At 38.8% G+C, this 72,089-nt stretch overlaps 1 protein-coding gene across 3 annotated transcripts; it reads right to left on the reverse strand.

The window, feature by feature from the left end:
• Positions 1 to 21,288: 21,288 nt before the first annotated feature.
• LOC107810115 (kinesin-like protein KIN-7D, mitochondrial) lies at positions 21,289 to 36,065 on the reverse strand. Of its 3 annotated transcripts, none has more exons than XM_075252380.1 (25): positions 35,287 to 36,065; positions 35,056 to 35,153; positions 34,781 to 34,870; positions 34,417 to 34,469; positions 34,120 to 34,185; positions 33,860 to 33,913; positions 33,467 to 33,526; positions 32,188 to 32,266; positions 32,029 to 32,096; positions 29,822 to 29,878; positions 29,639 to 29,743; positions 29,047 to 29,151; positions 28,747 to 28,854; positions 28,541 to 28,672; positions 27,580 to 27,762; positions 26,994 to 27,137; positions 26,296 to 26,436; positions 25,659 to 25,778; positions 25,517 to 25,567; positions 25,337 to 25,384; positions 25,051 to 25,194; positions 23,428 to 24,174; positions 21,932 to 22,061; positions 21,729 to 21,850; positions 21,289 to 21,638 (listed from the first exon to the last, which is right to left on the reverse strand). In XM_075252380.1, exons 1-24 carry the CDS (start codon positions 35,613 to 35,615, stop codon positions 21,768 to 21,770), a joined length of 3,195 nt encoding a protein of 1,064 aa, XP_075108481.1. In that variant the 5' UTR covers positions 35,616 to 36,065; the 3' UTR covers positions 21,289 to 21,638; positions 21,729 to 21,767. The 3 variants fall into 3 exon arrangements, with proteins under 3 accessions (XP_075108481.1, XP_075108482.1, XP_075108483.1); XM_075252381.1 differs by having other exon boundaries at positions 26,994 to 27,134; positions 35,287 to 36,057; XM_075252382.1 differs by lacking the exons at positions 21,289 to 21,638; positions 21,729 to 21,850; positions 21,932 to 22,061 and adding an exon at positions 22,953 to 23,084 and having other exon boundaries at positions 35,287 to 36,057.
• Positions 36,066 to 72,089: the final 36,024 nt, after the last annotated feature.

Consider the following 72,089-nt stretch of genomic DNA (forward strand, 5'->3'; position numbering starts at 1 on the left):
TTGTTGAGTGGAATCATCAGGGAGTAAGTTATCCATTATGAGGATTTCATGTGCAGCAGCACTGTCATGCAAAATAGTAGAAAAATCCACCACAACTGGAGCTCCTGGCTGATCAGGTGATTCCTCATTATTCACCTTTCATGCAATTGTTTCAGTAGTAGTAAGAGCAGGAATGGGAACGGGATCTGTCTCAATCTCCACAGCAATTTAGGGAGCATTGTGTAATTTGGAAGCTGGAGCTGTGATATGGAGTGGCCTGGTCCCTTGCGATTTATCTATAAGTGTAGTTGTTTGATTGAGTTTCTGTTGCTTATTTCTTTGGTTGATACTTTTGAAATTCTTCTTCTTTTGAGAGTGACATTGGTCGTTGGAGTGGTTTACCTTGTTCTGGTTATTGTGGTGTTGCCCTGTGTTCTATTTTTTCTTGTTGTTCCTCACTAGTATTTTGCTCTACCATTTTTTATTTGTGATTCTGATCTTTGTTCTAACCCTGTGACATTTTTTGTTGTTGAGGGTTTTTTCCATTTGATCTTTCAGATTTGTTTATTGTGGGATTGGCATAATGTTTAGATATTTCTGTTGCTGCTTTCTTCTTTTCTTATTCTTCCTTTTAGCTAATAGAGCAGGAGTATTCTTCATGTCCCAGGTGCTTGCAGTGTGAGCAGAACTCTGGGATATCTTCATACACAACTTTCAGACACTGGCCATCTCCATTTACATCATGATCTTCATCAAAGCCAAACCAAACATGATGAGCCATGTCTTTAGTCAAGTCTATCTGCATTTTTACTTTTGCTACACTTCCCTTTGTTTTTGCATTGATGCTAGGTCAAGATGTAAGACCTTACCAATTGTTGACAATAATACCGATAAGACCTCCCTGTAGTAGAAATGCCATGGCAGTTCTGGAATGACTATCCAAATAGGGATAATGGGATTATCCTCATTTGGATTGAAATTGGGTCCAAACCTGTAATTCCATTCTTTGACCTTGGATGTACATGAACATTTTTGTCCACACAGTGGTATGATCATACTCATTGTCGAGGTCGATATACACAATTCTTGCATTGAAATGAGCTATTTAGCTCCTCCTCTGAGTTCTGTTTGTTCTATGAAGCTCCACCTTATTTGTTACATTCTAGGCATTGTGTTAAGGAATTTGCCCACAATTGTGTATTAGCATCTGCTAGCTAGTGTGACCATGTAATCTGTCCCGGTGAAGATAACAACTGGTTGGCCCTGTTTTGTGGTTATTCTGGGTGGTGTGAACTCTATTGGGGCTATCTCTGCAGCTTGCCTAGCTCTTAACTTTTAGCTAGGGATTGAGTGATCGTAGGATGTGGTGGAGCAGGGTAGGTAGTTGGTTTATTTGGCTGGCCAGTGTCAGTGTGTTTTGGTTGATCTAACTTGGCTGAGTTATTTGTGGTTGGTGCAGTGGTTTATTGGATTTGTGCTTTGGCTTGGGGGTTGTGTTTTTTGGCATTAATCTAGGATTTGTGGTTTCCTTGTGTTGGCTTGTAGTTAATATTTGATTCTTAATAGCAGGAGGAGGTTTGTCAAAGTTAGTAGTGATTTTAGAAAAGTGTGATGTGTTGGTATCTGAGGGAGTTGAGGATGTGGCTAAGCATCTACATTCCTAGTTAATGCCTTTTTTGGTTGGGAAAATATGCTACAGAGAGAGTACCTGAGTGTGCTAATTCTGTTGGCAAAGGGGTTGAACACAGTTGATCAGTAGAGTTTGGTTCAAATGTCTTCTCATTATCTACAGCAAGCTGCTTGATTGATCTCTGAGCAGTTGAAAGAGTAGGAAAAGTGTGGGCATTCAGCTGCACAGCATGAAGGATAGCATTTGGTCGAGTACCATTGGTCTGAACTTGTGATTGGAACTGGATATTCCGGAGATTCTCAGCAACCTGTATTGGAACTTTTCCATCCAATTGCATTGGAGGAACTGGGTGAGGCATTTTGTCGAATAGCTTGGGTGGTGGGATTTGTAGATATATTTGTTTTGATTGTTGTATTAATTGAATCGATGCAGGGATGATATGCGTCCTCAGGTATGTTCTCCAAATGGGAAGAATCGATTTTCCATTGGTTTTGATCTGTGTTGTTACCTTCATCGCTGTCTTCACCAGCTTTGGGTTCATAACTGATCTGGGAACGGCTGAAGGTCTCAATTCTCTCAGTCGAAAGCTCTAGAGCTTGGTTGGGAGGGAGTGTTTGAATTGGAAAATAGAATTCACCTCCTTGCGTTGTTCGAATTGAACCAGAGCTGATATGCGCATCTTTTGGAGATTCCAAATGATGCGCCGCTACAGAGGACCCGTCACTTTTTTGTAAATTTGTAACCAAGCGTTTGGAATTTTCGAATGAAACCAATTGTGGTTGTTCATTGTGTTACTGGGTCTCGGTTGAGACAAATCTAGAAGAATTCCAAAGCGTAATGGCGGATCTAAGGCCATAAAGGCATTGTATTTTACTGTAGAAATATATCGCCTTTGCTAGAGATAAAAATCGGCGGGGTTTGGGGGGGTTTGGTTTTGCAGCAACAGTACTTGGATCTCGATGACACGAGTTTTTCTTCTCTTCTTTTTTCATTAATTTTATAGTATATTAGTTCTAGGGTTGTGGGTGCTACATGAACCTTTTAGTTGTTGAATTATTCTTATTATTTTTATCATATTGATTTATCTAATTCAATCTTGCATTTAATTATTTGATTGTTTGATCACTAATTGAATATAATCTACGAATCTAGTATTGAACTCGAAAGTGAGAATTCTAGATTTCATATAAGATTGAGTAGAGCAAGATTCTGAACGTGTGCCTCGGGGAACAGATTTATGATTAGGATAGAAATATACCTAATTTCCTTGCTTGGTTACTATACATGAATTATTAATGTGTTCTTGTTAGTTCTAATTCCATAAGAATATAGGTGTTAGATTAGCTTGAATAAGCTAGTAGTACTTCGAGAGAATGCTACGAGTAATATTGACCCTGTCAATCAATAAACCAGATAATTTAATTAGTCAACTTAAGTGAAAAACTCAACGGGATTTTTAGCTGACCTATAATCCTGAAATATTTTCTCTTATTAAGTTCAATCTCTAAGCTTGCCGACTTGTTTTCTTTAATTTTTTAGTTTACTGATCTAGATTAATTTTAGTTAAATAATCAAACTTTAGAAAATCGCTTGAATGGATAAATTTTTTTATTTTAATTTAGTTGATAGTTGACCACAAGTACTCGTGGGATCGATACTCTACTCACTCTTTACTACTTGTCGACAACGTATACTTACGTGTGTATTTGGGAGCAACAAGTTTTTGGCGTTGTTTTCGAGGACTTAGTAATTAACTATTTTTCTAGAATAGATTTTTAGTTTTTATCTATTCAAATTTTTATATTTTGGTTTTGTTTAATATTTTATTTTCTTTCTTGATGTGGAATCTTGCGATGAAAATTTATCGAATAGTGCATGTTCTTATTTTAATAATCCTTGTACATATTATGGAGGACCCCCACTTGTTGCAAAACTGTCAAGAAGTTCCCGATAGTGGATTTTGTGTACTTTCTCAATCCTATGTGTGAAATTTTTGTAATATATATGGTAGTCAAGATGGCTATTGGAATGATTGTCCTAAATCTTTTTATCCTTATCCGAGCACTTATTATGATATTTCTAAAAATATTTGTGAGTCCGATAGGAGCAACAAAGTGAAGGATAAGGAACGTGATACCTGTATTATGGACATGGTGATACAAGTAGCCAAGCAACAAGATAAAATTCAATAACTATAAAAACAATTAGTGTCGCAATCATGAGAATGAAGGGAAAATAGGAAGAATTGGCTGAAGAGAGTGAGTTCCAGCAAGAGAAAAATTGTGAGGAAGTCAAGGCTTTGACCCAAACATGAATAATTGAGGAAACTTAACAATTAGAAATATATGAGGCTCAACATGAGAAAACTACATATGAGATAAAATGCTCAATAGAAGGAAGAGGTAAGCTTGGGCAAGAGATCAACATATTTGGCATTGATATTCATGACTTGGAGGCTCAACTGAATGCAAAGGTTGTTGCATCAAATGCCCAACAAATTAGTTATAGGATGTGTGAAGTTGAAAAGGAACTTATAAGCTAGATTGAGGAGATAAAAGTGGAAGTCCAACCAATCAACCATATTGTTATAAATGATGCCTATATTGAGAGAACTACATTAGAATCTAGTGAGTAAGCGAGCAATTTGATTTTTGAAGACTCTAGTATGTGCGTGTTACATCCCGCAATTTCGTACGTTAAAGTTTCGTCGTAAGTTAATCGATGTAAGCTCAGGAATGAGATTATTTTGAGATTATAAGCATTATGCTATTTCAAACCAGTGATAAGTAAATTCGTGAAGGTGAGAGGGCAAGCAAATCGAAGAAAATGAATTTCATCAAAGTTTGACATTTTGGGATAAAATACGGTCCGAACTATAATATCCGGTATTTATGGACTAGTGACATATAAGGTACTACATGACCATGATAGTAAGTTGTATAAGGTGTGATAAAATAAGTAGTATTTTAAGTAATTTCGAATAATTCTTAATTATGTAGATAATTGGGTAATTAATAATTTTTAGTGGGATATTAATTAAAATTTGGATAATTAAAGAATGGGATAAGATTAGACCCTCCCCCTCCCTCCCCACGTGGCAGCAAGCCACCCTAAATATATGAATCTTAAGTCGTAGGAATTATGTGGCAAGATTAAGAATATGTGGTTAAGCCATCACATAAGGTGGGGCCCACATCAATTTTGTTTGCCCACATAAATTTTAACAAAAGACATCTCTAACAAAGAGATATCATATGTAACGTGAGGGCATCTCTACTTCAAGCATATATCAAATGCCAAAATATGGATCTTCAAGAATTCAACGTGATGGCATCTCTACTTTAAGCATATGTCAAATGCCAAAATATGGATCTTCAAGAATTCAACGTGAGATTTCATAGCATCTGATTTTATAGCATCTTCAACATTTCAAAACGTGAGATTTTATAATTATAAGGGAGTACGGTGTAATCTTTATCAAGAATATCATACGGATTTTTTCCTACTCCGATCTTGCCATCACGTGTTTCGTCGCAGTTAACGTGTGTTAGAGGGATTGTCAAGAGAATTGACTCAGGTATGTTAAGGTTATCCCTTCTTTCTTTTTGGCATGATCCATACGATACAAACGATACGAGCAAATGCACAATTTTTATAAATGACTCTATTCATAGAAGTACTAGGGGTGTCTATATTCTTGATTCACTATGTAAATTATTATTATATCTTCCGTTCATGGGTCTCAGAAAAATACGTATTTGATAAAGTTTATCCGAAAGGCATATTGATTTTTATGACATTTCGAGAAATCTTATTAACGTATTTCTTATGCATTTCATGCATTTATACATGTACATTGACCCATGACCAGATGACGTTATATACACGTATATTATATGTATATGGAATATGGAAAAAGGTTACGGCGTTATATACGCACCACCACCTGATCAGCTGGTATACGTTGATGATTTTGCCCACAGTGGCCGAGATGATATGATGGAATGCCCTCAGAGGCTTGATGATGTTATGTACGCATATACCTATGCATGGTATGACATTTATACGCATATGAATAGCATTATAAATATGAAATGATTTACAGAGCTATTCAAACTTACATGTTGAGCCTTTTATTCCATGTTTCTCTATGTCTTTTATTTACTGATTTTCATTCCTTACATACTCGGTACATTATTTGTATTGACTTCCCTTTTGCTTGGGGACGCTGTGTTTCATGCCCGTAGGTCCCGATATACAGGTCGAGAGTCCTCCAAGTAGGCTATCAGCTCAGCGGAAGGTGTTGGTGCGCTCCATTTGCACCGGAGTTACTTGTTTGGTCAGTATGATTTAGACGTGTATTTTTTAGTATGGCGAGGCTCTGTCCCGATCTTTATGACAATTATGTAATATTAGAGGCTTGTAGACAGATGTCATGTATGTAAAAGATTGTATGGCCTTGTCGGCCTATGTTCAGTGTATGAGTGATTATTTTGGTCTTATAGGCCCGTGTGTCTTATGTATAAGTTGGTATTTCATGTTATATTCTACTTATCTCACGGTAGCCTCTCTGGCTCAGTTATCTATGATAGTATAATACAAAAAGATATGTTATATTGATACTCGGTTGAGTAAGATACGAGGTGCCCGTCGCGGCCCATCGGTTTGGGTCATGACAGTGCGAAAGAAAGAATATCAAAAGTGAAGCGATGTTGGAGTTAGGACACATTGGTCCCCATTCTAAATATATTTCAACATTATGTTTGGTTGGTAACATGGGAATAGAGACATTTGACCCTATGGAGGAGTCAAGAGAAGAGGAACAAAGTGCATATATTCTAAAAGTTATCATGTCAAAGAGACAAAACAACATTCCTCACTTAAAGGCCAAGAAGTGTAAAATACAATATTGTTTACTTGGTTCTTTTGTATTCGTACCACCACCCCAAAACAATAACCAAAAACTTGAAGTAAAATTGGGGATACAATTTATATCTTCAAGGTGGAGGAAAAAGTAATGAATTTGGTATAAGTCGTGTCACGACTATAAATAGCATGTTGGGAGGCAACCTAACTTTACTGTTTCCTTTTATTTATTTATTTTATTGTGTTACATTTGTAGTGTTGTTTATAATTTTGAAGAAGTAGGAGCATGGAAAACAAAACTATTAGGCGTGTGAAAAAGCAAGTGATGGTTGGAACTAAGTGTGGAGTGCTTACGCAAAAGACTATACCTGGAGAAGTCTGAGTATCCCCTGCGCTGCTAATACTTCGACCATTGACTTGCCACAGAGTCTCTTTTACCCTCTTTTTATTTATGGTATGCATTGAGGGCAATACACAATTTGTTAAGTGTGGGGTGGTAAGATTATTTAGGTAATTTTCTACGCTATCTTAGCTTTGTTGTAGTACTCTTTCGTAGCTTAGTGGCTTTTTTATAATAAACCAATTGAAAAAAAGGGAAAAATAAGAAAAATCTGGACTTTTCCCATCGATGGATGTGTTGGACAGCTTTCTTGAGGGATTAAGGTCAAATAAGAAAATCCAAAAATATTTTTATTTTATTTTTTTAGTTAGTATTAGGTAGGTAATAATCCCCCTTGGTTTTTCTTTAGGCATCGGTTTTTTTCTAGGGGATGTAACTTGAACTGAGTATTTTTATCTTTTTAGTTTAGAATAGTAATAGGAAAGAAGACTGAATTTGCTCCCAGATGCCATTTGACTTGTTTGATGCTAGCATATATAGGTTTTGGCATGCAAATTACCTTCCCGACATGTTTTGATGAAAAATTGATGCCTTAATTTAACTGAATAGTCTATTTATGACGCATTCTCTTAGTTTCATGACACGTATGTTCAACTATTGCTTTATTGCTTGATATTTTTTTTTGGCTATGTGATTACTTGCTTTGATTTGAGAGTTAGAATGAAACTGTCCTAAATGGGTCATGTGTGTTGTGTGATGTGAGGTCTAGATTGTATTCTGTGTTATTCTGTATTTGTCTAGAACTTGTCTTGTTTGTTAGCCGAAGCGAAATAATTAAGTTTGTGAGTCTAGGAGATGACATAGGCATTTCTTTGCTTGAACGTGGGGGCAATTTTTCTACCATTGAAAAATATTATTCTTAGTTAGCCCATTTTAACTTGTAAACCTTTTCTTTGGCACCCACATTACAAGTCGAATCTCATTTTTTATTCTTATCCGGATCTTATTGAATTTTTACCTTCGAAAGCACTTACACCGCTAGAAGAGCAAGGAAAGAGTTTGGGGTAGCTTTTGAGTGGAACCATAAAAAAGCCAAAAGGTACACGTATGTTATGAAAGATCACTAACCGGGCAAACCAAACCTATGGAGAGTGGGGGAAAAGAGAGAATAAAAACAAAGAAAAAATCAAAACAATAACCAAAAATAAAAAATACACATCTGATTCTTCTTAATATTGGCTAGTTAATGTATAGATGTACTTATAAAAGGGGCCGAAATGCGTACGATTTTGTGGCAATGCGCTCGAGTTGGTCATGAAGGGTGTGTGCTTGGAAATTAAAGTGTGGTGTATTAAAAGTGTTTAGGAGGATTAGTCACTATTATTCAAATATATTTTACTCATCCCTTAGCCAAGATTACAACCCATAAAGACCTACTTGATCCTAGACTTTGCAAACTTAGATTAGTAGAGATATACACTACGGGCAAGCCTATGGTACAACCACGGGGTGCACATGAATTTCTTTGTGAGAGTGAGTAATGTTTGTTCATATGTGTAATGTCCTTATGTAACGATCCGATCGGTCGTTTTGAGCTTTAGCATTCCATTCGATGGTCTGAGACTTTGAGTAACTTCATATGATGTATTATGACTTGTGTGTTTGGTTAGTTTTGGTTTTCGAGTGGTTCGGGATTGATTTAGAAGAATGACTCTCGAGTTGGAAGCTTTAAGTTGGAAGAGTTTACCAATATTTGACTTTTGGGTAACCGGAATCAGAATTGAGTTTTGATGGTTCCGATAGATTTGTATGATAATTTTGGACTTGTACATATGTTCAGATTTGATTTTAGAGGTTCCTAGAAGAATTCGACATTATTTGTCGAAAGTTGGCAATTTGACGAACTTAAGAGTTTATAAGTTTGACCAAGAGTTGGCTTTGATGTTATTGGACTACAATTGGTGTTCCGAGACTTTGGAGAGGTCTATATAGTTGAGTTGAACTTGTGTTCAAAGTTTGGAAGTAATCTGAAGTGTGTAAGTGTGATTCAGACCCTCTTTTGAAGGGATAAAGATTTAACAACTTAAGAGAAATTCTATTTGGTTTGAGCCTCGATTCTTTGTTGAGATGTTCCTGTGGGTGTTTTGAGGCTTTGGATAAGTTTGGATAATATATTTATACTTGTTTGTATGATTGGATGGTGAACCAAGGGGCTCGGGTGTATTTTGGATCATTGGTTGAGAGACTAGTTAAGTTAAGAATTTGAAGTTTGACCATGGTAAATATCAGGTCAAGATGATCTTTTTTCAGTGTTTTGAGTGCGCGAGCAGGTTGGTAACTTGTTTTATGATTGAAATGCATATATGGTTTGTGCCCAGGAGGTTCAAAATGAGTTTTGGGTGCTAAAACGGAAAAAGAAATATTACTAATTTTTCTGATGTAAATAATAACGAAAATACCAATTATGTCCCTGAAATTTTCAAACTTCCTTTAAAATTTCAAAATATCATATCTCCCACATTTCAAGGCCAAATTGGATGATTCAAAGGGCTATCTTGGGTGTAATCTCGTAAGGAGAATGTTGGGCTTATCAAATATAAGTTTCAAGATCATATAACATCTGATTCAAGTTGGAACAGCTGTTGTATTGTTTTACTTATTTCGGATTTAGTTACTTTTTCTCACAAAGTTTTGGAGCTCGTGAAGAGGCGATTTTGAGGAAGTTTTCAACTACATCATTGTGGTAAGTAAACCTAACTCAAATTTATGATTATAACATGAATCTATCATTGATTTTGGCTCTAAATCAAGGAATCTTAAAAAAGAAAATAGGGTTTTGGCTTGGAAGATAAGAAAGTGCATTATGGAGGTTTTGAAAAAAAATTTCTAAAGTGAATAATTGAGTTTTGAACATCGATTCGGAGTTAGATTTGGATGGAACTTGTATGATTGGACTCATATCCAAATGCATTGTCCGAATTTATGAGTTTTGTTGGGTTTTGCGGTGCATGTCTCGGTTGACTTTTTGGGTTGACTTGAGTATTTGATTAAAGATTCGATCTTTATAGTTTGGGTTTGATTCCTATGGCATTATTTGATGTTATTGAGTTATTTTTGGCTAGACTCGAGCCATTCGGAAGTCGATTCGTGCGGAAAGGCGATTTTAGAATATTGATTTACCTTGTTTAAGGTAAGTGTCTTACCTAACTTTGTTGGAGGAATTTTTCCTAATAAATTATATTGTTTGATATATGCAGGGGTGATGCATATGCGAGCTGACGAGCATATATTCATGTGCAAGGGTTATCCATGCTCGGGGTAAATTATATGCTTCTTTGTACCTTCTTGTACTTTGTGACCTTTTGACCTATGTTTATTTTACTTATGTGACTAAATGAGTTAATTTATCCATGCTAGAGATCCTGTTAAAACATATGACATCTTAAAGGAATTTAATGAGCTATTTTTTAAATTGTCGACGTACTTAACTTGGACGTAGAAATTGTTATATTAAGAACAGACATTTGTACCTGTTATTTCGTATTACTTGAGCTTCTTTATCCATAATAAGAGACTATGATTGGGGACTTAGGGCAATGCTGGCACGATGGGTATTTCAGTGTGGTTTGAAATGAGATTGGCACGTGGGTTTTTTCCGTGCAGAGAGGATGGGAGTTGGACCTTACATTATGGTTACTCATTCCTTAGACACATACATGTACTCTACCTTGATTTATATTTATGTTTTCTACCTTGTGTGTTACTTTCATGTCTATGCTTCCTTACTCAGTTTACTTTTATGTTTCCTATTTGGTTTGTTACTATAGATCTATGTCCCTACCTTGTTTGTTATCGTTACATCTATGCTTTCTACTTGATTTATTACTGTTATATGTACTTACCTATTTTGTGATGTTACTTGTTATGTGCTTTTACTTGCCTTTACTTGTTACCAGACTTTACCTGTAGCATGTATTTACTTGCCACATGTCTTTACTTGCTACATGCCTTCACTTGCTACATGCCTTCACTTTCTATATGCCCTTACTTTCTACATGCCCCTATTTGTTACATGATCTCATCGTTTAAATGCCTCTACTTGATACCTTTTTTTTTTACTTGCCATACACCTTTACTCGTTTCATGTCCTACTCTTCTATGCTTAGTCAGATAGGGTGACTATTAGATTGGTTGTTTGTTTATGGTTTGTGAAAGCCTTGTCATTATATATGGGAGACTAACTCTTGGGTACTAGGTTGCACATCTTACTTTGTTTGAGTTTGTATTTTCTAGCTGAATACCGCGTGTTCGTTTTTTTGGTGTTATGTTGTGAACCTTTTTGTGCTTGGTTGTTGTTGTAGTTTCATATGATCTTATTATATATGGGATCGAGTTGCACGCCGCAACGGTATTGATATTATAAATGGGATCGGATTGCACACCGCAACGATATTGATATTATATATAGGATCGGGTTACACACGCACCAATATTTATATATGGGATCGGATTGCACGCTGCAACGGTATTGATATTATATATGGGATCGGGTTGCAATCCACAACGGTATTGGTAATATATATATGTGGATCGGGTTGCACGCCACAACGGAGAAGATATACTATGGTTACTCTTGGTTGTTGATTTCTGTTACCGTATTGTGTTGTGAGATTGAGAAATGGCAATATTTTGGGGCCCTCTGTCATTTATATTCTTGTTTCATTTATTACGTGGTTATTCGTGTCTCTATTTGCTCTTTCTGCTTATCATCTGCACGGATAAAATAATAAGTGAGTATCTTTTAACTTAAACCTCGTCACTACTTCAGCGAGGTTAGTCAAGATACTTACTAAGTACATGAGGTCGGTTGTACTTATACTACAGTTTTGTACCTTGCGTGTAGATCTTGGAGCTGCGTAGCTGTGGAAGACGAAGCCTTGCATTGACGACGTACTAGCATTTCAGATTCAAGATAACTCTTGTTCATAGTAGTTTAATAATTCAATTCTATTTATGTAAACTTCAAATAGATATTATATATTCTTCATATCGGTTTTGTAAATCTAAACCATAGCAGCTCATGACTTGTACAACCAATCCTTGGGATTTCATATAGATTTCAGTTATTTTTATTCTTGTTGTTATTGATCCTTCACTTGAGTTACCTTATTCTATGTTTTGCTTACCTAGCACTGGAGTTAGGTGCCATCACGACTAGGTGAATTTTGGGTCGTAACAAGTTAGTATCAGAGCTCTAGGTTCATAGTCTACGAGTCATGAGCAAGTGTCTAGTAGAGTCTTGTGGATCGGTATGATGACTTTAATACCTATCTTCGAGAGGTTACATGGAATCTAGGAAACATTCCTTCTTTCTTTCCTTATCGTGCTTCTTTGTTTTAGCTTGGAGCCTATATCTTTGATTTCTTCCTATTCACTCGTATGTGATGTTGCGCACTCGATATCAACTATGCACTGACGACTTGTTTATGTTGTGGATGGACTACGAGGGGTTATGTATGCTTGATCATTGTCTCAAGGTGTTGTATAGGCTTAGATGTGGATGTGTTGGTAGATCTTTCAGTTGTTCATTTGTGGGATGAAGCAAATCCTTGTATCTGGCTGACGAGTACGATCTTAGTAGAATTGATTGGATAGTGGTTGTGATTGTAGAAGTGCCATAGATAGATATCCGTCGGAGGCTAAGCAAATGGGTTAGATCCTACGAAAAGATTTGAGGTTGTGTGATTCGTATGAGGCTTCTATTCAATGGAATGAATATACTACCATTTTAGAGGGATTGAAGAAGTTTGCACGACTATCACAAAGATGAATATGCATTTGGCAGAGTCTTTGGAGTGTTTTATGAGTGGTGTTACAGGAGTTTATAAAGTTGTCAGTTAATTAGAAGTGCGAGATCAGGACAGTTATAAAGGAATGGTACTAGGGGTTACAAATTATATGTTCTATGGGTTTGAGCCAAGTGGGAGAGTCTGCTATCGATGATCGGATTACATGGTCATGCGTATATTAGTTCTTGGAATAGGATGTGCTTGTGGATTGGCTATGATTTGAGAAAGATTTCATCGAGCATGATTTCGAGCAAGGGATAGGTTGGATGTATAATGTACTAAACATTATGGGTATACAGAGGTCTTGGGATGATTCAAGTTTGATACTCATTTTGGAGGTAGTGTGTAAGGCAAAAGGAATCGTTTGGTTGCTTCTTATGGATATTCATGTGCTACTGGAGAGGGGGTCATTCAGTGCGTATTGGATGCGCATTGGGGATTCGAGTAAGGTGAATGACTTTTGAGAAGGTTCCAACGGGATGAGGAATCATATGTGGTATTTAACAATTTTTGGATGTGCGTATTGATAGGACTTGGGACCTGCATTAGATGGTACTGAGACTTGCATTATTTCTATATCATTATTGATTCTACATTGCGGTATTAGGAAGGTGAAAGAAACAACTCTTGATTTATTAAAGGGTTCTTTAGTGCAAGAATTTTCATGTTGAGGTACTCTAGGTTTTAGAAGTCCATGCGACTTGATTGATTTAGAGGGATTTAGTTCTAATGATTTGATTATGTGCAAATGGGTTCCGAAGAGTTGCGATGGTTTGGCCACGACTTGCTTTTGATATACTCCATAGGCACGGTGACTTTGTTATGTGTTGTGACTTTCTTCAACGGAATTGAGTTAGTGGTAGGTTTTCTGTTGATGGGATGTCTATCCTACTTGTAATTCAGATTTGAGAATGGAATCATCGTATTTTCATATGATATCATGATAGAGGTGGTGCGCCATGTGGGATTGATATTTCATGGGCAAGGTTGCAGTTTGGTTTTGAAAGGAAGGTCATGAGTTCTAGACGGCATGGGAGATTTCAGATGTTTAGAGGATATTAGTACAATATTTGTATCGCCTAAGGGATGTATGTGTTAGGAGACGCATTGTATTTTGATTTGCGGATGCTTGACTAATATTACGGTAATCTCTTGGTTGTTAGTTATTGAGGTTCAAGTTTTTCTACGTGGCATAGAAAATTTATGTGAGTATTTTCTACGATATGATTGTGTATAAATTATGTGTCAGTTATTTGAGAAACGGAGTTAGGACATGATTCTTCGTGTGCCTTGCTTCTCCCTTATGAGATGGGTTTATAGCATTGTGCTTTGTGGTGGTATTTGTTGAACTTGTTGGTGCAGTTCTCTTATTTGGCTCTCCTTCCAACTTTGGTTGTATTTGATTTGCTGCTTATTTGGTGCACGTATTACATTGTATGTGACTAGGTGGAATTTGGTGTGGCTTGTCGGTCAAATAGCTTGTGCTGGGGGAGATGAGATCATTGGACATGTAATTTGTGCAATCGGAGTTGGATAAGGTATGTTTGGATAAGAATGTCATTAATCAGCTTAAAGTTTGGCAGTGGTTCTTATCGAGCAAGGGAACTCCACGGCTTGTTGATTGGGTGAGTAGTTATGATTTTCTACATGTTTCTTATATCATTAGCAATATTGTGAAGGTTTGGAACAAGGTTTTATTTGATATGAGGTTTGTTACCAGTACCGGGTTTGGTAGTGGGCAGTTAATATGGTCGAAAAGTATTGCTATAAGCATATGAGTTATGAGGTACATTGTGTGATTTGATATTGGTAGCGTATTGACGGCTTGATGCAACTTTTCGAGATTGATACAGTGTATACATACAAGGACCGGATCATATAAGGAACTCTGGATGTTGGAGCTTGGGTTCTAAGGTTTATGGACTAAGGTTGAAGAAAGGATCTTCAGTTAGGTTGTGTGGACATGCCTATATGGATTGAGGTAACGTGGGATCACCCATAGGTATGTGTATAGTGAGTTTATATAGTAATTTGATGGATTTGGAACGACTCTTGTCACGTTCGAGGACGAACATATGTTTAAGTGTTGTGAGAAAGTAACGACCCGACCGGTCGTTTAGAGCTTTAGCATTCCATTCGGTGGTTTGAGACTTTGGATAACTTCATATAATGTATTATGATTTGCGTGTATCTTCGGTTTTGTTTTTTAAGTGGTTTGGGATTGATTTGGAAGAATGACTCTCGAGTTGGAATCTTTAAGTTAGAAGAGTTAATCAACATTTGACTTTTGGGTAAATGGATTTGGAATTGGATTTTGATGGTTCTAATAGGTTTGTATGATGATTTTGGATTTGTACGTATGTTCAGATTTGATTTTAGAGGTTCTTAGAAGAATTCGACACTATTTGTCGAAAGTTAGCAATTTGAAAAACTTAAGAGTTCATAAGTTTGACCAAGAGTTGACTTTGATGTTATTGGACTCCAACTGGTGTTCCAAGACTTTGGATAGGTCTATGTAGTTAAGTTGAACTTGTGTGCAAAATTTAGAAGTAATCCGAAGTGTGTAAGTGTGATCCGGACACTCTTTTGAAGGGATAAAGATTTAACAACTTAAGAGAAATTCTATTCGGTTTGAGCCTCGATTCATTGTTGTGATGTTCCTGTGGGTGTTTTGAGGCTTTGAATAAGTTTGGATAATGTATGTGTGCTTGTTGGTATGATTGGATGGGGTACCAAGGGGATCGGGTGTGATTTGTATCATGGTTGAGAGACTAGTTAGGTTAAGGATTTGATGTTTGACCATGGTCAATATCGGGTCAAGATGACCTCTTTTCGGTGTTTTGAGTGCGCGAGCAAATTCGTATCGTGTTTTATGACTGAAATGTATGGTTTGTGTCCGTAAGGTTCCGGATGAGTTTTGAGTGCTAAAACGGAAAAAAAATATTGCTGATTTTTCTGGTGTAAATAATTATGAAAATACCAATTTTCAGACTTTCTTTAAAACTTCAAAACATCATATCTCCCTCATTTTAAGCCGAATTGTGTGATTCAAAAAGCTATATTGGGTGTAATCTTGCAAGGATCATGTTGGGCTTATCAAATGTGAGTTTAGAGATAATCTAGCATCTGATTTGAGCTGGAACAGCTACTATATTTTTTTATTTATTTCAAATTTAGTTATTTTTTCTCACAACGTTTTGGAACTCGGGAAGAGGCGAATGTTTAGGGAGTTTTCATCTACATCATTGGGGTAAGTAAACCTAACTCAAATTTATGATTATAACATGAATCTATCCTTGATTTTGGCTCTAAATCAAGGAATCTTAAAGAAGAAAAGAGGGTTTTGGCTTGGAAGATAAGAAAGTGCATTTTTGGAGATTTTGGCAAAACCTTTCTAAAGTGAATAATTGGGTGTTGAACATCGATTAGGAGTCGAATTTGGATAAAACTTGATGGTTGGACTCATATTCAAATGGGTTATCGGAATTTATGACTTTTGTCGGGTTTCGAGGTACGGGCCCGGGTTGACTTGAGTATTTGATTAAAGATTCGACCTTAATCATTTGGGTTTGATTCCTATAGCATTATTTAATGTTATTGAGTTGTTTTTGGCTAGATTCGAGCCATTCAGAGGTCGATTCGCGCGGAAAGGCATTTTCAGAGTATTAATTTGGCTTGTTTGAGGTAAGTGTCTTGCCTAGCTTTGTTGAGAAATTTTTCCTAATAAATGATATTGTTTGCTACATGCAGGGGGTGATGTATAAGCGAGGTGACGAGCTTATATTCATGTATCAGGGTTATCCATGCTCGGGGTAAATTATATGCTTCTTTGTGCCTTGTTGTACTTTGTGACATTTTGACCTATATTTTATTTACTTCAATGACTAAATGTGTTAATTTATCTATGTTAGAGATCCTGTTAAAATATATGACATCTTAAAGGAATTTAATGAGCTATTTTTGAGATTGTCGACGTACTTAACTTGATCGTAGAAATTCTTATATTAAGAACAGACATATGTACCCGTTATTTTCGTGTTACTTGAGTTTTTTTATTCATAATAAGAGACTATGATTGGGGCCTTAGGGCAATGTTGGCACGATGGGTATTTCCGTGTGGTTTGAAATGAGATTGGCACGTAAGTTCTTTTCGTGCAAAGAGGATGGGAGTTGAACCTTACGTTATGGTTACTTGTTCCTTAGGCACATGCATGTACTCTACCTTGGTTTATATTTATGTTTTCTATCTTGTGTGTTACTTTCATGTCTATGTTTCCTTACTTAATTTACCTCTATATTTCCTATTTGGTTTGTTACTATAGATCTATGTCCCTACCTCGTTTGTTATCGTTACATCTACGCTTTCTACTTGATTTATTATTGTTACATGTACTTACCTATGTTATGCCTTTAATTGTTACGTGCTTTTACTTACCTTTACTTGTTACCAGACTTTACATGTCACATGCCTTTACTTGCCACATGCCTTCACTTACTATATGTCTTCACTTACTATATGCCCTTACATGCTACATGCCCCTATTTGTTACATGATCTCATTTATTAAATGCCTCAACTTGATACCTGTTTTTTTTTTACTTGCCATACACCTTTAATTGTTTCATGTCCTACTCTTCTATGCTTACTCGGATAGGGTGACTATTAGATTGGTTGTGTGTTTATGTTTTGTGGAAGCATTGTCATTATATACGGGAGACTAACTCTTGGGTACTGGGTTGCCCATCCTACTTTGTTTGAGTTTGTATTTCCTAGTTGAATACCGCGTGTTCGTTTTCTTGGTGTTATGTTGTGAACTTTTCTGTGGTTGGTTGTTATTTTAGTTTCATATGATCTTAATATATATGCTCAATAAAAGGAATGAGGGACACCGCAACGATATTGATATTATATATGGCATCGGGTTGCACACCGCAACGGTATTGGTAATATATATATATATATATATATATATATATATATATATATATATATATATATATATATATATATATATATATATATGGGGGGAGGGATCAGGTTGCGCGCCGCAACGAAGAAAATGTATTATGGTTATTCTTGGTTGTTTATTTCTGTTACCATATTGTATTGTGAGACTGAGAATTGATAATATTCTGGGGCCCTCTGTCATTTATATTCTTGTTTCATTTATTACATGATTATTCATGTCTCTATTTGCTCTTTCTGCTTATCTTCTGCACGGATAAAATAATAAGTGAGTATCTTTTAACTTAAACCTCGTCACTACTTCACCAAGGTTAGTCAAGATACTTACTGAGTACATGGGGTCAGTTGTACTTATACTACACTTCTGCACCTTGTGTGTAGATCTTGGACTTGCGTAGCTGTGGAAGACGAAGCCTTGCATTGACGACGTACCAGTATTCCAGATTCAAGTTGCTTCTTGTTCATGGTAGTTTAAGATTTCAATTTTATCTATGTAAACTTCAAACAAATATTGTATTTATTCTTCATATCAGTTTTGTAAATCTAAATCATAGTGACTCATGACTTGTACAACCAGTCCTTGGGATGTCGTATAGATTCCAGTTATTTTCATTCTTGTTGTTATTGATCCTTCACTTGAGTTACCTTATTTTATGTTTGGCTTACCTAGTACTGGAGTTAGGTGCAATCACAACTAGGTAGATTTTGGGTCGTGGCATCTTAAATTATGTTCGGATTCATATTTGAATATGTGGACTATATACTCTGTTGTTTATAGTGAGGGCATATGATCTCATGATGGGTATGTGACATTATTAAACTTCTCTTGTTGGGGTGAGTGTGCAAGTTGAGAATGCTTAGTGACGACGAGTCGGTCTTTGATGTAAGGTAATTATGGACAGGTTGTTTAAATGTGTTGAATTGTTTGCTTATAGTTTAGCATATAGAGGTTGAAAGTGTGTGAAATGTGTATTATATAGTGTGCTTAATGGTTATATATTCCCTCGTGATGTGATATTTTGGGTTATTCTTGGGATAACGAAGCTTTAAGTTGCTCAAGTACGAGCAAGAGTTTAAGTATGGGGTGTTGATGTTCGACTAAAAGTATTTACATTTGTATACATATCACCTCCTATTTTACTCAAATCTGGTGTATTTTCACGTGTGTTGCGATTAGCTGAGCTTAATTTTAGTGTTTATATGTGCAGGGACCAATCAGGAGCGAAACAGAACGAAGGCGCACAAGTTTAGAACTACAATGGACAAAAATAAAGGAAGTACCATTTCAGCGTCCAGGTCAGTGCTTTGCACCAACCTGGACACCAAAGGCAGCAAAGAGAAAGCAGCAGGAATTTGGGTGCCCGAGCTGGCGCCCTGCACTTCTCAAAACGCCAAAGGCAGCGAGAAAAAAACTTCAGCGTCTAGATTAACGCCTCGCGCCCATTATGGCGTCCAAATCCGGAATTTGTCCTACTTCGCTCTAGACAAAGTTTTTCGATCATATATATGCTCCTAACTTGTACAAAAGAATTCTAACCTAATTTGAAGGGATTATTCACGTTGGAGACTTGCTGGGAACGCAGTAGAGTAGCAACAGTGCTTGGAGCTCGATGATACGAGTTTTCCTTCTCTTTTCTTTTCTTTAATTTTATAGTTTATTAGTTCTAGGATTGTAGGTGTTACATGAACGTTGTAGTTGAAGCTTGAAAAGTTCTTATTATTTTATCATATTATTTTATTTGATTCAATTATGTGCTTAATTATTTGATTGCTTAATCACCAATTGAATATTATCGACAAATCTAGGATTGAACTCGAAAGTGGGAATTAGATTGCATATAGGATTGAGTAGAGCAAGAATATGAACCTGTGCCTCGGATAATGGATTTGCAGTTAGGATAAAAATATAGACAATCGTCTTACTTGGTTACTCCACAGGAATTATTAATGTGTTCTTGTTAGTTCTAGTTCCATAGAAATATAGGCGTTAAATTAGCTTGAATAGACGAGTAGTACTTCGAGAGAATGCTACGAGTAATATTAATCATGTCAATCAATAAACCAGATAAATTAATTAGGTAATTTAAGTGAAAAACTTAACGGGATTGTTAGCTGACCCATAACCTTAGAATATTTTCTCTCATTAAATTCGTCTCTAAGCTTGCCGACTTATTTCCTTTAATTTCTCAATTTACAACTCTAGATTATTATAGTTAAATAATCAGACTTTAGAAAATCGCTTAAATTAATTAATTATTAGTTGATAGTTGATCACAAGTCCTTGTGGGAACGATACTCTACTTACTCTTTATTACTTGTCGACCACTATGTTTTAGACTTATTTATATCTTTTGGAATATCGAATTGTTGGTTATACTTGTTGACTCGCCTAGTGGGTTGGATTAGGTCCATCACTATCTTTGTGGGATTTTAGATAGTGATCGTTCATGCACGACAACTGGCGTACCTCCCCGACCAGCTAGGCATGTATGCATCGAGGACCCAAGATGACCGACTTACCTCCCGACCGGTTAAGCCAAACACAAGCATCACACAAAAGCATTTCACAATTCATGGCTTTTAGCCGAAATCCATTTCCTTGTCGCAAAATAGCACCAAATTGCTCATTTCATTTTCTTGATTAAAACCAAGTGAAAACGAGTGAAATAATGTCATTTCAAAACGTGCCATGAGCTTCACATCATCAACAAGTCATATAAGATATTCAAGAGTCAAAATGCATTGTAACATTTCGTTTAGTTCATAAGATTATCCCAATATATTTTTCATAAATTCAGCACTTAGCAATTTACGCCGTGACAATATTTATTTAAAATCAAGGAGCAACTCATGCGAGCTTGCCCCTCACGATTTATTTTGTCGTATCAATCGCCTTTGTTGAACAAATTTTGCAAGTGTAGTTTTTCCTGTATATCAAATTTTTAATTAAAAAAACTAACTACTTGTCAAGAAGTTGTGTATGCAAATGCGTTTGAGTGCATATAGCTTCTAATGCTTCTTTTATTTTTTGGTTAAACACTCTGGACGGCCAATATCAAATCCATTGATCTTGAGTACGTTAGTTAATACTTTAGAGCAAAGATCTTTTTTTATACATATGGAAGGTTTGGTTACTTTGGACATATTTCACTATTATTACAAAAATTCCTCATCTACTTTGTGAGCTCAATCACTCTCTATAAGCTGACTTGTTCGAACCAATCAAACTTGGAATACGGCATCAAACCAGATGTGTACTATACCATTTTTGCTATGGATGAGCCACTCAATTTGTAAAGCTAGCGGTAGAGCCCGGTGAGAAAAAAACAATTATTAATACATAAATGAACTTTCTTCCAGTTGCCTGTAATTTGGACTTCTTTATTCACGTCCTTTCTCCATCCATTTAACGGATGTTAGGTGTCAAGATTTAGAAAATCCTTTTTCAGTTAGCTTCTAATTTCATACTTTGAAAGGAATAGAACGTAGATTTTCGATATTGATGCTTGTCAAGGGATCACTCTTTGTGGCATAGAAGATCTGTATCTTCATCAGTAAGTGCCTAATCGTAGAATATGGAAGTTTTTCTGCAAGAGTACAGTGACAATGCTGCTTGGCTAACTTTGGGGACAAGGAAATAGATGGAAAACCACGCACGCTTTCATGAATCAGTTTATCAAATCTTCCTCATTTGATATAATTGACGTTTAGAAATATTTACAGACAATACAACAATAACATGGCATCTTGTATTTGCTTATTTGTTCTATCTATACATTACATTTGACGATCAAGAGGATCATATGGAAACCCCCTGAACTTCAGATTTACTAATTTCCAACCTTTTCTCTTTCCTCTGTTGCTTTGTTTCTTATTCTACAGTTCCTTGGTTAAGTACACAGGAAAAAAATGATATAGCATTTGAATAGCGTTGCAGGAACTTTACATACAGTTGAACTAATTAAAGAATATCATAGAAAATAGCAAGTTGACAAGAATAAACGAACCCCTGCAGTAAAGAGATGAGAGTAAGAAATATTTTTCAGAATGTATGTTTGAACAAAGGTAAGAGCAAAATGTGATTCATGAGGACTCAGACCTTTCGTGCACCATCATTCCAAGCAGGTGAAGCACAAAATCAAGTAAAAGCAAAAATCCTATCTGCAATTTTTGTCCGACAGATTGGACACTCAACGCAGGCAAGGGAACAAGACCTGCACACTGCAATATTAACACCGCATCAGAACAGCCTATGACATGAGAGCACAAATAATGAAAGCACAAAATTAAAAAGTAACTTACAGCAAAAATGTCGGCAAGGAAGAAGCATTGCAGCAGTAGGCGACTCAAAACACACTTTACATATATGTGAATTTGCATCACCATTACCCAAGTACCTGTGTTCCTTCTCCTTCATTTCTTGCATTCGAGCCTGGATATGCAAATGTAAAAACTCATGGAACATTCACATATTTGTTGGAGTCATTATGACACAAAAAAGAAATAACAATAGTTAGCAGCACTTGTACTAAACTAGAACAGTAAGGTGTACTGCCTGATTCTCCATCCTAATTTACATATTACAAAACTTTACTACTGGCACATCCATTTGACATGTTTAAAAAAGTATTTTTTTTAATAGAAGGTGTAAGTTATACAGAAAGTACTATTCTATGCAACTTTCACATATGTCAAGAATCAAATTGACTGTCCAAATGTTTTAGCTGTCCAGTAATATTTTCCCGAAAATACTTACATCTACCACTTTGATTTCTTCCACAACTACAATTAGAATAAACAACAACAACCCAGTAAAAATCCCACAAGTGGGTTCTGGGGAGGGTAGAGAGTAGGCAGACCTTACCCCTACCCCGGAGGGGTAGAGAGGCTATTTCCGAAAGACCCTCGGCTCAAGAAGAAGAAAATAAACAATAGACAATAGATCAGTGACAGCAACAGAAGCCAGAAAAATAAAATAATATCAGCATCGTAAGAAACAAAAAATAAATGTAAAAGCAATAACAATAACCAATACTAATGCCATAGAAAATAGTGTGGAAGCTACATAAACCACTAACAACCCAAGGCGAAACATTATCAGCCTAGTCCCGCCCCCGGAAACAACGTAGAAAAACGCTCGACTCCCTTCTAACCTACAACCCAAATGCTCAACCTCCACATCTTCCTATTCAGAGCCATATCCTCGGAGATCTGAAGTCGCGCCATGTCCTGGCTGATCACCTCACCCCAATACTTCTTAGGCTGCCCTCTACCTCTCATACCTGCCAATGTCAACCGCTCACACCTCCTAACCGGGGCATCTATGCTTCTCCTCCGCACGTGCCTGAACCATCTAAGCCTCGCTTCCCGCATCTTGTCGTCCATGGGAGCCACGCCCACCTTATCCCGAATATCTTCATTCCTAATCTTATCCAGCCTAGTGTGCCACGCCCACCTTATCTCGAATACCATTAGAATAAACAAGTAAAAAAAATTACAAACCGCAGTCAAATGCTTCAAATTTGGTGCAAGGAATAGCATAGAACTATAGAGAGAGTGCCATACCACACAGTAAAGAAAACAGCAAAAATTGCTATCTTACAGTCTTTATGATTCTACGGAACATTCTACTAGTGTTTATGCAGATAAGTTGGTTTTTGAAGCATGCCGTCAAATGGAAAAATGTGGCTAATAGATAAATATCACCAGAAGATTCAGATTATTGAGAAGGAAATGTCAAACACCTACATTTTGACAAAGGTGCAGAAAACCAATCAGAAAAGGACAAGCTGAATTACCTTCAAGCGGGCGACGAGAGGTTCTTCCTTCGTAACCTCAGCAGCTGCATTTGTATGATCCCCGTCTTGGCTAACATCAGGGATGGGGTCCTTGTGGTCACCATCATTAATTTCTGGATTAATCAAATTGTCTTCTCCACCATTCTGCCAGTCAGCTGCCAGCTTTGAGTCTTGCCTAGCATTATTTTCTTTCTTTAGCTGAGCAACAAGCACCCACATATTTGCCAAATCATTTTCTAAAGAAGCCTCCCTTCTCTTTCCCTCCTCAACTTTTTTCCTGTACTCATCTTCCACAATTTCCTTCTCAGCCAAGGCAGCCTCAAGAAGTGTCTCACGTTGTTTTCTTGCTTGCAACTCCATCTTTAGATCTTCAGGATCTAGGTCCCACGTGTCAAAGTCATCATGAATCGCTCCTGCAAATTCACTTCCTCGGCCAGAGACCCGGCTTTTACGCCCTGGTCTTATGTTTTCACCATGCTTTCTGTTACTAACATTACCAGTTTGTGCAATGGAACTCCTAGAATTCGACATCTCTCGAGCAGCTAACATTTCTTTTTCTAGTTTTGCATTCTGTAACGAGAGCTTTGTGACTTCAGCAGCTAAATTTTTCAGTTCAACAGCAGCAGCAGATGCTAATTCTTTTGCATATGAAGCTTCCTCTGACAATTTCTGGTTCTGCACACGCAACCCACTGTTCTCCTCTGCAATCTGAATATGTTCCAGCTTTAGTTTGTCATTCTCAATATCCTGCTCAAATTGCAAAACAACATATTAGAACCATGATGAATCCATATGAAGCATGTGCAAACAACATTAATGTGCCTGTACAATCATGAAGGCCATATTTGTGTAACATCACAAAAAAAGAGTCGAGAATTAGTCGGATAATAGGGGATAATCCAAGTAATAGAAGATCGAAGGTTTAATATACAAATTCAAGGCAACTTTTATTTTCATAAAATACAGACAACATAAACCTGTATACAAGTTTCATCAAGAAAAAGAAGAGAACAGAAAGTCAATTACAACAAAGAAAATGTGTTTACGCAACATGAAGTGGATTTTTCTGAAGTAAAAGTTTGAGTCACAGAACAGTTAACTATGTCAAAGAGAGATAAAGTTGAAGCTTGCAACACTAACTGAGGGTAAAACGAAGGGAAAAAATAGGCACACCTCATCAGATCCATTAATCAAATCATCCCAATTCCTCAGTTAAAGAAATCTTAAACTAATAATTATTCTGAAACATACCACATCAGGTTCCTATCAATACTAAAATGCATCAACTTGGATAGTGCAGTTTCCTCTTTCTTCTGTTTCAATCAAACTTATATGAAGTTTTCTTATCTTCCTATAGTCCTTGAGTTTCCCTTGTCTTTACTTTGATGCAACGCTAGATGCATTCTGCACCGTGTATTTAAACTTCAGAGATAATCAGGCTTCACTTGCTCCTGAGAGACCCTCCTTCCCGAGGAGGACCACAGCAGAAAAATAATTGCAGAAAATAAAAGAATTTTCTATTCATCAGATCAATAACTACCATCAAAAGTTAATATCTACCTAAAGAACTCGTTAACATATGCAGACCAAATATATTAGAGGGCAGAAAGCTTTAAAAATCACCTGGGACTGAATTCTCCTTCTAAGCTCATCAACATATTCATCAGATAGACATTTTTCTGATGAGGGAAACGATTGTTCTGCCTTGACAGCTAGCTGCCGTTCAAGATGACAAATCTTTTCTTGTAGTTCCTTGTTCTCTAAGCTCTGAAAACAACATAAAATAACAGCCAGATTATGCCTAGGAAAGAAAATTAGCTGTATATGATAAAACAAGTACGGAAAGGTCAATATAATTTAGCAACTAGGCCATTCCATTAGCAACAAGATAAATAATGCCTTTTTTTACCTTGTTTTGCAGCTGTTCCTGGAGAATCCGATTATCTGCGGATTTGATCTGCATCAGAAGGTCAAACTGTAAACACTTCATCTAAAAGAAAGATGCTTACAAACGTGTAACAAGAATGAATATTTTATTTTAGATTTAAAAAGGAGGTGTTCTCAGCCGAGCTTTTATAGGGTAACCAACCTCAAGCTCAAAACTCTTCTCACTACAGTGTGTCATCAATTTCATCAAAGTCTGTCAAAGATAGAAATGTGAGACAAAGTATAAAACCACATAAGAGGGGGAGAAAAGCCCACGACAATAGAAAAGGTTAACGTGACATCACCTGTTGCATTTCGACTAAAGATGCATTGGCAACTGATGCTTCACCACTTTCAACAATACGCTGTTCCAACATCCTCATTTGCTTTCTCTTTTCTTGAATTTCATGCTCTAAATTTTGAATCTGTCATACGAGTTAGCACAACAAATAAGTCCAGAACCTTAAAAAGGGACACAACTACTTACAGGATCAAATGAAAATTCCTTTTCTATGTGCTTCAGACAGCAGCAATTGCATAAGGAAGAAACAAATCAGTCGCATTGGAAAAATTCTTACATCTTGTGGTAAGTCATCAAGCATTCAAAATCCTACGAGCTTTGAAGATCAAAGATGCTACGTTGTTTCTAGTGATGATTTCAGAATTAAATATGCTCCACAACTGACACTAATGTAATACACAAGACTTTCTGGAAAGCATCAAATGACAAATTCATTCAAGTTTTAACAACAGAAGATTGAAAGGGGTATACCTTTTGAGAGATACAGAATGCAGAACCTAGTGAGAAGATATTCTATAAGTGACTCACAATCAATTAAGTCCCAGCAGGAAAGCAATCATAAAGATAACAGAGTCTCATTATAACTTGACCAGCACATTGTTATAAAACATTTGAGTCCAGAAAGACAAAAGAGTCTGTACTTGTGTTTTTGAACTCTCTGGATCATCTACGGACTGCTCAACTAAGCGCTTCAATGTACTGGTGCTGAATGCAATCTCTCCAGCAAGCATCTTGACTTGTTCTACGAGGAGGTCCATCTGATCTGACATTGAAATTCCTTCCTATACTCAAATAAAAAGACAATAAAAATGAAAAAGGTAAAGAAATCAAAACCTGATAAATAAGTAACGGACAATATTATTGCACCTTTTTGAGAGTTATTAAACACACTACATAATTGACTAAAAGCTTTACTATCTAAAGCTAGTTTAAATATCAGAGGTACAAGAAGCTCTGTAAATCTATGTAGTGCAAGACTGGACTTGGAATAAATGTAGTATAGCTTATGGGATCCCAAATAACTTCTTGCTCATTATACAAAATGGTGAGCTTGTTGAAATGTAACTTCGGCATAGTAACTTCGTAATTCACAAAGAAAATATATGCAGACACATCAGATTATGCGCAAAGAAAAGACCTCAGAAAGCATATAGAGTAAACTTAAACAACATGAAGCTTAAATATTCAAGTCCTTCAGAGTATTACCATTTAGCAAGATTAAGAACCACTATGGTACTCTCCTCCAATAAAGGGTTTTAAGAATGTGAAATTTAGAGAGGTAAAGACATACTGTGGGCAGCTTTGAACCACAAGCAAAACCAATGATAAGTTCACCCACCTGAGCTGATTCAGTCATTGCACTCCCAACCTGAGATATATCATCATTCCACTTGCTAGAAGATCTTCTGTGTTTGAGATCAGAAGTACATGCTGAAGGGTCTTTCTGATTCTCACCATCTATAAGCATAGAACTGTCCATCTTCTGATGGAAGAACGGGGCAATCAAAGAAAAGAAGATCAATACACAGGAAAAATATTTTTATCATGACATATCATAGAATCTGCAAGCAAGGAATAATATGAAATCTACATATTCTTTGACAGATACTTTTGAAATTGAAAAAAGAATAACAGAAAAAAAAATGTAGCAAGAAGAGGAGTATGTTTAGTCTCCTGGAGTAGATGGATAATCATAAACTGGTATAACAGATGAAAGAAGAAAATTAGTACATGTTAAGTGAAAATATATGTAGTACCTAAACTCAGCTGCAATACTGGGTGAAAGACTTGCGAAAATCAGAAAGCATGATGTATCTTTAAGATCGAATAGAGGATAAAATTCAGAGACTATCTACCAAGGTCCTTGAGGGAACAAACAATGGCATAAAGAAACTGTACTCATGATGAAAGATAGAGCAACCTACATCATCTTCAGAAGGAGGATGACTCCTCTGAGGCCCAGCAACATCACCCAAATACCCAGGGATTGAATTTTTTGAAGAAACAAGGATCAGTTTAGTTAGCCTCTGTATCCTGCTCATTAGAGCTGCCTTGGCTTCCTCCTCCTCTTCCAGTCTTGATTGCATTTTCACTTGCCCTTCTTCCAACTGCAAAAAGACAATGAACAAGTTATACAGCACTAGAAACCAACTACAACCATATATTAATCCCCAAAAGCTAATAAAGCACAGATGTCTTTAAGCATGTAGTTAGCTGAACATAACATATTTGACCTTTAGCTGTAGACGGACTTTACCAAATAGTTTAACTTGAGAAGTTACCCGATGTTTCAAAGTCAAAAGTTCTACAGGATTGACACCTACAAGCATACGCCGACTCATAGTGGGCTAATTCATGAATTGTATCAAGTGGGCCCTTTTACTTTTAACTAATTTGAACTTAATTAAACTAGAGAGTCACGCTCTTTAAACGCCCTATAAGAAGAAAGAGGCTGAAATAAAGAGCTTTCTTATTTCCACGAAAGACCATCCCAACAATTGTTGCAGAGGATATAAATATGAATATGAAAATAAGGGGGGGAAAAAAAGAGGAACCCCCTGGAGAATCGTTTTTTAGTTTTAAGCTATGTTGCGCGGACTCTTCAAAATGTTGTTGCACCTGTGTCGGATCCTCCAAAGGTGTACTATTTTTGGAGGATCCGACACACACCCGGCGATATTTTCGGAAAGTACGGCAACATAGGTTTTAAGTGGAATGTTCACTATCATAATAAGTATTAATTAGGAGAAATGTTATCTCACTACAGAGTAATCCCCAAAAGCTGATAAAGCACAGATGTTTTTAAGCATGTAGTTAATTGAACATGACATATTTGACCTTTAGCTGTAAATAGACTTTACCAAAAAAAATTAATTGACTTGTTACCTGCTGTTTCAAAGTCAAAAGTTCTACAGGATTGACACCTACAAGCATCCCCCTTCTTAGTTGATCAAGCTCTTCTTTAAGACACGAAATTTCCCTTTGATATTTCTTAATCAGGGATTTCTCATCAATAATCTGAAAGAGACATATATCAAGCTTCAGCCTTCACAACTCCAATTCCACAAAACTGAAACAGCAACAGCGCAAACCTTGTTGCGTGATGCATAAATCTCCACACGTTTAGCCCTGCTTGCAAACTTTAACGTATTGTGTGTTTCCTCCATATTGCTCGATGCAGGAGTAACAGTACATATGAGCTACAGAAAACAAGAAAGAAGAGGTGAATTAGACCTATTTGTAATCTTTATCAAGCAACAGGACAATCACGTTAGAACAGATGAAAAGGAGGCTAGGAGGAAAAGATAAACATCAAATAAGGTATAACAGCTGTACAAAGACAAGATAGATCAATAGAATGGAAATGTATAGTATATGCTCATCATACTCACAGACACATGTCCATGCCCACTCAGTGAAGTCTGGAGTAGCCGAGTAAGTTTAGAATCCCGATAAGGAACATGAGATGCCTTCCCTTCACTTAATTTTCCAATGACCTTAATAAATGATAGCACGATCAAAGTGTCAGATTGAAAATTAATAAACATACAAAAATTTACTCTACTCCTCAGTCCAGACCCAAAAATGCAAAAACTGGTAGACCATGAGCAAAAATATATAACTTGTTGAAAGCCAAGAGAATTAAATTTAGTTATTGTTAGAAATTCCTATTCACTTTGTGTTTAGGTTAGTGTCATAGAATATTCTTTCGAATTGTGTCACAATTAGGAATCTAGATATTTAGGTAATTTCCTTATTTAATAGCTTTCGTTGTTTCATTTAAGCTAAATTTGCCTTATTTCTTGCAGCTTAAACTCCTCTATGAGCTGCCCTCTTGTGTATTGTCTACAACCAACTCAAGAAGTAATCTTCTCTCCTTTTTTCCTCTATTTTTCACATAATTGAAATATCACAATATTGTTAAAATGCAACAGTTATAGCAAACTACATAGAAACCATCTCCAATGATGGCTTAGTACTTACAGTTCCAAGAGTCAGAAGACTTTTGTTTATATATGATCCTTCCTTTCTCCGCAATCCCGTTGTTTCAGTTTTAGAGCTCTCAGATCCAGCTAAATCAATCAAGTTCTAAGTGGAAAAACAAAAACGTTAGGTGCTATGATGTGCTGTTGTTTAATACTGAACAAATAGTGCCAGTAGTCATACAAGCTGTGAGAAGATCACTCCATCATATTCATCCCCATGAGCACTACTTTCAATCATCTGCACAATTTGTAATAAAGTGGACAATGAGACATGAGTAACAAAACCCAGTAGCAAATATAACCACTAAAATATCTGAACTAGAAGAGTACAAAACTGAAAGTTATAATTAAGGCTATTAAGGAAGATAAACCAAAGTATTTCAGCAATGTGACCTAAATTTCACTAGCAGTTACAGATTGAATACTTTTATTTTTGTATCAAGCAGTTACAGATTGAAGTTTGTATATCAAGATATAAACCATTTAGTGTCACAATGGATGGACCAAACATAATTGAAAGTTTCTCGATAAGGCATAATTGATAGTTTCTTCCACTCAGTATTCACGGAAAGAAAACATTTAGTTACAGCTCCAACAGCTTGTCATCCAATTTTCTAAGAGTGCTAGAGGGTAAATGAGCCTGCAACACAGTTGAATTCCATAATCGCATTTCAGCAGAAGTTTCTTCCCAACACTGAACCGAGGTTTCATGTTATAGAAAAGTTATCTCATCAGTGCTTTACAAATATTCAAGTTGATATAAGACAAAATAAGACATATTTCATGTATATTTCAAGTTGTAAACAAAGACTAAATAAGACATAAGAAAATTTCATATATTTCAGATGATTTTGAGGGCCTCCAGAAAACCATTCATCAACAGTTGCTCGTGCAATTTTCCTAGAACAGGCAGATTAACTGATTATCACAAAGTTTGAGAACTTATTTTGTGATTATGCAAAGGAACAAGATTATGTGGCCAAGCACTTGACAGATTAGTTATCCTGCAAAATCAATAAAACCACGATAAAACATTGCCTAGTTCAAACTTCTATTATGCAATCTCTAGAGTCTAAACAAAAGAGGATACTTCCCATCCAAATAGGATAAGAGTTAAAAACGAAGCTGATTTATTTTAAAAATAAATAAGTAAATAAAATAGAGCATTTTAACTAAGTTCTAACAGTTTTTAGGTCTATTATTCAAAATCCATGAAATGGGCAATTCACATTTACATGGTTAGCAATTTTGGTATTATTCAGTCTAATATCATTTTACCTAGTGTATCTTTTCACAAATGAGTGAAAGAAACCCAAGTTTACTAGGAAGAGTGGCCCAATGCCACAGTAGGTCAAATGCTCCCATCTTACCAATAAGTTATCCATATGTACTGCATTGAATTGGTGAGAAGGGTCCTTAAGAAAAAACAAAAATTCACGTATGCCTTAAAAGGAAGTGCAACTAACAGCTTGTTTGGATGGTTGTTACCCATTGTATCGAATTGTATTGTTATCCTTATTTAAAATTGATTGTATTGTATTGTTAAATTCATTGTTCCGGAACAATGAAAAGTCCCATTTTATAAAACAACCGATTTGGTGTGGTGGGATTGTTTCCTATTTTTCTTTCCAATTTTATCTTATCCTCTATCTTTTTATTTATTTAATCCACCCAAATACCGTACTTTGTCTTTCTTCTTCCTTCGTCCAACTTTTTGGTTCGTTTTCTTCTTTTTTGTATCGTTTTATCTCAATCTATGTTCTTTGGATACTTTTTGGTGATTAACAACTTAATTTGCTCAGGTTTCAGCCCTTATTTTGAAACTACAGGTACTTGTTTTTGTTCATGACCATATTTTTTTTTGTTCTCCTTATTGTGCTATAACTATGTCTAGTTTTGAAGATTTCATTTTTTATTAAGATATATATTCTACTAATGTAATTTACCAAGTTAAAATTATGGTTTAAAGTTTAGCATAAGCTTATCATGTTTGTTTGCAACTACATCTGGTTTGAAGATCTATATTTACATGTATTTGATTAAACAATATAGTTGGAAATTTGTGCTATGGCATTTGAGGGTATTTTAGTAAATTTATCAATTATAATACAATACGATACAGTCAAACCAAACATAAAAATTTTATTTAATAACAGCAAATGATACTATCTATCCAAACGTTATACTCATAAAAGGATACAATACAATACATTACAATACATTATAAAACGAAGGGTAACAATGATCCAAACAGAGTGTAAGCCGAAAAAGGCTACATATTAGTAACATGATAAAGTCCAGCTTTCATTGGCTTGAAATGTAAGTGCATGATAAAGAAATTTCTGGTCGCAATAAGCAATATATCACAATGAGCCATCATAAACTTACCAGGGTAAATATTGTGTGACTACGGCTACTAAACAAATTGAAATTGTTTGAACCAACATGACGATGCTCTGGAAAAGTCAAATGGTAATCAATACGAATATAGGATAACAAGAACATTGGCTATCAACAAAGACAGACCTGAATAGCTAAACTAATTACCTTCCCCTGCAGCAATGAAAGAAAGTGCATGCCCAGGTGATAAAACAACTTCCTCCTTTATACCTTCAACATAAGTACCCTGCACATACATTGCATGTACAAAGAATCAAGAACTACAGAGCAACATCTGAAAACAAGGACTTTGGGAAGAAGCATAAATATCTCCTACGTAGATAGAAGAACTTCATTGGAAACATCAGGATTTGTTCTATGGCAATTAGATGTAGGACTTGTAGATTTTGGAAACAACATGTGAGGAAATGAATGATCTCGATCCTTCTTTTACAATAGTGGTGTTGAGGCCAACTTGCATGCACCTCGACTACTCCATTGGATACCTGCTACGTCCCATCAGCAGAGTTACCGGGTAACTTTGCCCAACAGGGCTTAGGCATATTCGAAGAAATCACTTAGTGTTTTTTGTCTCTAATGGGATTTAATGATCTCAACCTTTAAGTTTTTCAAACTTAATCAGCTAACTTCTGCTTCTTATTAATTGCTTTTGAGAAATAAAGAGGACATTATTATTTACTCCCTCCATTTCAATTTAAGTGTCTTAGTTTGACTAGACACGAAGTTTAAGAAAATAAGGAAGACTTTTGAATTATGTGATCTTAAACTAAAGATGTGTATAATGCACCAAAATGCCCTTTGAATCTTGTGACCTTAAATATGCCATGTAGGATATTAGATTTAAAGAGTTACCAAATATAGAAAGAGGCATTCTTTTTCGAAACATACTTTTTTTACAAGTAATGATATTTTATAAATGGTATAACATCACTAAGACAGTGCGTTACAAATTAGATATGATCGAGGCATTGCACTTCTTGACACATACTAAAAAGGAAAGTAACACTTAAATTGAAAGGGAGGGAGTAGTAAATATCATATATAAGTCTCAAACATGTGGACGACGTGCTGGGAGACAAGTTCATCATTTGTCGGATACTAGGCCATTTTCTGTTCCTGAAGTCGAAACAATATTCTCATCTTCAAAGACAAACATATAAATACAACAACAACAACAACAACAACAACAACAACAAACTCAGTGTAGTCCCACAAGTAGGGTCTGGGGAGGGTAGAGTGTACGCAGACCTTACCCCTGCCTTTCAAAAGGCAGAGAGGCTGTTTCCGGTAGACCCTCGGCTCAGGAAGGACAAAGACAAACATATAAATAAATAAAAAATAAATAAATAAAAATAAGTCTTTGAAACAAATTAAAAACTCTTGTTTGCCCGGATCAGCAACAACTAGTTTTATTAGCAACAAACACCTGATTATCTTCCCTGACACGCAGATTCTGGCCAGTTGGATCCAGCAAGTCGTTGATAACCTGGCACCATAAACATGGTGAACATGGACATCAACTCTAGTTAATATCTGGAATGAGAAACTAAAAAGGGTCTACTGCAGACAAGAGCAATAAAGAGAGATTATAATCTACTTCAGAAATCATTTCACTCTGTATAGCAGCTATTATATAATGTTGCAGGTATAAGGGAATCATAAACTACACTAGCAATCTAAAGATGGATACAGCATTTGCAACAAAGGATGCTCTTCAGATATGATCCATGCAGCAACTCATAATTAATTTTTAATCTCTCTAGTTCAGTACCAATTTCATCATATGTGGAAGTAGCTGGCTGATGTGCACCATACTAACCTCGTTATAGATTTCAAGATATGATACACGAAGTAAGAACTCACATCCAGGAGTCTGAAAGACAAAATTTAAGAGTTAGTCGCACTTTCTCTTTTGGATAAGCAAGAGTAAGTCACACTTTCATAAAGACAATAGAATAGAATTGATATACAAGAATCGTTGTCAAACTTGAAGAAAAGTGAATGCCATAACACTTTAGAGCCATGCTTGAAGTGTGCCATCAAAATTTTAAAATAACATAGATTTGTAAGCTGACTTACATCTTGAATGATGCTAAAAACATCCTTTATCGCCAACGGAATTATACCTGGAGAATTATGATCTCCCTGCGGAAACCAATATCTTAAAATTAACGTTGTGATGACAAAAACTTTCAATTGGTTTGGGGAGGAGAGGGGGGCCTGGACTTGGCAAACAAAGGATGAAAATGAAGTAAATACTTTTTCAATCGTCAAATTTCGACATAGATATAAACTGTTTGCTTGAGATGTAGCAGAAGTCGGAAGTTTCTCTCAAATTCAAGGACAACTGGAGATATCCCAAAAGAATAGACTTACATGCATAGTATGTGTCTTGCCACTACTTGTAACACCATAAGCAAAAACTGTGCCTGCATAATAAGCAGGTCTTGTGTCAGTGAAGCTGAATTGGAAAATGCAACCCCCCACACTCAAATGAAAATACTTCAGCCCAAGAACATAGCCCTTGGAGCTGCGACACTCATCTTGTTCTAGTCAGTACACTAGGCAGATATCTCGACTATTTCCAATGATGGACGGATCACTAGGCACAGATTAGATTTCTTTCAAGCATGCCCTTGAACTGAATTATCTAAAACTAAGTAACTCATGTGCATGTTCCATTTAACTAAAAAAAATCATAAGTGTTAGCAGATCTTGCACGTCAAGTATCAAATCATACCGTTTATGCCTTCCATTGCAGCCTTGACCACAGGTCGAGCAGCTACTTCGTAAACCTCCTGGGTACCCGTATCAGGTCCAAATACTCTATCTACCATCATCAAAATAAAATGACCAGCTTAACAATTTAAACTTCGAATAAAAGGCAATTCCAATTTCTAAGCAATTATCAGGTGCACCATTTAAACTCCATATTATTCCCAAAATAATGCACAAAATTTTTCACAACCAGCAGAATCAAAATCACGAAATGACTCGAAGGTCATAGAATCGTACCAAAGGCATAAGCTGTTGCCGGATTATACTCATTCCGTACGATTTTGTCACCATCAGCATACCACGCGATTTCATCGCCTTTCTGATATTCTCTTTCACTGCCACCATACAATAACACCAAATTCTCACCGCATTGTCAAAAAACTCAATTCGAAACCCTAAAAAACCTCAAACTCCTCCAATAAACCAGCACAAAGATCCAAATTAAATAAACAAGATCTAGCATTTTACCTCAACGGCCGAAACCTAACAGTGACCGAAATACTCTCTCCTGATCTGGACATATCCACCGGTTCACCAATTAAATCCTCAGCCGGCGGATAATTAACCGGCGAGCGGTTCCCGTAACCTCGCGAAGAAGCCAAATCGGTTCGGTTGCGACTCGGAGTCATGGATCTGGAGCCGGAGCCAAAGAAGGATGTCGTTGAAGAGGAGCTCGATCGAGGCATGAGCCGACCATTCATGAAGGAATTTGAAGACGATGAAGATGAAAATGGACTCGATGGCTTACGATAGTGAAACGGCGAGCTACTTCGTCCTCGAGACGAGGAAGCAGCCATTGACCGCTCCACTACTTATGAAAAGAAAAATAATAAAACCAAATCCTCTTGACTTAGTATCGAAGAAAATGTCAAGGCAACAACAATAAATGCGTGCGTGTAAGTGAGTTTTTCGGGTATATGTAGATTGAAGAAGAATTTGTCAGAGGTCACATGGTGTGAATGGAAAAGGGAATAGCGTTGTTTTTTTAATTCCCTTTTCAGGCTTTTTGAGCAAAATGCCTAGTGAGCTGAGAGAGAAACTTTACTGTGGAATGTGGAGCTAATATCTCTAGCTAAAACTTCCTAACTTCACCTTTACGACAAAGAAGAACTGCAGAGAAGAGAGGTGCAGTAGACCTGTTATTAACATGTGAGAGTGGGAGGAGAACTAGTACGAATTCATGGAGGGGTTGTTCTTTTTTTTTTTTTTTTTTTTTTGGGGTGAGAAGGCATTTGGCCTACTCATTTTTTTTATTTTTTTTATTTTTTTATTTGTTTTTTTGGTGAGAAAGCATTTGGCCTACTCCCTAAAATAGTTTACATTTAACTTCCATTATACTTTGGATACAAAAATATTTTACCTTTAGCAAAATTATTAAAAATACCCCTATATTTAAACAGAACTCCAGCTAGGACGGAAAAATAAACTTAAAAACATATTTTTGCTAACATGGCTACTTATGTGGCCATATATTTTATTTTTATTTAATATACCACTTGTCTTCTTCCCCAAATTCGACTTCCTCTATGATTGGGCTCAAGCTTCTTCTACGACAATTTCAGAGAAAAAAGGAATTTGATAAAGCATAGATTTAGGACAATAAAAATTGTAAGGAATAAAATGCAATAAAAATAAATGTCGAAAAACGTAGATACCGATGAACTGCAATTTTCCTCTGGTATCTACCAAACTGATAAACTTGTGCTTAATAGAAGAGAAAACAGAAAACTTACATCCATCATTGCCATTGTTGAATGAGAAAATCTAACGTGGCACCTTCTCATGAAGAGTTTCAATTCCCAAAATCTCCTCTTTAAACTTTATGGTGGAAGAAATCAGATTATTTTTGGTAACAATATTTTGATTTGGAAATTTCTGGCCATTGAGTGTCTTACTGTCGGAGCTTTGATCCTACGACAAAGGTCTCTTGAGGAACGAGAGCATTGATTTCTACCGCTGCATTTCAAATTGGTGAGGGTTTAGGGGGGAGAGGGGGGATAATTGGCGGGATAGGAACTTGTTATTTTTAATTTTAAAATATATGTAAATCTCTCAAAACCTGAAGCGAACTGGTTGTGTATTTGATATTTTTAATTTGTAATTTGATGCCTGATTTTGTTCTTTGTGAAGGCAACAGATGTACTTGAAAAGAGAAAACGTGTTTGAAAAGATTTTCTCTAAATTGTTGTAGAAGAAGCTTGAGGCCCAGCCATGGAGAAAGTCAAATTTGGGGGAAAAGACAAGTGGTATATTTAATAAAAATAAAATATATGGCAACATAAGTAGCCATGTCAGCAAAAATATGTTTTAAAGTTTTTTTTTCCGTCCCAACTGGAGTTCTGTTAAAGATAGGGATATTTTTAATAACTTTGCTAACGGTAAGAATGTTTTTGTCCCCAAAGTATAAAGAAAATTAAATGTAGACCATTTTAGAAAGTAGACGAACAAATTTGACCCTTTTTCCTTCTTTTTTTTTTGACAATTCATGGAGGGGTTTACCTACGGTGTTTTTTTAAACTTAAAAAGAATAATTTTGTGGGTTTAAGTTGATATTTATTTTTTTTTAAAATGAAAACAATAGAGTAAAAGCAATTTATTGCAACTAATTAAATTTATGTTTGTCAAGTCCTATTTTGATCTCTTTGATAGTTGTATATACAATTAGTTTAACAATATCAGTGTGTACATTTTTTTTATATTCGAATTAATTTGTGTGCATCTCAATTATTTTACTTTTGTTATATTATGTACAGATTATTTTTTAACTTTTTTTTAAAAGAGTGGATTCATATTTGTTTGATACATCATATTTCGAGAGTCATTTCTTAATTTTAATTTGCGAATTCGAATATAATTTTTAAAAAATTTTGAAATAAAATTTATATATTAAAATTTTTATAAAATATATCATTAGTCATAATAACTAATAATTTAAAATATTTAAAAGACGTATAAAAAATTATTAATTAAAAAAACTCATTTGACTCATATCAAATAAATTGGGACGAAGGAAGTATAACTCTGCACTTATACGACTGGAGTAAAATATATCTGCTAAACTATAATATTACGTGTGTGCTTGAATCATTTATTGAGATAAATTGAAGCATTGGTTGTAAACTTGTCGCGACGTAGAGACAAGAAGTGGACGGGGCCGCACTCTCGTCGAGGTAGTTTTTATTTGAAAACTTAACATAAAAATATGAGCGGGAATAACCGTGGACGCACCGCTTCTGACAAATTAATACAATGGTAAAATACGTCCATTACAAGGGTATCTAATTTATTAGCATATCATTATCTCTTTAGTCACTCCAACGACACTTTCTAATTTAAGTCTGCTCTCTTACCTAAACATAGAAAACTACAAACATCACATTGCCAGTGCTCAACCGTTGGACCGACAATAAATTAGCCTCCGTGGCCTCTTATGAATTTGGCTGGAGAATAAGTGAATGGTCATTGTTAAATGGTCTATCTCAACTCTCAAGAAATTGGCAACGGAGCTTATTCTGAACAGTGGAGGATTCAATCACATGGGTTCACCACTTTGATTGAACTCATTATTTTAGGATCAAATTTTATATTTGTGCATAAAAAATATAAATAAATTTAAATTTATATTTCAAAATATATTCTCTCACATCAAAATTCACGACGTCTAAATTATGAATGAAATTCTAAAAGTTAACAAATATGTTTATCCGTAAAATGATACAGTTAAATTTATGCGTAATTTATAGACAAGTGAATTAATTTGATCCTAAAATAATAGATGAATTAGACAAAAATATAATACTTAGCCTTGAGATGGAGATAAAATAACATAAATTATAATTCCGAAAGCAGGGCTTCCGGGACAATAACAACGATATCAGTAAACAAGAAGATAAAATTATATTGAGCTTTGAATAGAGTATATCGTATGTTTGTCAGAAAATTCGTATCCCTTACAATGATAACAGAGTTTACTATTTATAGTTGCACACAGGGAACAAAGTCCTAAGATCAAGCCCCTCTTTAATGACAATTAGTAGTCGTACCCGCGCGATGCGCAAATTAAAAAATATTAATTAAATTAAATTGTGATTGGGTTTGTTTGAACATTAGATCGTATTGCTTTAATAAGTTTCATTATAAGGCTAAGTATTGTGTATCTCTTCTATTATTATATTATTTCAGGATCAAATTAGTTCACTTGTCTAGAAACCACGTATAAGTTCAACTGTATTGTTTTACGGTTAAACAATTATATTGTTAAATAAAAATTGTTATTAGCATATTACTTTGTTTAATATTTTATCGTATATTTTATTACTCTTGAAATATTTTTTTATTTTGAAATTTATTCTATTGTTCTCAATAATATTTTCTGAATTTTGATGAATAAAATCTCTATTAAATTGAAGGGACTTATATAGTCATCGAATAATTTTGTTGTTCTGTATATTGATTTATTATATTATCTAATTTTTAGTATTATTACATTGTTAATAGAATTTTTTATTAGCATATTACTTTTTAAATATTTTTGTCTGCTACTTTCTTTTTGTAATATAGTAGAAGAATAGTAAAAATTACTTATCTGTTTATATTTTTAAAAAATTAAAATTAAAATTTGATTTAAATTATGATAGTATTTTGAATTGGCGTTCTTTTTTTTAGAATAATTTTAAAACTCCAAATTTGTTAACTCAAAGAGGGTAACTAATTATTAAAAATACATAATGCATAATTTAAATTTTTAAAAATTTAAATTAAAAAAACTAATTATTACCTAACTTGACTAACTTTATCCTAAATTGCCAAATGACCTATTGCGAGCTTGCCACTTGGCTTAATGTGGAGATTTTTTCCTCTCATTTTAATAATATATATATTATGAGGTCCATTGAAGAATGTATAACGGCAGGCAGTGAATGTCATATTCCTTGTAACGGGCCGCGTATTTAATGCTATGGAATATTCTCATTAAATGCTAACGGGTAGCAGGAATTTATTTCATCTTTATGGATATCATTCTCTCTGGTAGCAGACGAGATTGTTACCTCCGGATTCAACTACCTTCTGTCTTTGGCTCCACGTGTCACTTTCTCATGTGATAATTTAATATAAACATATTTTATCCTATATAGATAGTCCCCCAGCTTTCCGGTGGCATAACTTTGTGTCACCGGAAAGTTGGTAGAAACACCTCTTTTGGCGGAAAATTCTCTGACTCCCCCTGAAAAGTTTCTGACAATTGATTAGACGCACGTCTCTCCATATTTAATGCCCCGAACACGCGTCATCCCACGATTTAGCATCACTTTTGCCGGTTATCGAAGTAATTATGGCCACGATTTTAGCCGTGGCAGGGAAAAAAAAATAAGAGAGCGAAGAATGTCGCTCCCGAGTCGTCTCTGGAAGTTTTGGTGACGAGCCTCCTACCTGGGTCATCCATAGACATCGTGATGATTGACGATGACGGGGAAGCCAGCAAGGAGGGGACTTCTCTACATAGAAGGCAAAGACCTTCCTCAGCTCAACAGACTGCTCAATCTGTTGAGTTAGTTACACCAACCGAGGACGATGTCTCAACGCTCTGGGGAGAATTTGAGATGGTGAAAAATGCCAACTCCCGCTTCTGGATCCCGATCGTTATGCCCGGTACCGTGAGGCTGAGTACCGGGTCCCTGCCGTATTCGGTTGACGAACAACCAACAACAAGCACTGCGCTTGCCGCATCCACTTCTCATCCCTCAATGCCATCAGCTCCATCACCTTCTTCACCAACTCTTCCTTTACCACCAGCAAATGCTACATCATCTCCACCGACCGTAATTGTCCGAGAAGAGGATGCCCCCTTCCCCAGTCCCCATTTCATGGGAGATTGGGGCAAAATTATGTCGCCCCCTCAAAAGATTCGCAAAGGAGGAAGAGTGTTACTCTCTCGGTCTCTACCGGATACAACCCGATGTCCCCGGCCAGTGGAACTTGCTAACTATCTGAAGCCTTTGGCTTCAGAAAAAGATAAGAAAAAGATACAAGCTCTCTCGAGAGAGTGTTTGTTGAACAATGTTATGCACGACGCCGCAGCGGAATATTCTTCGTTTCCTTCGTTATTTCCTCTATCTTTGCTTTAATAATATTTTGAGTTTGTACTTTTCGTTTGGTATGCCAATTTTCTTACTTACGAGGGCCTCCAAAGGTTGATTCGATATAAGGAGGAACTTACCTCCGAGCGGGATCAACTTTTGGCTGAGTAGGACCAAACTGTTGCTCGCCTCTCAGAACTGGAAGCTAAAGTTGCTGAGGCTGTTGTGTTGGAGGCTCGGTTGCAGCAAAGCGAGCAAGAAGTAAAGACCCTTAGCCAAGATGTCGTTCTTACTGCATCCAATCGTGAGGCTGCCTCCGCTGAAAGATTAAATAATTTGGAGGCGGCCTTGAACTCCAAAACTGAAGAGATTGCTGCCGCCGGGGTAAAGTATGCCCAATTGGAGGAGAAGCATAAGAAGACAATTGAGCATAATAGACTTTTCAACTCTATTGTCCGTGATCTAGATGCCAGCCTCCGGTCTGTTAGATCCGCGTAGGAAAATCTTTCTATTGAGGTTGACCAACTTAAAGAAGAACTCAAGCGCTGAGCGGATTCCCTTGTTGTTGAAAAAATATATGCTATGTACAGCATGAGGAGAAAAACTTTGGAAGAGGCTAAAGCGTGTGTCATTGACTTTGATGCTAAAATCACTAAAGCCCATGAGCTGGAGTCAACTGCTAAAAGGGGTCTTTCGGTCAGGCCTGATGCTACCGATTCTTCTGGTTTCGGTTCTGAATTCTCGGGAACTGAAGAGGAACCGGAAGGCGACGATGCTGAAGTTCAAAATGATGAAGGCCAAGATATCGAACCGGTGATAGATCTACCCACTTCTTCTGGGGGCGCGGATGCTTCTCTTCCTCCGGGTTCTGGAGATACATCAGCTTAATTTTTGATTTCTTTTTCCAATTTTTGTACTTGTACCGTTTGGCACATTCATTGTAAATAAAAACATTTTTTCGCACAAGTATCGTATAAGTTTTCATTCTACATACTTTCGTTTAAATATTTGTGCAAGTTTGATCTTTGCGTCCTTTTTTGTTTAAGTGTTTACGCAAGTTTTACTATTTGTGTCTGATCATGCAAGGCTTTGGGAGTATTTTCCCCCGAAAGCATTTGGATTTCGGGCATAGGTTCTTCCGAAATCAACCCTTTATCGTGAGGGTTTTCATAAGAGAGGACCCTATTATGTTTACGATGCTCTTAAAGAGGACGTCTCATGTTCATTACGGCACTAGCATTTGAAGTACTTGTTTAACTTTCAAATGACTAAATCAATTCATCGTTCAGACAAGAAACAAGATAGAAATAAAAGAACTTTACTTTATTCCTTCAATTTTCAAAAGTATATAAGCATTTGTTGTGCTAAAAAGAAATTGTCATTTCTTGTGACTAACTTGTTCAACTTATTTCTACGGGGCTGGCCGCGCAGTCCCCGGTCCCGATGATGCAACTATGCTTTCGGGTTTCGTATTCCGATCGAAGCGACAGTCGTTGTTGTCGTATCCTCATATCATTCCCCCTAGTGTTAGAATGCGAAGAATGCATATTTGAACACTGGAAGATTTACACTTTCGAGGATTCCACCAATGAATTTCTATATAATCTTCAGTTCGGTAACAAACTTTCCTTCCCCTTAGGAATTTATGCTATCGAGTCAAAGATTATCTAACAATCCCCTAGTGGCTTGCACTTGTGAACGGTCGGGTAACCTTTGTTCGATAGCATACTTAACTTCATGGTAGGAACTTTGTTATCAAGCAAAAGACTATCTAACCACTCTGGAGTGGTTCTTCACTTGTGTGCCTTGTCATTAAAAGGTCTTATTGTTGCTATTGAAACTTCCTTCGTAGTATGCTTTCCGTTGCTACCTCGTTAAAAAACTTGCCAGAAAAACCTAATTGGGATAAAAATTGGACGAAGGGAAAAAGAGTGCAGCACATACTTTCAGCACAGATGATGTTCATCAGCAATAGTATCTCTTGAGGTGTGCCACGTTCCAGTTGTTTGGCAACTTTTCTCCATCTTGATTCTCCAACTCATATGATCCTTTTCCGGTGATAGCTGAAACCTGGTAGAGGACTTCCCATGTTGGACCTAGCTTCCCTTTATTGCGTTCCCGGGTGTTTTGAGTCACTTTCCTTAACACCAAGTCTCCCACTTTGAAATAACATAGGTTGGCCCTTCGATTGTAATATCTTTCTATTCTCTCCTTTTGAGTTGCCATCCTTATATGCACCAAGTCCCTGCATTCATCAAGCAACTCCAAATTGACCAACATTGCTTCATTGTTTATTTCTTCATTCGCCCGGAAGTATCTCAGGGTAGGATCCCCTACTTCTACCGGGATCAAGGCTTCTTCTGCTCCGTACACAAGGGAGAAAAAAGTCTCTCCCGTGCTCGATTTGGCCATTGTTCGGTATGCCCATAATACACCTAGCAATTCCTCAGTCTATTTACCTTTAGCTGCTTCCAATCTCTTTTTGAGATTTTGTATAATCACATTGTTCGTTGATTCCGCTTGACCATTTGCGCTCGGATGATAGGGCGAATATGTGATCCTTTTGATTTTCAAGTCTTCAAGAAACTTTGTGACCTTTGCGCCTATAAATTGTGGCCCGTTGTCGCAGGCTATCTCTTTTAGTGTCCTAAATCTGCAAATTATGTTCTCCCACAAGAAATCCACCACTTTACGTTCACCGGTATTTTGATAAGGACCTGCTTCAACCCACTTAGAAAAATAGTCAGTTAAAATTAAAAGAAACCTTACCTTACCAGGGTCCGACAGTAGTGGTCCGACGGTATTTATTCTCTACTTCATGAACGGCCATGGAGACAAAGCTGAGTGCAATGGTTCTGCTGGTTGATGTACCAACGGTGCGTAGCGTTGACACTTATCGCATTTTTGAACATAAGCTTTGGCATCTTGTTCCATTCGAGGCCAATAGTATCCTGCCCTTACTAATTTTAGTACCAAGGAATTTGCGCCCGAATAATTTCTACAGATCCCTTCGTGGACTTCTCGCATAACATAATTAGCTTTGGAGGCTCCCAAACATCGGGCTAGCGGGCCTTGGAAAGATTTCCCGTACAATTGACATCTTTTGAAACTATACCGTGCTGCTTTAGCGCGTAGCGCCCGGGATGCCTTGGGATCTTTAGACAACTTTTTGTGCTCGAGGTAATCAATGATCTCATTCCTCCAGTCCTAGACCAAATTAGTCGTGTTTACCTCGTAGTAACTATCTACGTCTAAAACCAAGTGCATAAGTTGTACGACCATACCGAAGTCTGATCCCTTCATCTCCGTAGACGAGCCAAGGTTAGCCAATACGTCCGCTTCTACGTTTTCTTCCCTCGGGATATGCATAATTGACCACTCCCGAAATCGAGCAAGCAGGGTCTGAACCTTCACTACGTATTGTTGCATGTGTTCTTCTTTAACCTCGAAGATCCCATAAACCTAATTTACCACCAGCCGGGAGTCGCATTTGATTTCTATGACCTCCGAATCTAGTCCTCGAGCCAATTTGAGCCCTGCAATCAATGCTTCATACTCTGCTTCGTTGTTAGTCAGAGGAACCATTCTTATGATCTGCCTTAGGATTTCTCCCAAAGGCGTGGTTAATACTATGACAAGCCCGAACCCTTTTATGTTGGAAGCTTCATCCATAAATAGGTTCTAAACTCCTAATGTCGATTCTGACACCATCACTGCTTCTTTGGTCAAAGTAACAATCCCAGACTGAAATCGGCCACAGAGTCGGCCAAAACTTGTGACTTAATCGCAGTCATAGGTTTATATTCTATGTCTAATTCACTTATTTCAATGGCCCACTTGGCCAGCCTACTCGAAAGTTCGGGTTTATGAAGGATATTTTGCAGGGAAAAGGTGGTCACCACAGCTATCGGGTGATATTGGAAGTAAGACCTTAGCTTCCGAGCGACGACTATGAGGGTTAAGGCCAACTTCTCCATATATGGGTAGTGAGTTTTTGCTCCTGTTAAAATTCTACTAACGTAATAAATGGGTGATTGCATACCTTCGTCCTCACAGACCAAAATAGCGCTTACCGCTACCTCCGAGACTTCTAGGTAGATTAATAGGTTTTCGCCTTCCTCTGGCTTCAATAGTAACGGAGGACTTGACAAATACCTTTTCAAATCCCTCAAAGCATGCTGACATTCTGGGGTCCATTCGAAATTGTTCTTCTTTTTGAGTAACGAGAAAAAATGATGTCATTTCTCTGAAGATCGGGAAATGAACATACTCAAAGAGGCCAATTGCCTCGTGAGCCGTTGCACCTCTTTTACACTTGATAGCTGGTTCGGGATGTATTCAATGGATTTGATTTTATCGGGGTTAACCTCAATCCCCCTTTGTGACACCAGGAATCCCAGGAACTTGCCGGAGCTGACCCCGAACGCTCACTTCTCGGGGTTAAGTTTCATGTTATACTTTCTTAAGATGTCAAAAGTTTCTTGCAAGTGTTTAAGATGATCACCTGCGTTCAAAGACTTAATAAGCAAATCGTCTATGTAAACTTCAATGGTTTTACCCATTTTCTTTTCAAACATTTTGTTCACGAGCCGCTGATAAGTGGCTCCAACGTTCTTTAGCCCGAAGGGCATCACATTATAGCAATATGTGCCGAAATTCGTTATGAACGAAATTTTTTCCTGATCCTTCGGGTTCATCTTAATTTGGTTATACCCAGAGTAAGTATCGAGGAAACTCATCAACTCATGCTCGGCCATTACATCAATCATTTGATCAATGTTTGGCAATGGGAACGAGTCTTTTGGGCACGACTTATTTAAGTCCTTATAGTCTATGCACATGCAAAATTTATTCTTCTTCTTTGGAACTACTACTACGTTAGCTAGCATGTCTGGATACTTTACCTCTTGTATTGAACCGATATCAAGTACGCGAGTTACCTCTTCTTTGACGAATTTATTTCTGGCCTCTGCAATAGGATATTTTTTCTGTCTTACCGGAGGAATACTGGGATCCAAACTTAGCTTGTGTATGGCCACTTCCGGTGGGATACCTGTCATATCCGCATGTGACCACGCAAAACAATCGATGTTAAATTTAAGAAATTCAATACCTTAGTTCGGGGTGCAGTCCTGTCCCCAAGTGGAATTTCCTCTCCAAGAACTTTTCAAATAATGCTACTTGCTCAAGCTCTTCTGTTGTGGATTTTGTTGCGTCCGTCTCTTTTGGTACCTGGAAATACCTTGGCACTTGATAAGATTCCGATGCCTCTTCCCCCTGGTTGACTTCACTTGACTCGGGAGCAGGCGTCGGTTCCTGTAATTGCTATGCCGCATGCTCCTTCCCTTTGCTACTGGAGACCGAAATTGCATTCATCTCCCTTGTTGCCGGTTGGTCACCTCTTATTTGTTTAATTCCCTCGGGAGTTCGGAATTTCAGAACCTGGTGATATGTTGATGGCACAACCTTCATCTCGTGCAACCATGGTCTTCCCAGGATAATATTGTAGCCCATATCACCACCCACCACCTCGAAAAGGGTCATCTTCATCACCCTTTCGGCATTCGTGGGCAGCAGGATCTCTCCTCGGGTTGTCACGCTTGCTAGGTTAAAACCCGGCGAGGAGTTTTGTGGCCGGAATGATGCTTCCACTGAGCTTGGCTTACTCCAATACCCTTCATTGTATAATATTGGCCGAACTCCCTGGATCCACTAGAACACGTTTAATTTTAAAATCTAATACATTTAAAGAAATTACCAATGCGTCATTATGCGGTAGCAACAATCCATCTGCATCCTCCTCTGTGAAAGTGATGTCATCTTCAACGACTACCCGGAGCCTCTTGCTGTGGGTTACTGACACCTTCATCTTTTTTGTCGCGGAGAATGTAACCCCGTTAATCTTATTTCCCCCGAAAATCATGTTGATCGTCAGGCGCGGGGGATATTCTCCTGCTTTTAAGGGCTCCGTGTTATCACGATTGCGATTATAATTATTTTTATCCCGATCACTTAAATATTCCCTGAGATGACCATTTTTCAGCAGTGTCGCCACCTCTTCGCGCAGATGCCAGTAGTCCCCGGTCCGGTGACCGTTTGTCTTGTGGTATTCGCACCACAAGTTAGAATCCCTTTGGCTAGGATCGGATCTCATTGGCTTTGGGAACCGTGCTTCTTTAATGTTCCTCATAGCTGATACAAACTCTACTACACTGATGTTGAAGTTATATTCTGAAAGTCTGAGGTAGGAAGAATCTTGAGAACCTGACGTTTCCTTGTCCTATAACAACCTATTATTCCGGCCGTGATCAGTTCTTCTATCGGTAACGAACCTAACCGCCGACCGAAAATCTTTACCGTGTCCTTCGGCCCGTTCATAGGGCAAAAATCGGCTCCTCGAAGACCGTCGATCTGTGTCAAAATTGTCTTTTGATTTCTCTTTATTCTTCTCCCGGTCCCGACCCTTAATCGACGCCGGGAAACCGAGCTGATCATCCTCAATCCTTATCTTTGACTCGTACCGATTTTGAACATCTGCCCAATTTTTCGCTTAGAACTTGAGCAAGCTTTCTTTCAACTTCCGGGAGACATTGGAACTTCTTGGATTCAGATCCATGGTGAATGCTCCAGCCACCCATTCATCCGGAATGACCGATAGCAATATCCTTTCCTTTTGGAACCTGGTTACAAACTCCCGCTACAACTCGGATTCTCCTTGTACAATCCTGAATATATCGGCCTTTCGGGCTTGTACCTTTCTGGCCCTAGCATGGGCCTTAATTAATGAATCTGCGAGCATCTCGAATGAGTCTATGGAATGCTAGGGCAAAAGCGAATACCACGTCAAGGCTCCCTTCGTGAGAGTCTCTCCAAATTTCTTCAGCAAAACAAACTAGATCTCATATGGAGCTAAATTGCTCCCCTTCACCGTCGTTGTATAGGTGGTCATATGCTCATGAGGATCTAAAGTCCAATCATATTTCGGCACGTCTGGCATTTTAAACTGCTTCAGGATCAATTCTGGTATCGCACTTGGTTTGTACGGCAATTGAGTTTACTTCTTTGAGTCCAGCCTTTTCAACACTGGTGGTGCACCCAGAATTTGGTCCATGCGGGCGTTCACTTCCCTCATGAACCATATGAGTTCGTTTTTGAAGGGATCGCTCTCATTGTTATGATCGGATCCGCTCCCCTGGCCCCATCGAAGCCGACCTCGCCCCTCAGGGTGTTGTTGTCGACCCTTTGCGTTGTTTGATTTGCGGGAGCACTGGGAGGAACTGGACCTCGTCCATTCACGTTATTGGAAGCACCTGATAATGCCTGCTTCAGTTCTGTCATAACCTTATCGTGCTGTGTGAGATGACCTAAAATGACCTCTTGTTGCTCCTGCAACACCCTTGCCGCTTTGATGACGTGCTCTTCTTCAGCATCATCAGGAGTCGCCTCTCGAACATATCGCGGGTACCGCCTTCCGTGGACCGGTGTGGCCTCGTTCCCCTCACTGCGAGTATTGCTAATTGAATCCTCGTGCTGAGGTTGATTTCCTTGCACCTCAAGGTTGTGTGTGTTGTTAACACCATTATCTGCCATTTTCTATGATTTTTTGCTAAGAACAAATAATCAAACACGTTAGTAAAAGAATCAAGGATCAACTTAATTATACAACTGTCTAAGCCCCACGGTAGGCGCCAAACTGTTTACCCGTAAAACGGTACAGTTGAATTTATACGTGCTTTATAGACAAGTGAATTAATTTGATCCTAAAATAATAGATGAATTAGACAAAAATGTAATACTTAGCCTTGAGATGGAGATAAAATAGCAAAAATTATAATTTCGGGAGCAAGGCTTCCGGGGACAATAACAACGATATCAGTAAACAAGAAGATAAAATTATATTGAGCTTTGAATGGAGTTTAGAGTATGTTTGTCAGAAAATTCGTCCCTTTTACAATGATAATAGAACTTACTATTTATAGTTGCACCTAGGGAACAAGGTCCTAGGATCAAGCCTCTCTTTAATGTCAATTATGAGGGCCATTAAAGGATATGTAACGGCAAGTAGTGAATATCAAATACCTTGTAAGAAGCCGTGTACTTAATGCTGTAGAATATTCCTCATTATATTCTATCGGGTGACAGACATTTATTTCATCTTTATGAGTATCATTCTCTTTGGTAAAGGACAAGATCGTTTCCTTCGGATTCAACTATCTTCTGTCTTCGGCTCCACGTGTCACTTCCTAATACGATCATTTAATATAAACATATTTTACCCTATACATTCACGTGTCTATAAACCATGTTACAAATTCAACTGTACCGTTTTACAGGTAAGCACTAGTATGTTTTATATCAATGATATCAGAACATTTCAAAGAAGAAAAAAAGAAGGGAAAACAAGCTGCTCTTCGATTAATTCTTAAATTCCAGAAAGCTTCTCGAATAATTTCTCCATATGCCATCTTAAGGTACACTTACGGCATATTACCAATTTCGTGACAAAGTTAATCTCAGCTTATCATTTTTAAAAGGTTATAATTTGTCCAAAGCAAATGTCGACTCGAAAAATTTTCATTCTTAAAGAACATGTCAACGTAACTCAAGTGTTATGTCAAACTATACCCTTAACAATTTTTTTGATTTTACCACTGCTTATCTAGAGTAGTTGTAGAGAAATCACGTCCAAAATGGAATATAAGTCATAGCTAATATTTTTGTCTCCAGATTCTATCTCTATTTGATTTCCCACATCCCAATCACAATTCACAGCTGCAGCTCTACCATTTGACTAAATAAAGGAAAAGATGAAACCAAATCGACCTGAAAAAAGAGTAAACACAAGTCATAGTCTTGCTCTAGATTTGTCTTTGAGAATTTGATTCAAATAGTAGTTATAATATTTTCATAATGAATTACGAATACGCGAGAAACCATTTTAGTAGTCATACTTAGTTGGGGATCTAGGAGGTTGAGCAAGGAGATTGTATACGGTAAAATACGTTATGATATGTGGCCGCTTAAGAGAATGACACGTGGAACTTAAGGCGGGATAGTTAGAACCGAAGGCAGTGATCCCGTTTGTCACCGGAAAGAATGACACCAAGATGCAACAAATACCCTCCGACCGGTAGCATTTAATGAAGAATATTTCACAGCATTTAGTGCACTGCCCGTTACAGAGAATTTGTCATTTATGCTCACTGTTACACCTTCATCAATGACCCTCATAATTGACATTAAAAAAGGGCACGATCCTAGGACCTGTTCCCTAGGCATAGCTATAAATAGTGAGCTCTGTTATCATAGTAAAGGACACGACTTTTCTGGTAAATTTACGCTATAATCGATGAAAAGCTTTACATAATTTTACTTTCTTGTTCCTTGTTTTCATCACTGTTGTGCCCAAAAGCTCTGCCCCCGGAATTACTGTTTTTCGTGATTTTACCTTTATTTCAAGGCTAAGTATTGCACATTTCTTTAATTATTTCATTGTTTCAGGATCAAATTAATTCACTTGTCTAGAAACCACGTATAAATTCAACTGTACCGTTTTACGGGTAAACAGTTTGGCGCCCACCGTGGGGCCTAGACAACCGTGTAATTAAGTTGATCCTTGCCTCTTTTACTAATGTGTTTTGATTATTTGTCTTAGCAAAAAATCATAAGAAATGACTGATAATGGTGTTAACAACACACATAATCCTGAGGTTCAAGGAGACCAGCCTCATCTCGAGGATTCAATCAGTGACACCCACAATGAGGGGAACGATGTCACGCCAGTCCACGACAGGCGGTACCCACGACATGTTCGGGAGGCAACTCCCGATAACGCTAAAGAGGAGCATGTTGTTGATACGGTAAGGGTCCTACAAGAGCAACAAGCGATCATTCTAGGCTACCTCACACGACAGGATAAGGTTATAACGAAGTTGAAGCATGCGTTATCGGGGGCTTCTAATAACGCGAATAGACAAGGTCCAGTTCCTCTCGGTGCTCCCGCAAATCAAACAATGCAGAGGGTTGACAACAATACCCCGAGGGGCGAGGTTGGTTCTGATGGGACTGGGGGGAGCAGATCCGTCCTAAGTAACGAAAACGATCCCTTCAAGAATGAACTCTTACGGTTTATGAGAGAAGTGAACGCCCTCATGGACCAAATTCCGGGTGCACCATTGGTGCTAAAAGGTCCAGACTCAAAGAAGTATACTCAGTTGCCGTACAAACCAAGCGCGATACCAGAATTAATCTCGAAGCGGTTTAAAATGCCCAACGTGCCAAAGTATGATGAAACTTCAGACCCTTAGGAGTATATTACCACCTATACAATGGCGGTGAAGGGGAATGATTTAGCTCCTCACGAGATTGAATCTGTTTTGCTGAAAAAGTTTGGAGAGACTTTCACGAGGGGAGCCTTGACGTGGTATTCGTTGTTACCCTAGCATTCCATAGATTCCTTTGAGATGCTCACAGATTCTTTTATTAAGGCTCGTGCCGGGTCCAGAAAGGTGCAAGCCCAAAAGGCTAACATATTCAGAATTGCACAAGGAGAATCTGAGTTGCTGCGAGAGTTCATTACCCAATTCCAAAAGGAGAGGATGTTTCTCCCAGCTGTTACAGATGAATAGGCGACCGAAGCATTCACTAAGGGTCTAAATTCGAGAAGTTCAGACGCTTCCCGGAAACTGATGGAAAGCTTGCTTGAGTTCCAAGCAATGACTTGGGCGGATGTCCACAACCGGTATAAGTCAAAGATAAGGATCGAAGATGATTAGGTTGGCTTCCCATTGTCGGCAAAAGCATGGGAGAAGAATAAAAAAAAATCAAAAGATGATTTTGGCACGGACAGACGGTCTTCGAGGGGCCGGTGTTTGCCTTACAAACAGACCAAAGGCTGTGGCAGAGGGTTTCGGTCAGCAGACAGGTTCGCTACCGATAGCAGGACTGATCACGCTCGGAACAATAGATTATTGCAGGACAAAAAAGCGTCAGGTACGTGGGATCCTTCCTACCCCAGGATTTCAGTATACAATTTTAACGTTAGTGTAGTAGGGTTGGTATCAGCTATGAGAAACATCAAAGAAGCACGGTTCCCGAAGCCGATGAGATCCAATTCCAGCCAGTGGGATCCTAACTTGTGGTGTGAAAACCACGGGATGAATGACCACCAGACTGGGGACTGCTGACATCTCCGGGAAAAAGTGGCGACACTATTGAAGAATGTGCATCTTAGAGAATTCTTAAGTGACCGGGCCAAGCGGACTTTATGCCGACCTTCGTTCCCGAGATTGAAAAAGAACTACTTATAAATACAGGTACCTCTTCAGGAGTCTGGACTCTCTTTACGGGCGGTGCCTCGAACGCGAAGGGGTTTGGACTAGGCATCGTACTAAAATCACCCACAGATAATATAGTTAGACAGTCTATCAGAACTACAAAATTGACTAACAATGAGGTCGAGTATGAGACCATGATTGCAAGTCTCGAACTAGCTAGAAGCTTGGGAGCGGAAGTCGTAGAGGCTAAGTGTGATTCCCTCCTCGTGGTAAACCAAGTTAACGGGACTTTTGAAGTCCGAGAAGATCGAATGAAGAGGTACTTGGACAAACTACAGGTAACTCTACATCGATTTAAGGAATGGACCTTGCAACATGTACCCATAGAACAAAACAACGAGGCCGACGCTCTTGCAAACTTGGGTTCATCGGTCGAAGATGATGAACTCAACTCGGGGACTGTCATACAACTCATGAGATTGGTAATCGAAGAAGGTCACGCCGAGATAAACTCCACAAGTTTAACCTGGGATTGGAGAAACAAATACATAGAGTACTTTAAGAATGGGAAGCTTCCATCAGATCCAAAGGAATCGAGGGCTCTGCACACAAAGGCAGCATATTTCACCTTGTCCGAAGACGGAACGCTATTTAGGAGGACGTTCGATGGACCATTAGCAATATGTTTGGGACCGGGAGATACCAATTACATCCTATGTGAAATTCACGAGGGCACTTGTGGAAATCATTCCGGTGCCGATTCATTGGTCCACAAAGTAATCAGAGCAGGATATTATTGGACGGATATGGACAAAGATGCAAGGGAGTTCATTCGAAAATGCGACAAATGCCAAAGGCATGTGCCCATGATTCATCAACCCAGGGAACTACTCCACTCGGTCCTATCTCCATGGCCTTTCATGAAATAGGGAATGGGCATCGTTGGCCCCCTCTCATCGGCCCCAGATAAAGCTCAGTTTATTTTTTTATGACTGATTATTTCTCTAAATGGGTTGAAGCACATGCTTTTGAGAAAGTCAGGGAAACAAAAGTGATAGACTTCATTTGGGACCACATCATATGTCGATTCGGGATGCCATCCGAGATTGTTTGTGATAATGGAAAACAATTCATCGATATCAAAGTAACTAAATTTCTCGAGGATGACAAGATCAAAAGGATCCTATCAATACCTTATCATCCCAGCGGGAACGGACAAGCCGAATCAACCAACAAAACCATCATCCAAATTCTTAAGAAGAGAATGACCGACACCAAAGGAAAATGGAGAGAAATACTACCCGAGGTCCTATGGGCATACCGCACAACATCGAAATCCAGTACCAGAGCAACACCATTCTCGTTGGTTTATGGCGCCGAAGCTCTTATCTCGGTCGAGGTCGGAGAGCCTAGCATCAGGTTTCAATATGCAACAGAGGAGTCGAATAACGAAATCATGAATACGAGCCTAGAATTGTTGGACAAAAGATGAGAAGCCGCTCTCGTTCGATTGGCCGCCCAAAAACAGCGGATCGAAAGGTACTACAATCGAAGAACCAATCTTCGACATTTTAACATCGAGGACTTGGTGCTAAGAAAAGTCACCCTCAAAACCTGAAATCCGAATGAAGGGAAACTGGGTCCGAACTGGGAATGACCGTATCAGGTTCTCGAAATCATCGGAGAAGGATCCTACAAGCTCGGCATGATAAACGACAAACAATTATCGAGCAATTGGAACGTATCGCACCTAAAACGATACTTCTGCCAAATCTGCTCGAAGTTTCTCGCTAAGAACTTTGTAGGAGTCACTCTTCTCAGTGAGGTTCCGAACCTCGGCCTCATGCTCCTCTCGGATTTGGAGGAAAGCCTCGTGATACAACACTGAAGCCTACAAACATGGGAAAAAATATTAGAATTATCTACAACTCTAAGTATGAAGGAAATAGCAAAGATGCCATCGAAATTACCCGATTCAGAGCATGCTGGGCCTCGTTGAAAAGGCAGGGGGGTCCTACCGCATTCATCACTGTTTGATCCTCTTCGGTCACCAAAGAGCGAAGGTAACTGGCAATCTTCACGGGGGGAGAGAAAATTCGGGTATCCTCCGGGACGGAGAGCACTATATTCCGCCTACGATCGGGATCAACACTCGGGGCCGGGAACCGGTCCACCAGTTTTGGAACCGATGAAGACCCGGTAGAGCCTGGCCATGATGCTTTTCTTGGTATCGGTAATCCACCGAACCCAATAACTTCCTCCGAGGCAGCCGACTCGAGCCCGTCCAGAAAACCGTGGATATCAGTCGGCTCCTGAATACCCTCGTAGGATCGACCTTCCAACATGTTGGCCTCACGGATCATAGCATCCGAAATCTGAGGGGATCCGCTAATATCAACTATCCCGAGCTCATCCCTCGAGATATCCTATGCTGCCCGAGAAGTCCTACCCTCGGTCTCCCCTTCAACCATCTTAGCTCGAGACGGAATAGTCTCGGCTTTTCCTTGTTCCGGGATTATGGCTAGGGTTCCCTCATTCACCTCCACCGATTCGGAAGATTGTTGTATCACAACATTAGCCCGTACACAGGCTAATTCCTCTTCTCCTTCTTCGGGCTCATCCCTTAATCAACGGATCGATTCCGAAGGCATTACACCAGAGCCCCCCTTTGGCTTGCGAGATTTCTTTGCCGATTTTTTCTTTTCTGAGACCGGGGAACTCAGTACATCTTTTCTCTTCTTTTCTTTAACCTGCTTCATGACAGGAACCTCCTCATCGCCAGATGGGGGCCTCATGGCAATGTCCTTCCCAAGTCCTACAAAGGGAAAAGGGTTTTAAGCAAGTAAAGAAGAGCAAATGACAAACAAATTAAGAAAGAGACTTACCATGACTACGGGCCTCCCATCGACCCTTTGATAATTCCACCCAAGCGCGCTCAGAGTACGGTTTCTGCAGCACCAGACCTTCAACCCATTGTTTAAGATCCGAAATCGGCTCAGGCATCCGAATCATAGATGTGACAATAAAGAAAAAATGGATCAAGAAAATAAAAGGCAGTCATAAAATTAAAATGAACGAAGGGAAATAAGTGCTCACGGTTCATATTCCATTTCTTAGGAAATGGCACGTCATCGGCATGGATCAGGTCCGAGGTTTTGACTCGAACAAATCGACCCATCCAACCTCGATCACGAGTCTCGTCTATACTCGAGAACGACTCTCTGGTGGCTCGACGCGCAAGCTTGATTAACCCTCCTCGATAAAGTCGGGGACTATAAAGGCGCATAAGTTGATCGAGGGTGAAAAGACACCCCTCGATTTTGCTCGAGAAAAATTGGAGAAGAATCATTATTCTCTAAAAAGAAGGATGGATCTGGCCGAGGGTCACGTCGTATCTCTTTCAAAAGGCGACGATGACAGGATCTAAAGGATCCAATGTGAAAGGATAAGTATAAAACCTAGGAACCTTTCCACGTGGGTAGTAATTGATTCATTAGGCGATGGGACTACCACTTGCTTATCGTCCCAGTTGTATTCTTGTTTGACTTTCTCGAGAATTTTCTCGGTGATTGTATACTGGTACCTCAACATCGGCTCACATCAGCCCGGTACCGAAGAAGGTTTTTCAACCTTAAAATCACTGACAATTGAACACCCTACAGGAAAGAATTCCTCTGGGCGAGGCTACGCCCCATCCTCACCGCCGGCGGGTCGTGATGAAGAAGTGGCCTCTTTTTGCGCAACGATTTTAGATGTTTTGGCCATCTAAATTTTTGTGAACAAAGAAGAAGGGAGATTGAAGTATTTGGTGTTTTGAGAAGAACAAGCAAAGAAATTCCAAAACCTGGAAATAAGAAGTTTTGGAGAAGGCGAAGGACTGTGAAGATTGGAATGAAAAAAGTTTAAAGGTAAAAGTTTGAAATAATGAAGAAATGGGCTATTTATAGATTTCACAACGACGGTTCAAAATTGAAAGTTGTCGACCATCGATTGTCGCATATTTAATGCCTTGGTAACTGGACCGGCGGGACATTTGTAACATACGTCACAATCGGGCTCGTCGTAGACGTCAGCATTCGTCTAGTCGGAGGTTGAAAAATCGTATCGTTTCTCGCCACTTTCTTTCCGAGAAACGAGGGGACTATCTGTATACGGTCAAAATCGAGTTTGCCCTTCATGTGATTAATCAAGATTAGAACATGATGGACCGAGGGTCGTCATTATAATATCGAGCTGTGATGAGAATTTCAATATCGAGCTCGAGACCCAGAGACCGATCAATTTCGAGCTTGAGTCAATATCGAGCTCGAGACCCAGAAACCAACCCATACCGAGATCGGCCAAGATCGAGATCGAGCCAAGGGACAAAAGAGCCGTTATAGCCACATTTGTGGAGAGAATCTCGGCGGAAATCAAGGAAAAACTAATTAATTAATCTATCATGGGATTCCACTATGTATTTTTTATTATACCCAAAATGGGATTCCCCTACTATATTAAGAGTGATTATCATTTGTAAGAGGACATTGATTCATACACACATTCATTCCAATATATACAGAAAATAGAGCTAATACTATTCTCTTTTGGCTTTTGGTATTTTAGTCATATTGTTTCTTCTATCAATCGTTCTTCACCCAATTTGGAGGTGATTAAACTCGAACGCTTAGGCTAATTAGTTCATCTGGTTTGCATTCATCTCTTTTATAACTAATTTCAATATATGTTTATTTATCTTTCCCAATTTGTACCAATTTATACCACGTATCCTTAGAACTGCATATAAATTCAACTCTATCCATTTTTCGGGTAAACACACATACATGCGATTGATTTAATAAATAATATATAAAGTATAAATAAATAACGACCACAGGTATTTTGATAAAAATGTAAATGTCTGCTTCACGATTCAAGTATGACTAAGGGCGGAGTTAGAAGTATATAGAAGTATATAGAAGAAATATATAATATATATATATATTTCTGGAAAACGGGGTTCAGACCCCCTCTAACTCCGCCCTTAGTCATACTTGAATCGTGAAGCAGACATTTACATTTTCATCAAAATACCTGTGGTCGTTATTACAATAAAGACTTATGACAATTGCTAATAATTATAGAAGATCGTAAAATTACTTCAACTCGTTGCTAAATGTGCTGTATATTGTTCAACTAATTATTGCTAATCAATTATTTACAAGATCATTAAACTAACAATAGATCAATAAATGTAATTTTCCATAAGTCAAGGTCGTCAACTCAAACTCATTTCACAACTCTAGTCAACTTTTAAAACGTTGGTAAATTATTTGTCAATATAAAAATATTAAAAATTAATTTATAGTATTGATCACAAAATAATTCTATAGTGCTGTTACATCTGTTAAGTTACTAAATAATTGAAACAGTGCACGAGTGTTTTAGTCATGGCAAAATATGTCACCAAACACAATGAATCAGGCCGATCTTTAGATTATTTTATCAGACTATTTTTTATGTGAAATGATGACAAAAAAACAAAAAAACAAACATTTTATTATTGTAGTTTTAAATAGTTTGTTAATTATTGTCGGGGCTTAATAAATAGTACGAGTGAGTTTCTTAATTAGTAATTAATGATATTTGGGTCCTCCAAATTATTTATTAGTAAATACATAGAATAGTTTGTAATTACACTCGTATATAAAGATGTTCAAGAACATGCAACGTCTTTTTTTTTGTCCCCCTTAGACTGACGTGTATGAACTTTGAAGGAACGGGGACCGGAGGCAACTTTGTCCCCTAATCTCCTTGAAAGACGATTTTGGCAATGTATTTTACAAATGTTTTGGAGTCATACTCCACCAAATACTCACTACAAATCGTATTGGTTCCTTCAATTAAATAATTTTTCATTTTACAAAGCTAGTTAAGGGAATTGACCTATCAAGTATATTGAATAAGGGACGACTCTTGAAAAGTTATCTGTAATTTTTGAGTTGTGATTTGTTATATATCTCTGCAATATTTTCATAAATGACATAGATAGTGTGTGTGTGTGTGTGTGTATATATATATATATATATATATATATATATATATATATATATATATATATATATATATATATATATATATATATATATATATATATATATATATATATTTCAGTTGCTGAAGAAAAGACCGACCGGTTGATGGACTAAATTACAATTTTTTTATTGCAAAGTATTAAAATTGAGTTAAGAATACATGTCGTGTAGCAAAAAGAAAAAAATAAACTATATACGAAAGATATATATTATATATTCATTATTTAGCATATGTAACTGTATACGGTCGAAATAGATTTCAGCCTTGGCATGTCTGGTACGGTTCGAAGGGTGGTGTATCGAAGTAAGATCCCGAAGGGGGCACGAACTAACCTCGAACCCGGGGAGGCCGGTCCGTGTCGAGATCGATATCATAATCGAACTCGAACAAGAATCGAACCATGACGCGGGTAGATCTATCGTGCTGATAATCCAAAAACCAACCTACATTGATCTGGAATTAATTCGAGGGCTCGAACCAGGGTCGGGCTCGAACCAAGATCACAAGTTCGAGCCGAAATCAAGCTCGAACCAAAATCGAGGATTCTAAGCAAGGTCAAGCTCGCAGACAAAAGCCGTTGCAATCCCACTAGAGGGAATCTTGGCAGAAATTATGGAAAACTGATTTATCATGGGTCTCCCACTGAATATTTATTTTATTATGCTTGGAGCCGAATCCCTCCACTATAAAAGGGCTTGGTTATCGTTTCTGTAGGGTATCATTCATTTTTTCTCTGAGATTTACATTATAATGAAAGTATTATTTCCTCTGCAAGAAAGAGTGGCTATTCCAGTTTCTTAGATTGATTCTATTTATTCAACCCCAAGGTTCACTGTTCTTGATTGCCTTGTCTAGATACATTCTCTCCAATCTATATTCACATTTTATTTATCCTTGCATTTTGTATTAAGTTGTACCACATATCTTCGGAACTGCGTATAAATTCAACTCTACCTATTTTTCGGGTAAACAGTTTGGCGCCCACCGTGGGACCGAGGCTAACAATGGTCACTTATTTCCGAAAACATCTTCAATTCAGGGTCAGCTACGAATGGCCACCGATCGAATGGCTTCACCGACCGATTACGAAGCCGACCTTCAAGATGAAACCAACAACTTGGCACCACCCGAGGCTCGAATCGAAGTACCCGAGATTCGAGCCGAAGTACCACTGGATGTCAATTCACAAATTGCTTTGGAAGCGAACCAGCGTTCCGAACCGGAAAGTAGCATTCAGGACGGTACTCGATCCGCAGCCCAAGACACCCAAAGCCCAGGGGAAATCGGGGCAAGTTTACGCATGATCTTCGAGATGTTGCAAGCCCAGCAAGTAGCGATAGCTCAGCTACAGAGCCAAACTCGTGCACAGAGCAGGCCGGTTTCCAATCCACTTCGAGATATCACCCCCAGAACAGAGCCTGCCATAGTGAGATCTAACGAGCAAGAATCGGGGACTACTCCCGGAATCACTAAATTGCTCGAAAAACTCACAAAACGAGTCGAAGCCAACGACAAGAGGGTGAAAATGTACAATGCCAGGGTCGACCAAATCCCAGGGGCTCCACCAATGATAAAAGGGCTTGATTCAAAAAAATTCATACAAAAGCCTTTCCTGTCGAGTGCGGCATCGAAGCCAATCCCCAAAAAATTTCGTATGCCCGAAATTCCCAAATATAACGGTACGACCGATCCTAACAAACATGTCACCTCTTACACATGTGCCATAAAAGGCAATGATTTGGAAGACGATGAGATTGAATCCGTGCTGTTGAAAAAGTTCGGGGAGACCCTCTCGAAAGGAGCTATGATCTGGTACTACAATTTACCACCGAATTCCATCGATTCTTTTGCCATGTTAGCAGATTCATTCGTAAAAGCACATGCTGGTGCCATAAAGTTTGCAACGAGAAAATCTGACCTCTTCAAAGTAAGGCAAAGGCACGGAGAAATGCTGAGGGAATTCGTATCCCGATTTCAAATGGAACGCATGGAATTACCCCCGGTGATAGACGACTGGGCCGTACAAGCTTTCACCCAAGGGTTGAACGAGCTAAGTTCGACAACATCACATCGGCTGAAATAAAATTTGATCGAGTATCCAGCGGTAACTTGGGCAGATGTGCACAACCGATATCAATCGAAAATTAGGGTCGAGGATGATCAGTCGGGGGCCCCGTACGGACCTGTTCATCAGAACAAGACAGTTATTAATCAAAAGTAGATCGACAGAGAACAAAGGTCGAACAGAGACCGATATCGACCGTATGTTGCAGATCGGGTAAACAATGGTTCAGCACGCAACGTAGTTCGGAACAATCAATGAATTCATCGAGGACAAAATTCTCGGGGGCTTATGAGTAAGAGCGGCTTCGATAAATATGCCGGGCCTATAGAAGCACCTCGGCTATCAGAATATAACTTCAGCATGGGTGCATCCGCTCTCGTGTCGGCCATCGGATGCATCGAAGACACTAAATAGCCTCGACCAATGCAGACCGATCCTGCCCGATGAAATCCCAATAAAACGTGCGTATATCATGGTACCTATGGCCACAGAACGGAAGATTGCAAGCAACTAAGAGAGGAAATAGCTCGCCTATTTAACAAAGGGCACCTTCGGGAGTTTCTGAGTGATAGGGCAAAGAGCCATTTTAGAAGTAAGGATTTCAGCAAGCAAAACGAGCAAGAAGAACTATAGCACGTCATCCACATGATCATCGACGGCATCGATACCCCCTGGGGACCAATGCTTAAACGCACTAAAACATCGATGGCGAGGGAAAAGCGACCTCGGACTCAAGATTACGCACCCATGGGGACTCTGTCCTTTGGTGACAAGGATACAGAGGGGGTCATCCAACCTCACAACGACGCGCTGGTAATATCCGTACTTGTAAATAAAACTAAAATTAAGCGTGTGTTAATCGACCCAGGTAGCTCGGCCAACATCATCCGATTGAAGGTAGTGGAGCAGCTTGGCCTGCAGGATCAGATCGTACCTGCAACTCTGGTCCTAAACGGGTTCAATATGGCATGCGAAACCACCAAAGGGGAGATAGTCTTACCAATAAATGTGGCCGGAACCGTCCAGGAAGCAAAGTTTCACGTGATCGAAGGCAATATGAGGTATAACGCCCTTTTCGGAAGGCCATGGATCCACAACATGAGAGTTGTGCCTTCGGGAGATGTCAAAATGGTGTACGGAGAACAACCAGCTGTGAAAGAAATGTTCGCCGTCGACAAAGCTAAACCAGTGTCCTCACTTTCACCGATTAAAGGATCGGGCCTGGAAGGAGAACGGGACACCAAATAGCAATCAAAGACATCGGCTTCAACCCAGCCAGACAACCAGAAAATCGAAGAGGATGGAGACCAAAGGGTCCCTCGATCTTTCGTGATTCCCGATGATTCCGACACCACAAAATCGACGATCGAGGAGCTAGAGCAAGTCATATTAATTGAGCGTCGGCCCGAGCAAAAGGTATACTTGGGAACGGGGTTGAGCCCTGAACTCAGGAAGAAACTCGTTCAATTTCTTATCAATAACATTGATTGTTTTGCCTGGTCCCATTTAGATATAGCAGGGATCCCGCCGGACATAACGACGCATCAGCTAAGTTTGGACCCCAGGTTCAGACCGGTGAAGCAAAAAAGAAGACCCCAGTCCGATAGAAAGAACGCGTTCATAAAGGATGAGGTAACCAAACTTCTCAAAGTAGGGTCCATTCGGGAGGTAAAATATCCTGAATAGTTAGCCAACGTAGTTGTAGTCCCTAAAAAAGGGGACAAACTTAGAATGTGCGTGGATTTTAAGGATTTGAACAAAGCATGCCCCAAAGATTCTTTTCCGTTGCCCAATATCGATCGCATGATCGATGCCATGGCCGGCCACGAGATCCTCACTTTTCTCGATGCCTATTCCGGGTATAATCAAATACAGATGAACCCGCAGGACCAGGAAAAAATCTCATTTGTCACCAAATATGGAACGTATTGTTATAATATGATGCCTTTCGGGCTAAAAAATGTAGGGGCCACTTACCAACGCCTAGTGAATAAAATGTTCGAAGAACAAATAGGAAAATTAATGGAAGTTTATATTGATGACATGTTAGTCAAGTCCCTGCGCACAGAGGACCATTTAATTCATTTGCAGGAAACGTTTGAAATTCTGAGGAAATACAAAATGAAGCTCAACCCCGAAAAATGTGCCTTCGGGGTCGGTTCGGGCAAGTTTCTCGGCTTCATGGTATCACATCAGGGAATAGAGATTAACCCAGATAAAATCAAGGCCATTGAAGACATCATCGTCGTAGACAACATGAAGGCCGTACAAAGACTAACAGGTCGGATCGCCACCTTAAGCCGGTTCATCTCGAGATCATCTGATCGAAGTCATAAATTTTTCTCTCTACTCAAAAAGAAGAACGATTTTTCTTGGACCCCGGAGTGCCAACAAGCATTAGAAGAACTAAAGCAATATCTATCAAGCACACCACTACTTCACACTCCAAAAATGGATGAGAAACTTTGTTTGTACTTGGCAGTATCGAAAGTCGCCGTAAGCGGTGTCCTATTTCGAGAGGAGCAAGGTACGCAATTCCCCATTTATTATATGAGTCGAACCTTAGGAGAGGCGGAAACTAGATATCCGCTCCTAGGAAAGTTGGCGCTTGCACTGATAAGCGCCTCAAGGAAGTTAAGGCCGTACTTTCAATGTCATCCCATATGTGTATTGTCCACTTACCCGCTTCATAATATTTTGCACAAACCCGAGTTATCAGGCCGACTGGCCAAATGGGCCATCGAACTCAGTGGGTACGATATCGAATATCAACCCCGCATGACCATCAAGTCTCAAGTTTTAGCAGACTTCGTGGCCGATTTCACACCAGCCCTCGTATCCGAAGTCGAAAAAGAACTGTTGAAATCAGGTACATCATCGGGGGTATGGATCCTTTTTACGGACGGGGCTTCGAACGTAAAGGGGTCCGGGCTGGGCATAGTTTTGAAACCACCCACGGGTGGCATTATTAGGCAATCTATTAAAACTATCAGGTTGACTAACAACGAGGCCGAGTATGAAGCCATGATTGCAGGTCTCGAGCTAGCTAAAACTTTGGGAGCAGAAATCATTGAAGCCAACTGCGACTCCTTGCTGGTGGTGAGTCAAGTAAACAAAACTTTTGAAGTTCGAGAAGGTAGAATGCAGAGGTATTTAGATAAACTGCTTATCACTTTGCGCCATTTCAAACTATGGACTTTACGGCATGTACCACGAGAACAAAATAATGAGGCCGACACGCTGGCAAATTTGGGTTCGTCGGTCGAGGTAGATGATACGGGCTCGGGGAATGTTGTTCAACTTTCGAGATCGGTAATCGAAGAAGGTCACGCCGAAATAAATTCTACAAGCTTAACCTGGGATTGGAGAAACAAGTATATCGAATATTTGAAAAACGAAAAACTCCCATTGGACCCTAAAGATTCCAGAACCCTACGGACCAAAGCCGCTCGATTCACTCTGGCTTCAGATGGAACACTGTACCGAAGAACGTTCGATGGACCGTTGGCGATATGCTTGGGTCTGGGGGATGTCGATTACGTCCTACGGGAAGTGCATGAGGGTACTTGTGGGAATCACTCTGCAGCCGACACATTAGTCCAAAAAATAATCAAAGCAGGGTATTATTGGATCGATATGGGCAAAGATACGAAGGAATTTGTTCGTAAATGTGATAAATGTCAAAGGTTCGCACCGATGATCCACCAGCCCGGAGAATAACTCCACTCGGTCCTATCCCCGTGGCCATTCATGAAATGGGGAATGGATATCGTCGGCCCTCTACCATCGACCCCAGGTAAAGCCAAATTCATTTTGTTTATGACTGATTATTTTTCTAAATGGGTTGAAGCGCAGGCGTTCGAGAAAATAAGAGAGAAAGAAGTTATAGACTTTATTTGGGATCATATCATATGCCGGTTCAGGATACCCGCCGAAATAGTATGTGACAATGGGAAATAATTCGTTGGCGGCAAAGTAACAAAGTTCCTCGAAGACCACAAGATAAGAAGGATACTGTCGATGCCATACCACCCCAATGGGAATGGGCAGGCCGAATCAACAAATAAAACTGTCATTCAAAACTTAAAGAAGAGGTTGAACGACGCTAAAGGGAGATGGAGAGAAATCCTGCCCAAAGTCCTTTGGGCATATCGGACAACGTCAAAATCCAGTACAGGGGCGACCCCATTCTCCTTAGTGTATGGATCCGAAGCATTGATACCAGTCGAGGTTGGAGAACCCAGTGCCAGATTTTGATTCTCGATGGAAGAATCAAATAACGAGACTATGAATACAAGCCTCGAACTATCGGACGAAAGGCGAGAAGCTGCCCTCGTCCGGATGGCCGCCCAAAAGCAGAGAATCGAAAGGTATTATAATCGAAGAACCAAGCTCCGCCATTTCAAGCCTAGGGACTTAGTGTTGAGAAAAATTACCATCAATACCCGAAATCCGAATGAAGGGAAGCTAGGACCGAACTGGGAAGGACCATATCAGGTACTCGAGGACACCGGAAAGGGGTCGTACAGGATCGTCGTTATAAACGGCAAATAGTTATCAAGCAACTGGAATGTATCACATCTAAAACGGTACTACTGTTAAGGTACAAGGGACGGATCTATCGCCAGAAAGCAGGCGTTGCACTCTTTTTCCCTTAGACCGGTTTTATCCCAAATGGGTTTTTCGGCAAGGTTTTTAATGAGGCAACCATTGGTCGTGCAGCATTTATAACAATATCTGGGGTCCTGCAAGAGAGTTATTTCACAGCAACAGGGTCCCAATAAGAAAACTGTAAAGAGCCAAATGGTCGAAGCGAGCCATGCTCATATAGATAGGCCCGAACCCAGGCGTGTAATAACGTACGAAGAATTAAGATACAATTCGACCATTAAGCCTACGGGCTATTTTTTATTTTGAGTTCGAGCTAACACTCACTCGACCATTAAGCCTATGAGCTACATTAATTCGAGTTCGAATCATTCACTCGACCAAGCCTACAAGCTATTTTTTATTTTTTTTGAGTTCGAGCAAACACTCACTCGACCATTAAGCCTACGGGCTACATTAATTTAAGTTCGAATCATTCACTCGACCATTAATCCTACGGGCTATATTAATTTGAGTTCGAATCATTCACTCGACCAAGCCTACGGGCTATTTTTTATTTTCGAGTTCGAGCAAATGCTCACTCGACCATTAAGCCTATGGGCTACATTAATTCGAATTCGAATCATTCACTCGACCAAGCCTACGGGCTATATTATTTATTTCGAGCAAACACTCACTCGACCACAAAGCCTACGGGCTACATTAATTCGAGTTCGAATCCTTCACTCGACTAAGCCTACGGGCTACATTAATTCGAGTTCGAATCCTTCACTCGACCAAGCCTACGAGCTATTTTTTATTTTGAGTTTGAGCAAATACTCACTTGACCATTAAGCCTATGGGCTACATTAATTTGAGTTCGAATCATTCACTCGACCAAGCCCACATGCTATTTTTTATTTTCAAATTCGAGCAAACACTCACTCGACCGTTAAAGCCTACGGGCTACATTAATTCGAGTGCGAGCAAACACTTGCTCGACCATCATGCCCACGGGCTATATTTCTTCAAAATCGTTGACAACTAATAAGCCTAAAGGGCTACATTTCCCCAAGTCTGAATAAACGCCCGCTCGGTTGCAGAGACTACGAGATCCAAATTTGATTAAGTGGTTTAAAACATTATGGAAACATTCATAAGGCAAATAAAGTCCTCGCAACACAGGAAACAAAAACAAAAGCGAGTCGGCGAAAATGGAGATATGCCTACACACAAATTTATCTGCATGGGTGATTACAACGTAAAAACTAAGAACTAAAATTTTTGACCGGGAACGGTCTCTTCTTTATCAGGTTCCCCCCCCCGTTTTCGGATCCGCTATTGCTCCCATCGTCGTCATCATCATCGGAAACTAGAGCTTCGGCATCAGCTTCGAGTTCTTTTGCCCTTTTTATCTCTTCCGAGAGATCGAAGCCACGAGCATGAATCTCCTCTAGAGTTTCCCTTCTGGAACGGTACTTAGCAAGTTCGGCGACCCAATGCGCTTAACCATCGGCGGACTCGGCTGCCTCTCTTGCCTGGACTTAGGCAGCTTCAGCATCGACCCGATAGACAGCCACGAGCGCATCCGTATCGGCCTTTGCCTTTTCAGCATCAGATTCGGCCTTGGCGAGTATAGAGGCCAACCGAGCCTCAAGCTCCTCAATTCTTCTTGCTTGAACCAGGCCTTTTTCCTTCATTTTCTGATTTCAAACGACGATAACTGGGCTCGAGCAGTCTCTTTTTCTGCAGCAAAGCGGTCCATACCTTCTTTCCACCGCAAGGATTCCATCCTTATCACGTCGACCTCCTCATGAAGCTTCCCAATCATCTCGATTTTTTGCTGCAGCTGTGAGACCGAGATGTTAGCTATCATTCTGGTATCGAACCCATAGGTTTTCAAAAGCATCATTACCTGCTCAGACAAATCATTCTGATCTCAATAAGCCTTGGCCAACTCAGCTCGGAGGTCTTTTATTTCCTTCTCTCTCTGCCCTAATGAAAGTCTAAAGGAGTTCCTCTCGTCAGTAGAGCGGTTTAGGTCGGCCGCGTATTGATGCAGCTCACTCTGGGTACGAGAATATTGTTCTCGATGGACTACCGCAGCCTACAAAGAAACAAGAAGCAAAGTTAACGAAAAACAGACATAAAGGCAGTACCAACAAAAAGATCTTTAAAGGCTCACCTGATTCAAAGCCTGCCGCAAACTGTGAAAAAGATCTGATTCATCACGGGCACCGGCAACGTCCTCAATACCGGTAAACAGGTCACGAAATGGATCTTCTTCATCATGAGGCCTGTCTATATCGAGGGCTCCTAGAGCTTGAGCTTCCCGAATTACCCCTGCGGAAAAAGCAGGAAAGGTAGGCGAATCCTCGATCGCTTCTACCCCAAGTGACTCACTTGGAGCATTCCCCTCGGCTCGGAGGGGTTCAAGGGGCTCTTCGATTGAAACCCCTACCGGTTGACTCCGATGAGAGGCGTCTTCGACATCTGATAGTTCGGGGACTCTACCTGAATCTCTCTCCGATATATCTTCAGTTCGAGGTGGAGCCCCATAGAGCATCATCGATCCAGCCGGCGATGAAGCACCGGTGGCTCTTTTCGTTCGGACCGCCAGTGTGGACTCATCGTCCTCTTCTTCTTCTTCATCTTCATCCCTTAGATTCAAAATGGATTCTACAGTTAAAGGAATGACATTCTTGTTCGGCTTACGAGCCGTCCTCTTCTTCGGTTTTGGATATTCGGGCAACGAGGCTCTCTTCCTTTTATTTTCCTTCACCGGCTTTGGGACAGAGGTCGAAACATCCTCCTTATTGGACAGAGGCCTCAAGAACGCGTCTTTACCCAAACCTGCATATGGTAAATGAGCTTCGTTCGGATCGTGAATTTTGAGAAACGCCTCGTTTGGATCGTCAGAGTCCGAGAAATGAGCTTACCGTGGTTTTTGGCCTCCCACCGACCCCTTGACAAATCACGGCATGAGCGCTCGGCGTATGTGGAGGTCGAAACAAGAGCCCGTACCCAATTCTTGAGATTGGGAACCGCTCCGGGCATCCAGGGAACCGCTACATCACAAAAAGAGGAGTGTCGATAAGAGAATAAATGAAAGAACAAAATAGAAGCAACAGCAAGATCACACTTACGTCTCATATTCCACTCCTCGGGAAAGGGCATCTTTTCAATCGGGATCAGGTCCGAAGTCCTTATTCGAACGAACCTGCTCATCCAACCCCGGTCCCTGTCCTCATCAATACTCAAGAACAGAGCCTTGGTAGCCCGACGCTGGAGTTTTATTAACCCTCCCCGAAAAAGTCGGGGACGGTATAGCCGGATAAGATGATCGAGGGTGAATAACATCCCCTCGATTTTGCTCACGAAATATCGGATCAGGATAACGATCCGCCACAAAGAGGGATGGGCCTGGCCTAAGGTTACCTGATATTGTCGACAGAAGTCAATAACGACGGGATCGAGGGGACCCAAAGTGAAAGGGTAAGTATATACATTCAAAAACCCTTTCACGTAAGAAGTGATATCTTCGTCAGGGGTAGGTATTATTACTTCTTTTTCACCCCAATTGCAATCCTTCTTTAACAGATCGAGGTGCTTCTCGGTTATCGAACACATGTACTTCGATACCGGCTCACACCGGCCAGGGACCGATGAACCTTTATCAACCTTAAAATCCAAAGTAAGGACATACGACCCGGGGACACACTCCTCAGGCCGTGGTTCTGCCGGTGTCTCATCGGCGACACACTGTGAAGATGAAGCCTTCTCTTTCTGAGGAATGGTTTGCGATGTTTTCGCCATTTTTTTTGAATTTGAAAGTGAGGAGTAGAAGAAAGTGATAGAGATGTGGTGGAATTGAAGAGGGGCTCTTTCAGAAAGAAATCACAGCTTTTCTGGTAAGTTGGAGAGTATAAAGAAGAATTTGGGAAATTTTAGAAGATAGAAGGTGTAAAAATGGTAAAAGATAAAGGTAAGGGTTATTTATAGGTTCAAACGGTGGCGGTTCAGTATCAGCAGTGGCCGACCACTGCCTGACATGCATTAAATGCCTTGAAAGACTAAACCGACGGGACAGCTATCATATGCGTCATGGTCGAACCCGATGGAAACGACAAGATATAATCCGATCGAGCTGTTGAAAATCATATCGTTTCTTGCAATATTCTTTCTGAGAAACGAGGGGACTATCTGTATACGGTCGAAATAGATTTCAACCTTGGCATGTCCGGTATGATTCGAAGGGTGATGTATTGAAGTAAGATCCCGAAGGGGGCACGAACTAACCTCGAACCCGGGGAGGCCGGTCCGTGTCGAGATCGATATCATAATCGAACTTGAACAAGAATCGAACCATGACGCGGGTAGATCTATCGTGCTGATAATCCAAAAACCAACCTACATTGATCTGGAATCAATTCGAGGGCTCGAACTAGGGTCGGGCTCGAACCAAGATCACAAGTTCGAGCCAAAATCAAGCTCAAACCAAAATCGAGGATTCTAAGCAAGGTCGAGCTCGCGGACAAAAGCCGTTGCAATCCCACTAGAGGGAATCTTGGCAGAAATTATGGAAAAGCTGATTTATCATGGGTCTCCCACTGAATGTTTATTTTATTATGCTTGGAGCCGAATCCCTCCACTATAAAAGGGCTTTGTTATCGTTTCTGTAGGGCATCATTCATTTTTTCTCTGAGATTTACATTATAATAAAAGTATTATTTCCTCTGCAAGAAAGAGTGGCTATTCCAGTTTCTTAGATTGATTCTATTTGTTCAACCCCAAGGTTCACTGTTCTTGATTTCCTTGTCTAGATACATTCTCTCCAATATATATTCACATTTTATTTATCCTTACATTTTGTATTAAGTTGTACCACATATCTTCGGAACTGCGTATAAATTCAACTCTACCCAATTTTCGGGTAAACAGTAACGAAGTCGAATAAGTATTTGTCATTCCAAGTTCCAACCCCTCAAAAGGCTCTTGCCTGTTTTATCTTTTCTTCTTCCAATCTTCTGCATGATAAATAGTTTAATATGAACATTATGCCACTCTACTTTTCGTGGATTTAAATGTCATAATTTAATAGTAAAATTATTTATATGAATATTGTTAGATTCATTATTTGATTACTATGTTTTATGATATTTATTATTGCTCCAGTTATCAATTTAATAAACTATGAAATTTGTTGAACCCAATTATAAAATTTACTAGACTATTGTTCGATCTCTCCCGTTGAGTATTGAGATTTTGATGAATAACAAAGTTTTTTCAGAGGAAATGCTCTAAGAATAAGGTCCTCAAGGTTGATAATTGCACGTTCCTACAAGACAGTGACTTTATCACAAAGTTACTCAAGTTCGAGTTCATTGGAAGAGGACTGCTAAATGTGATAAGGGTCGTTGTCCAAGAAGATATACTTGTACAAGTGAGAGACAAGAGTCCCAGGAATTGTGGAGTTCTTGGGGCAGTAGGAGTCCTATCAAATTAGAAGCTGATTACGCATAGGACTCCTAAAAGATCTCGGAGTCCAGGGAGTTTAAATACTATCTTTTTGGACTGCTGAGATCATCCTTCTGCACATCAACTGAAGAACTGCATTTTTTATACTCAAGTCGAGTACAAGTGTTTGTTTCTTCTTGAGTCAGTCTAGTAAATGTGTTTTAGGAAATCGAGTTATAATCAAAGTATCATATACAATCAGTGAGTTGGAGTGAGTGTTTGATTTTGCAAGTTAGAGTAACTTGTAAGTCAAATAGTTAAAGTAGGAGAACTAGAGAGTATTGAGTTACAAATTTGTAATCGATACATTTGGCTCATTGTTCTAGCGTAGTTGAAGCTAAAATCCTATGTGGTAGGTTGTGGTTTTTGTACCTTTTGAGCCGGATGATTTTTCATGTAAATATTGCTGTGTTTACTTTACTTCTTATTTTTGCTTACGCTAGAGGAGTAAGGTAATGAACTAAGTTCTTTAGTAATCCATAAAGGCACTCAAACTAACAATTGGTATCAGAGCAGGTTCTCTCACACATGGTTAACACCTAGAGAGATCTTGAAAGCAAAATGAGTGCTCCACCTGGCATTAACGAAGGACAGTCAACTACTAGACCACTCATGTTCAATGAAAAATACTACAGTTGGTGGAAAGAAAGAATGGAAGATTTCCTGACGGCTGAAGACTATGAACTATGGATCATAGTGAATCAAGGTCCACTAACTCCTACTAAACAAACGGGCAAAATGAAACTGTTCCCAAGGACCCCTCTGAATTTGTAGCATCATATTTCAGAATGATGGAGAAGAATGCAAAGGCCAAGAAAATCCTTATCTGTGGACTTGGTCCTGATAAGTACAACATGATATCAGTGTGCTCTAGAGCAAAGGAGATCTGGGATGCACCGCAAATAGCTCATGAAGGAACAAACCAAGTGAAGAGATCAAGGATCGAATTGCTTATAAAGAACTATGAGCTCTTCTCCATGAAGGAGTCTAAACCCATCCAGGATTGATGACTAGGTTTACTATAATAACAAATGAACTGAAATCACTTGGAAAGGTGTTTACATCAGAAGAGTTGGTTAGCAAAGTTCTAAGGATTCTTCAAGCTTCATGGGAATCAAAAGTCACAACTATTCAGGAAGCAAATGAGCTGGATCAGATCTCACTTGATGAGTTGGTTGGAAACTTAAACACTCATGAGATGAGAAAGATAAAAATGCGCAAAGAAGAACCAAGGAGGGATAAGGCCTTGGTTATTAAGGCTTCTGAAGAAGATAAATTTGACAGTGATGATCTTGACCTAGCATTGTTTGCTAAGTTCAAGAAGTTCATGAGGAATTCCAAAAATGTGTCTAAGAGAGAGAACAATGGTAAGCCTTAGTAGATCGACAAAGCTTCATATGATGGGTGCTACAAGTGTAACAAGCTAGACCACATGGTCAAAGACTACCCAATGTGGGAAATTGAATGGAAGAAAGAAAGACATGAAAAAGAAAAACGGGAAAAACTGAGAGAGAAAGGTCCAAACAAAGGGAAAATCCTAGGCAAAGGATTCACTGAAGCAATGACACAGGCTTTTCTAGCAGCATATAAGGACAGTGGAAGTGATAAAGAGGAGGAAAAAGAGGATGAGGACACAAGTCTCTATGCTGTAATTGATGTACATCAGAAAATGGA

This window comes from Nicotiana tabacum, chromosome 4 (genome assembly GCF_000715075.1).
Source record: "Nicotiana tabacum cultivar K326 chromosome 4, ASM71507v2, whole genome shotgun sequence".
NCBI classification, from domain to species: domain Eukaryota; kingdom Viridiplantae; phylum Streptophyta; class Magnoliopsida; order Solanales; family Solanaceae; genus Nicotiana; species Nicotiana tabacum.

What these genes read in the sequence shown, in the direction of transcription:
- LOC107810115 (XM_075252380.1), bottom strand. Translation starts at nt 35,615, where the DNA reads ATGGCTGCTTCCTCGTCTCGAGGACGAAGTAGCTCGCCGTTTCACTAT. An exon ending in TGCAATGGAAGGCATAAACG is followed by an intron (nt 34,470 to 34,780) that starts GTATGATTTGAT and finishes CTTATTATGCAG; the next exon opens with GCACAGTTTTTGCTTATGGT. An exon ending in GTGGGCATGGACATGTGTCT is followed by an intron (nt 28,855 to 29,046) that starts GTGAGTATGATG and finishes TGTTTTCTGTAG; the next exon opens with CTCATATGTACTGTTACTCC.